The sequence below is a fragment of the Prosopis cineraria genome, unplaced genomic scaffold (assembly GCF_029017545.1).
Source record: "Prosopis cineraria cultivar Desert tree isolate PC_DT_omini unplaced genomic scaffold, ASM2901754v1 PC1, whole genome shotgun sequence".
In the NCBI taxonomy this organism is placed as follows: Eukaryota; Viridiplantae; Streptophyta; class Magnoliopsida; order Fabales; family Fabaceae; genus Prosopis; species Prosopis cineraria.
Genome location: NW_026555332.1, coordinates 7,039,622 through 7,111,710, shown reverse-complemented (window position 1 = coordinate 7,111,710; position 72,089 = coordinate 7,039,622). Strand labels below are relative to the sequence as shown.

Here is a 72,089-nt window from a genome sequence, read left to right as displayed (position 1 = left end):
CCCTCACAGGTGTTTATACTAAGGAAGTCCTAGATCATAGACTATCCCAATGTATTATAACCTATAGTTTCATGTCAGAGGAATAAGGAGAATTTAAGGGAGGTGTGATCATGCATATACTGAAAATGGGCATATGATTGTTATATTGTCCCCCAATTGAAATAAAACTAGTAAAAGCCTTGTTCTTTAAGAAAGGATATTAATTTGATTTATATTTCTCGTGCATGTATTATTGTGAATGAGAAATATGGATACACGCTTTGAAAACATGTTATATAACTTGATATTGATCATTACCATATGTGTATGTCCTACTGGAAATGAAAAGATTGAGCTATACTTGTGAATGTGTTATTGTTTGAACTGGTTTATTAAATTTCCCCTTGCATTTAAATTAATTAACATGCATTAATATAAGTTAATTGGACCTTGGTTATTGAGTGATTATACTCGTCCCATTATCTTCAATATTATAGGAATGGCTCAAGAGAATCAGATAGAGAAAAAAAACCAGAGGCATAGAACTGCAATCTTATTAGTATGCCTTTTTATTTTGAGTCTTTATGTGTATATGATAATTGAAATTGCCAATTATGAAATGTTGTTTTGGTTCTTACTTGCATTATGTTCTTTGTGAGTTGTAAGTGTATTTTGGGCTCTAATGAGTGTGTTTGTGAAATGTAATACCTGTAATAGGGCCAAAATACTAATGTAAGTAAGAGTTGAGCATATTGTGAGATATTCTTGAATTATTTGATGAAATGGGTGATTGAACTCTCCCTTCTGTGTTTTGAAATTAAGGGGTTGAATATTAAAATTGTGTTTTATAAGTGTTTTATATGATGTGATGTGTTGCACAGGTTAGTTTTGATTTATTATATGTGGTTTAAATGGTATCAATGGCTTTTAGCTTTTGATGAAGGATTTAGATACTTAGTTTTTGTAAAAAATGTTGTAACAGCGCAAGTTTTGGAAAAAAGTCCAAATTTTGATGTGTGATAATTTGGTTATAAAACTAAAGCCATTAGTTAGAACTCGAAAAAAGCTTGCCATAGACACCTAATTTGCATCAATCAGAGGTTAAACAAAGAAATGGGACGCTTCGAAAGTTGCCCCAAAAGCTTTCATTTTAATAGTAGAAATCTACTGTCATGAAACGTGTAATGTGCCATGGCACATGGTACAAAGTCAAACAAGCCACGGCGCATGTTCTATAAGCTGTGGTGCACACCCCTACAAAACACAAAATTTCATGGTTTTATGATTCCTAAGCAAATGCTCCACTCCTTGAGGTGATCCCATGCTTTTGCATAGTTATAAACTCTAGTTTGGGGATTTTTGAAATCTTTTAAAATAGATTTTGTTCTGAAAACTTAGGACACTACCTTTATAGCTTATTTGTAAACTTAGTAAACTTATTTTTACCTTAATCAATCTCTTAATTAATTGAGTTTTGGAGTTAATTATGTTTTTATAAGGAGGATATTACACTGACATAACTTTAATCAAACGTCAAAAGCAAAACTGTCACAAGTTAGAAGTTAGCCCCAATTATTAAAATTTGACAACAACCATGCTGCAAAATATGTGCAACACACCATGGAATAGAATCTGTGCAACTCACTACTATACATGACATAGTGAGGACAAGTTATGGCGCAGGGGTGCCATGCCACAATGCATCTCTCATTATTGGGCTTGTTGGTTTTTCAACTATTTTTATTGATTTGAAATTAGAGGTGATATCCCATGCTTCCATAACTCTTTTAATGTCAAAATAGATTGGATTAAGCTTCTTTTATCTTGTTTTCATATTAAAAACTTGGGATTCCAATTGTGTAAATTTTAAACATTAAATTTTAGAAAATGTTTAACTATGATTGGACAATCTAATTGATTAATCTCATGAGTTATTTAGGAGATTATGGTTAAAAGTTAGATTAGTAAGGGCGACCGTACATTATGTCCTTAGGTTAGACAAATTTGGTTTGGAAGTAACTTTGCTTTTAGATTAATAATCTGAACATTAGTAGCTTTGAACCTTGGTGGGAACCAATTTTAATAGCTAATAATAATTTCTTTGATTATTATACTGCTTTGATTTGTTGGATTCTTTGGTTTATTTAGAAGCAAAGGAATGAAAAAAATTTTAACTTTGTTGAACCAAATTTGAGTAATGTAATTAAGATGACTAGAGCTTTACGTGCTGAATTTTGGAACTTGTGTGCTAGTTCTTCAGCCTATGCTAATATTAAGATGGTTGTGTTAGAAACCTCTTCCCACTAATGTTCTTAAAATAAATATGGATAGTGCTTTTTATGATAAATCCAAGATTGATGCCATTGGTGTCATTTATAGTGATGAGTTTGGTAGTTTCTATTGGGGTTTTATTGACAAAGTCAAGCCCATTTTAGCTTTCATGATAGAAGCGCAAGTCTTGAAACAGGCTTTAATGCTTGCTACTAATCTTAGCCATGAGAAGATTTGTTTTGAAACTAATTGCATACTCTTAGTGAATAGCATTAGTCTCAATCAACTTGATTTGTATTATTGGCAATATAAAGGCATAATATAAGAGTGTATTAAGGCTTTGACTTCTTAGGTTGGGTTCTTCCTTTTATTTATTCCCCAGTAGGGTAATCAAGTAGCTAATCTTCTTCCAATTGGTGTTGGTAAGAAAGTAAGGCCTTTTGCACATGTTGTTCTTTAAACAAAATTTATAATTACAGCTTGTTTTTCAATAACAAAAATTATACTTGACAAGTTATGATTTCTTCTTCAACTCCTGCGATTCACAAAATAAAAGTTATGATTGAGGTTTGTTATTTTTAATAAGAGTAAAATGATCTTTTTCACTTTAAAATTTATTAACATAAAATTTTCTAGAGACTTCAATAGACTTATGGTATTTCAAGGGACAAGATTGTCATTTATATAATTAAGAGGAATTTTATTATCATTTTTCCTTTTTTTATCCATTCCATTCGATTAACCATACGTGATTTTAGGCATCTTTTGATATGTTGAATGTTAAAAAATATAAGGCATGTTTAATGTTTTAAGGTATAATTAATTTTCTTTTTTTAAATGTTATTAATAAATAAATCACTTTATATTTACTTTTAAGTAAAATACTTTATTAAATAAAGATAAATATAGAATGATGATATTATTTTTAAGATAATTAATTAATTTATTAGAGAATAAGATTAGATTAAAAATATCTTTTATTTTTCAATGAATAGAATATTTTTGAAGTGAGGGAATGTAACATCCCAAATATTAATCCTTGGATTATTAAGGGATTAATTCATTTTAATTATAATAATTGAGTATTGATGTGGTGTGTAGTAAGAGAGGTCTAATGATTGATTTTGATTATATTTCAACACTAATTATGGATCTAAAGTGAAATCGAGCCACTTGAGCATTGAATGAAGGAGAAAATGTGATGGAAGGGTTTCTATGCCACAAGCTGCAGTATACAATAGGTTCGCAGTGATTCACAGATGACCACTGAAGAAGAAATAGTCTCTTTGTGCCATGCACCACGATGTGTGCTGCATGAGCCATGGCGCACCACCCTTTTCTACAGAATATTAGCTGCGAACTAACAGAAAATTGAAGGAGAGAAAAGGGAGAAAATGAAGAACAAGCGACCGAGCTCAACTAGATTCACATTTGGAGGGTACTTGGAGTATTTTGCAGTTAGAAACACCTAAGGTAAGTGTCCTATACTCCATTCCTCCCTATCTCTTCCACATTTATGAAGTTTTTTGTTAGGATTTGATAATGGAAGATGATTTTCAGTCCATATTGGTTATGAGTTCAAATTTATTGACTTAAATGGAGTTAATAGGATTAGATTTACGTACATAACCCTAGAAAAAAAATGAGCTTTGATATTTTTTATTGGTGAGCCCCATACATATTTGAAAATGAGCATTAATGAGGGTTACTAGAAGAGTTGTAATGCCATTAATAAAAGTTTAATGACTTATTAATATGATTGGGAGCTAAAAATAGTTAAAAAAACCTAATGGGTAAGCTCAAAGGTAAAAATTAAGGATGTTGGGTAGTAGAAGTGAAAGTGTAACAGTTGAAACCTTGCTCTTGACAATGTTGATGATATTAAAAATTTATGGGTTGTAAATTGAGCATTTAGGCACCATTTTAGCTTGAGAAGTCAAGCTTGGAAGCAAAAGTATTGATAGGTAAAACTTTGACCTATCAAAAGTTTGAGGTAATTGGGAGAACCCAACTTTGGCTAGTTATATATTAATTGTAATGTGAAGTGAAATATGTGTTTAGAATGTAAATTGTGGTTTGCAAATATGTATAACATGCTATGAAACTGTGTGATTATATAATTGCTTTGGTTTGAACTAAAGATGTAAAGAGATTGCGAAATGAGTTTTAGAGTTTCATTGTGATGGTTAAGTAGTTGATAATAATTGAGACTAACAATGATGAATGTACTATGATGGAAAAAGGGTAATATGTGTGATAAATGTGAAGACAATAAGATTTGGTGCTCACTTAGGTAACATATGGTTGTGAGTCTAATGTGTTGATTTGAGAATGAAATTTGTGAATAGTGAGTGAGCATCATACATGGCATGGCGGGAATTCACCTAGGGAGAAGAGTAGATAAAAAATTCATATGGTATTTTAAGCTGCCTTTTGGTGCACGAGGGTATAGTCTTGTCCCATAGTTTGTCGAGGAATTAGAACCTAGCTATCTCCACCAATTTATCGAGAAAATTGGCTTAGGGTATACGACATTCTAAAGATTAAAGAGTAGGAAAAGCCATGGTCTCAAAGTGAATACTGTGATCTTTGGTTAGGTCACACCTCACAATTAGTGAGCTTAGGTAGTCTAATCACACGAATGAAATCCTATTCAATGTTATAGCCCACGATTTTAGTCGGAGGAAATAAGAAAGGTATAAGGATAGTATGATGATGCCTATGTGATTTGTATGATGTCTCACAAGATTGAGTTGTGGCAAGTCATATCAATCTATCGGGTCATGATCACATGTTTGGAGGTCTTGTGGCTATGTACCATGTGATTAAAATAGAAATGATTTAATTGAGCTATGATATGTAGTGATTCATGTGCATGTACATGTTTTAAGAATATTTATTCTATATTATATGTTTAATACAATTAATATACAACTGCATAAGGTAAGTTTACCTTGGTTATTAAGTGACTAGATGTAACATCTCGAATTTTAATCCCTGAATTAACTAAATTATGATAATTAAGTAAATTGACGTGATATGTGGCTAAGGAGGTCTAATGATTGCCTTTGGTTGTGTTTCAACCCTAATTATGAGTCCAATGTGAAGTCAGACCAATCGGGCATTGAAAGGAGAAAAAAACAAAGATTTAGTGTTGTTATGCCACATGTCGTAATGTGATATAGGTCTACCACGGTGCCCAGATACAACTGGAATGAAAGGAGACCTCTCTGTGCCATGCGTCATGGCACATACAATGTCTGCAATGGCACATTGCCAATTTCTGTAAAATATCAGTCACAAATTATTATAGAAATTAGAGAGAAGGAGGTAGAAATCGAGAACTAGTGACTTGAGCTCTGTTAGGGTTTATTCTTAGGTGACATTGGAGTATTTTGAAATTAGAAACACTTCAAGTAAGTATCCTAACCCTATTCTTCCTATTTTCTTCCACATTTATGAGTTTTTGGTTGGAGTTTGATAGCAGGAGATAATTTTCGGTCTATATAGGTTATGGGTCTGAATCTACTGACTCAAATAGAGTTAATGGAAGTGGATTGGAGTATCTAAACTGAGAAATAATGAGTTTTAGGATTTTTAGTTGTTAAACTCCATTAATATCTAAATTTGGCATTAATAAGGGTTGTTGGAAGAATGTAATGCCATTAATAGAGTTTAATGGCTCATTAATGTTAATGGAGACTAAAGAGAGTTAGTAAACCTAATGGGTAAACCTAAATAATAAAATTGATGTTGTTGGAAAAATGAAAGAGTGAAGGTGTGAGTAGATAGTATGCTCTTGACAATGTTAATGAAGGTTAACTTAGTTAATTGTACATTAAGCCCTTAGTCACCAATTTAGCAGGAATTCAAGCTTGGAAGTTATAATATTGAGAGGTAAACTTTTAAGCTCTAAAAGGTTTGATGTAACTAGTGGAATCCTATCTTGAATAGTTATACATTAATTGATTGTTAAATTGTGGATTATTACATGCATGAGTTGATTTTCAATGTGAAAGCATGTTATTAGTTTCAATCAATAATTGAAAATATAAATGTGCATAATGTTATATTTGGCTTGAAATGTAAATATGAAATCAAGATAATTTTCAAACTATGAACATGCATATACCTTTAAGAAGATGAATGTGTTGTTGTGTTGAGGTAAATGTAGGTTAATAAAGAAATGGATTGTCATGATAAGTGAGATTGATGTTGTGAAATTGAAATGGATTCTCACTTGGGTAGTGCATAGTCATGAGCCTAACGTATTGATTGTGATAGTAAATAAATGAGAATATGATTAGAAAGTGAGCATCATATATGGCATGATCAATAGGTGGGAGTTTGCTTAGGGATTAAGAGTAAAGAAAATCTACATGGTATTTAGGCTGCCCTCCGGTGCACAGAGGTATAGCCTTGCCCCACAATTTATCGAGTGACTATTCCATAGTTTGTTAAGAAACTAGAACCTAGCTATCTTTACCAGTTTATCAAGGAGATTAGCTTAAAGCATACAATACCCTAAAGATTCAAGAATAGGGGAAGCCGTGGTCCAAGAGCGATTCATGTGGTCTTTGGTTAGGTCACACGTCATAATTAGTGAGCTTAGGTAATCCAGTCACACGGATAGAGCCTTATTCAGTATTATAACCCACGATTTTAGTCAGAAGGAGATAAGTAGGTTATAAGGTTGGGTGATGATTGCCTATGTAATCTATGATGTGTCACATGATTTGAGTTGTGGCAAGTCGTGTTGATATCGAGTCATGGTCATATGCCTGAGTGTCTTATGGCTATGTACCATGTGATTGAATGGAAGTGAGATGATTGATAAAATATAGGACTATGTGTTAACGCATGTCTTTCAAGAGAACCTATTTTCAAACTATTGTGTTTATTTTAATTGATATATAATTGCATATGATAGGTTTTATCTTAGTTATTGAATGGCTAGACTCACCCCTTTTATTTAACACTTTATAGGCTTTAGCTCTAGTGCTGAGAGGGAAAAAGCTCAAGAGACTTAGGAATTAATACATTCTAAGTGTATGGCTCTAGTATATGTTTATTTTGTGTAATAAAGTATTATTGTTAATTCTAGGTTGCATATTGTTACACTTGCATTATTTAGTTGTTTAAAATATTTGAATTGTATTTTAAACCATGAGTAATTGTGTATGATAAGTTATATGTGTTGATAGGGCTAAAATACTAGTACAATGTAGAAATGTGATTTTAGAGATGATATGATTGATTTTTGATACAATGCAATGAATTTATCTCCCCCTTCTATTTTTAGTATTAAAGGGGTTAAGAGGTGATTTTATGTCATCCCGGTATTTGAGTGCTTGTAGTGTATTGTACTAGTAGTCCTAGGTCTAATGAATATGATCTAGGGGATAGGAATGGCTTTTGGTACTTGTTTTGAGTTTTGTTATGAAAAGTTGTAAAAAGTGATAAATTTGTGTTTGGGTGTCCAACTTTATGGTATGACTTGTTTTGAAAGTGAAACCTATACCATTAGCTAGATTATGAAAAGAGCTTTCTATACATATCTAGATCATGTCATTTGGACATCGGACGAAAATTTAGGGCGCATCAAAAGTTCCTCGATTCTGTTATCAAAAATGTGCAAAATACCGAGACGCATTGATTCTTGAGCCACAATGCATGACACAAAAAGCAACATGCCGTGGCGTGATGTGCACGAGCTGCAGCGCATTACTTTATTTTTTAGCAAACTTGTTATTTTTCAACTATTGTTCAATTTCTTTTACTCCTCGAAAGTATTCCATGCTTCCATCACTTATTTTTGCTCTGATGAAAATCAATGAATGATTTGAACATGTTTTAACTTAAGAAAATTTAGAATCCCTTGATTTGAAATTAAAAACTTAATAATCTCCATAAAAGGTAATCCCTTGATTACCATGAGTTTGAATGGTTAATAATGATCCATAGAGGAGATATTTCACTAGACTTACCCCCTTCAACATTTTATAGGCTCTAAGTCCGGTATAGAGAGGGATAAAGCTCAGGAAGCTTAGGAATTAGTGAATTCCTATTATATGCCTTTATGTTTAACTATTTCTTTGTGTAATAGATTTATATTGTTAATTTTAGGATGCATTTTGTATACTTGTACTATAAAATTGTCTATAATGTCTAGTTTATATTTTAGGCCCTGAGTGATTGAGTATGATAAGTTAAAATTGTTGATAAGGCCAAAATAGTAGTACAAGTATAGTAAAGTTATTTTTAAGCATGACATGGTTTATTTTGAATGTAATGCAATGAGATTACCTCTCCATCTTGTTTTGATATTAAAAGGGTTGAGGAGTGAAATTTGTGATATAATGGTGTGTATGTGTGCTTGTGGTGTGTTGTACAATTAGTCCTTAGTTTAATGAACATGATCTGGGTTTTAAGAATGGCTTTTGGCACTTTAGGGTTTTTAGACACCTTTTTTTATGAAAGTTAAGAAAAGTCGTAAAAGGTGTTTGGGTGTCCAACTTCCTAAAGTGACTTGTTTTAGAAGTAAAACCCATGTCATTAGCTAGTTCATAAAAAAAGACTTTTGTAGACACCTAGATCATGTCATTTGGATATCAAACAGAGAATTGGGGCACGTCAGATGCTGTGGCGTGCCACACAGAGAGTGATGAGCAGTGGCACAATGTGCATAAGTCGAGTGCATTGTTTTGTTTTCAACACATTGAGATTTTTCAACTGTTTTCGACTCTTTTCATTTCTTTGAGGTATCTCATACTTCCGTAACTTAATTTTACTCTCATTAAAAAGTTAATGGATGTCTTTAACTCAATTTGGATTATGACAACTTGGGATTCCTTGATTTTAATTTATAAACTTGGTAATTTTTATAGGATTAATCCATTGGTTACCATGGATTAGGATGTTAATTATGTTTAGAGTGAGGAGATTTCACAAGGAATATATACAAGCACAACTAGTTTAAACTCCAAAAGTACTAGCACTGACCTAGCTTCATTTTTCACCATTGATATCAAATCAAACCAAAGATCCCAAGTCCCAACATAAACGTAAACTAGAAAATGGCCCACGCGATGCACAGAAATGGGAAAAAATTTATTTGTTCATTTATTTATTTTTCTTTTTTGTTAATCTCTGGTCATCATATGTGTATCTATCTATCTTTAATCATGTCAAGATATAGCTTAATAGAATGTGACTCTTATATTGTATTTAATGTATAATCTAATTTTAGTATGTCATAACACATGATAATTGTTTTAATTGTTTTTTCTTTTGGCAATTTAATTTCACCCGTCTTAGTTTGAACAAAATATGATTATGATAGTTGAATTAAAAAAATAGAGTAGATCTTTGTATTTATTGCTTGTGCCTTATGAGATCTTTTCTATTGTAAGAGTATACTCATTAAAACATGAAATATGGAGGGCCTTAATATAATATGGGATAAAGTAACTAAAAGAAAGAAAAAAAAAAAAAGGAAAGTCATACATGTGGAACTTACAAATAATAAATCTCATCATGGTGTCTCTTTTTATTTAATTCAAATGAAACATAATTTAAATAGTCTTAATTATTCTTATAAAAAGAAGAGGAAAACTCTTGATTACTACATGGTAATATTAAACGATGTTGTGAATCTAGGGAAAAAAAAAACATGACTACACTAAACATACATTCCCATGTCCCATTGCTCCATTATTGCCTTGTGTATTATCTAAATCCAACATGGACACCGTGCCTTTGAAATGATTTATAAAGGGGATCAGTTATTTAATACACAATTAATAATAGTTAAAATACATAAAATTTTTTAAACTTTGAAGCAGTTGCCTATGACCCTTCTCATATTTGAAAATTAAAATTAACCCTCTTAATTTTTAATTTTGTTTTTCAAAACCCTTACTGTTAATTATATTACTTTTTTCATAAGGATTAAAATATCATTTAATTAAAGAATATTATTAAACAAAAATATTATATTGTAGAACTATTTATAATCAGTTTCTTATATACTTTTAAATAGTTGATTCATTAATAGCTAAAAAATGTTATTATCAATGTATAAAATTTAAAATATTTATGTTTTATTAGTTTTATCCATCTTTTCGTTATCAATGGTGCATAGTTTTATTATTTTAAAGGATCAATTTTTATTTATATTTCTATGTTAGATTAATGTAATGCACATGATTAAAATATTTAAAATTTTAAATATTATCGTGTTAAATTAATTTATCCTTTAATAAGAGAAAATTATGCACCATTGATAACCAAAAAAAAATAAAACTAATATAAAAATAAATATTTAAAATTTTATACAATGACAATAACTTTGTTGGCTATCAATGACTCAACTATGCAAAAATATGAGAAATTGATTAACCATAATTTTATGATATAATATTTTGTTTAATAATAATTTTTTAGTTGAATGAAATTTTAATCTTTATAAAAATAATATAATAAAGAGTAGGGGGTTTTGAAAAATAGTATTAAATGTTCGAGGGTTAATTTTAAACTTTTAAAGTTGGGGGTTATATGCAACTACATTCAAAATTTAAGAGAATTTTATGCATTTTAGCTATTAATAATTGTATAATGTTTAACAATTTCTATGAAACTAATTAAAAATAAACCAATCAAACTCGTAAAATATGAAGGAAAAAGTGAGATTAAACTATTATTTACTGTGCCAACATGAGTAATTAGAAATGGCCTTTCAAAAAATTTTTTGCATTCTTAAAAAAAAAAAAAAAAGCTACTTGCAAGATTTATGACTCATGCGGTTAAATGTACAATAAAGTATTTGTAATAACTTGTTACTTTTACAATTTATTACTTTTGTTCATACTAAAAATATAAATATCTTATTTTATTTATAAAATTATTAATCATGGAAAAATTAAAAGGTAATTTGGAAACTACATAAATGAAAAATATGTTACCATGATATCATAAAAATACGATATAAATATGTTAATTTGTTAATATGATATCATAAATAAAAAATATCTTAACATAATATTATAAAGATATAATATAAAAATTGCATTAAATATTGATAGTCATGATCAGGTATGTTTTAATATTTTTAACAAAGTGAAAAAAGATTATGAATATAAAAATTAATTTGAAAAACATGCGTTTTGTTAAAAAAAAAGGGGGGGCATCAATAAGATTTATTGTTCATCTAAAAAACTTATGATAAATTATTTTATAACAACTTATTATTTTTACACCGACGCGAGTTAGATCTAGTAGAAGATGTTAATTTCTTGCAGCATGGCAAATTAAAATTTGAATTTTCATTAATAAAAGTGTCAATATTTAGTGTCTAATTGCATCTCAAATATAATTGTTTTTGAAATTAGTATGAGCAATTAAGAAAAATAATAATTTGCTATTTCTGTACCAAATAAAGAGAGCCTGGCTGTTGAAAAATCTAGAAACAAATATAGGAAGCCAGAAAATTATATAAATGTACTTAAAAGAATAAGAAATATGAAAATGGAAGAGGCGCACTAAAAATTGGAAAATTATGGCACCAACAACAAACAAACCATTTGAATTTAATAAAAAAATAATAATAAAATTTTTTAAATTCTATAAATGATAATTTAATCTCTCAAAATATCATAATATCAATGAAGTCCTTAGAAACCTCTTTGTCAATAATTTTTTTAGAAAAAGGACCATTTTACCTTTAATGACAATTGTGATTTTTTGTTCAATTTTTGTGATTCTTTGAAAAAAAATTATGATTCTTTAAACAAAAACTTTGAATGAAGTTTTTTATTTTGAGAATTTATTTTTCAATAATAAATATTATAATTGACAAATTGTGATTTTTTATTCAATTTTTGTGATTCATAGAATAAAAATTGTTATCCTTTAAATAAAAGTTATGATTGGAGTTTGTTTTTCAATAACAAAAGTTACACTTAACAAGTTGTAATTTTTATTTAACTTTTACGATTTACAGAATAAAAGTTGTGATTTCTTAGACAAAAGTTATGATTAGGTTTTGTTATTTTCAATAAGAGTAAAATAATATTTTTTTCTAAAAAGTTATTAACAAAGAGATTTCTAAGGACTTCATTGATATAATATTTTGAAAGATCAAATTGTCATTTATATAGTTCAAATGAATTTTATCATTATTTTTGCTTTAATAAATATGTACAAGAATTATATTGTACAAAGCACAGTGATAAATTGCATTTTATTTTTTTTTTTGGTGGAAAGAAATTTCATTAGATAAAACCATATAAGAAATATGTACAGGAGTTTAAAACACAATTACATCATACTTTTAAAGATCAAAAAAAAGACTTATGACTATGATGAATTGTATTTTATCATTAAAACGGGACGCATGGACAAGTGTTAAATAGTCATTTTTATAAAAAAAGAAAAATTACACTTCGACCCACAATAATAAACAAACCGTGGGAGGTAAACACTATAAAAGGGCAATCAACTATTACAGTATAGTAGAAACAATAAAAAAATGTAGTTCTAACCTTGAGCACGCTAACTGCACCATATAAGAGAGAAAATCCAACTACAAATAAATTTGCTAAAAAATGAAAAGAAAAATCAGACATCACCAAAGCAAGCTTGGATAAAGCTCTTGAAAGATGAAGAAGTAGGCGAACAAGAAGCAACATCCCATCCAGTTTCAAGTTGGTGATTTGGTAATGGTGAAATTATTGTCAAATCAATTCTTGTTACTACACAAAGTCTACAAAAGCTTGGTTAGGAGATATAAAGGCCCTTTTCTCATCGTCAAACGTGCGGGAAAGGCTGCGTATCAAGGGCAACTCCCTCCCAAGCTCGAGATTTATCTTATCATTTACGTTAGTCTTTTGAAGAAATATTGCGGAGATGAAGAAGGTCCACCTTAAGGTATCTCTAAAAAAGCACCAACAGCAATCATCACTGAGTATGACAAGGATATATAGGAGATCCTCGCTGACAGGGTGATCAAAAAGAGAGAAGTTCTCAACTACACCGAGTACTTAATTAAGTGAAAAGGTCAACCAAACTTTGAAGCCAATTAGGAATGTGAAGACTTCCTGTTGTAGTTCACTGACCAAATCCAACACTATAAGGAGGAAGGCGTGATGAGGGCATCATGAAATTAAGTGGGGAAAATGTCATAGTTTGTGGCTTTTTGTGAGGTTAAAATGGCCCGGAGTGCTTCAAAACCCTCTAAAAGGCTCCCAATTAACTTTAAGAGAATATTTTCAGGGCGTTCAAGAGAAATCTAGAACAGAATGTTCTAGAAGCATCCAGAACAATTTAAAAAAATCTAGACCAATTGAGAAGGATCTACAAGGTTCCAGAAGCTTATAGAAGGATGTGGAGATATATAGAATATTTTAAGGTACTCCAAAATGTTCTAGAATGTTCCAGATATATCTTAAGATAGTCTCTAAATACTTTCATGTAAATATCTAGATATTTATTGTAAATATTTAGGAGAGAAATATAGAAGATCAACGATAACCGTAGAATCGGTTTAATCTGCATTGTCTATTGAGGAGGTGAAAATTTTTAGAATCAAGGTAAGGTCTATAAATACCTCACCCCTCCTCATTTGTAAACCATTTGAGTTCTCAAGCGATACTACTCTCACGTTTTTCAAACTCTCTCAACTATCTTTTACTCTCAAGCTTTCATTTTCTCAACTTAACTAAGCATGTTCCTTCTCAAACAAATTAAGCTTACTTAATATCTTTAATTAAAGAGTGTCTAAATGTCGTATGGGTCGAAAGACTAGCCCTGTAACATAAAACTTCAAATCACTCGTAAGAAAGAACTTATTCACAGCAATTAATAGAAAAAAACTTATTTATAGATTTTGTTATTTCATTTGTTTATTGTTTTGTCTATTTAATTATTTAAGATTGATATGTCTTTTCTTTTCTTTTTTTTTTTTTTCTGCAGAAGGATGGGATTGAAAATTTATTTTATTAAAAAGTTACAATTAAGAACTTGATTTCAAATTTGATTAAATTTTCAAGCAAGAAATGAGCAAACATTGTTAATCGTTGATTGTTCGTTTATTTTCACATGTACAAACATTTTTTGAGTCACATTTACATCACCATCATTAAAAATAATTTTGTGTACTTCAATTGCTTATCTAATCTATCACAAGACTATTATTTTGCTATATCATTTTTACAAGCACAGGAGAAAATCTAATGCAATAATTTTATATTCTAATTAATTCAAGTGATTATTATGAAATTATTGCTGAGTTGTAACAATTGTAAAGTTCGGGCTTCCTATTCAATGAGCAAGGAGTACAAATTGATTTTAATTATTATAAAAGAAGTTTGGAACAAAGTGCAAGACAAATATACTCAAGTTTGTTGTTAGGAAGTGCAACCAATACATTCAATTAAATATTTGAAAACAATAACATATGTGCACAATAACATGCTGTTTTTTAATAATTTGAAAATAATTAATGTTTGACATATATTATTTCATTTATTATCCTACGTGGCAGGAACAATATGAACATGTAGTTGTTAGTTTTGTTGACAATTTTTTTTTTTGACCAAATTAGTATTGTTGACATAAAATGAATAACTTTATAAACATTTATACAATATAATTTTTTGAAGTTTATGCTCCCCGAGCATCGCGCGGGAGAGCCTATGCTAGTTTGCGAAAGGCAAGATTGTCCTCGTGTCTCTTAGAGCCGCGATCCAGTGCGGGTGGCTCCAGTGGAGTCCAGTACATCAGCAAGCATTGCCATTCGATTCTGAGCGTACACGTGCCCTTCCCATCCCCTCTTAACCAAGCCCTGGCCCAGTTCAACGGCAGCCTTCACCGTCTCCTCGGGGTTATCGTGAGCCGAATCGATGATACGCAGCTCCACCGCCTGCTTAGCCGTGACCTTGGCCGCTTTCATGACCAGTTCACGGCGAGCCGCTGGTGACCCGATCTTGGCCTTGAGAAGGGCGATGCACCAAGGCGGAAAGACGATCTTGATGTCGAGCTCGCTCAAGTAGAGAAACCCCCTATCGCTCCTCATCAGGACGTAATCGTGGCTCAAGGCGAGGATACAGCCTGCGGCGGAGGCGTGTCCGGTCACGGCGGAGATTGTAGGCATAGGGAGGGAAATTAGATCAGTGACAACCGATCGAAGCAAGGAGGTCATGAAGACCATGCGTTCTTCGAAGGTCTGAGCTTGGGCCCAGGCGAGATCGAAGCCGTTGGAGAAGAATTTTCCGTGGGCGGTGGTGATGAGAGCAGAGGAGGAGGATGCTTCAGATCGGACACGACGGAGAGCGGATCGAATGGCATTGAGAAGCGTGGGGTTGAGCCGGTGCTCATCGGTGCCGGTAAGTGTTAAGATGAAGATGTTGCCTCTCTTCTCCAACGAGCACATTCTGTAGCTTAGCTTATCCTGTGTTGATTGCGAAACAGAAGAAAGAAGTGGGGATCAATATTCGTCATGTTGGTTTGGGCTTTTAAGGGTGATGATTCCCCGCGCATTACGATACCTCACAAGGACAGCTTAGAATTGATGATTTTTTTTTAACTGGCGTGTTGGAACAGGCTACTGGTGAGAAGACTTCATGATTCATATTACATTAAATTTTAGATGGGTGGATTAGCATTAATTAATTACTGGGAATATATAATCATATTTTAAACAATTAGTCTTTTTTTAATATCAAGCAATCAGATTTTGTTTTTGTGTGTGTTTTGTGATGACTTGGTTCACACTCATACCCATTGCTCCACGCCTCCAACCTGGTCAACAGTTCCATATCACAATATTCCTATAATATGTAGATGCTGGGAGATAATTATATCAATTTATATTAATATTATTATAGTGTCATGTTTGTTTATATAGATAGATAGATATGAAAACTGAGGTTGAACTCAAGGAGTACAAAATCTCTACTGAGGGCGCTCTGCCTCTTCCCCTGTTCTTCCATATTCACAAGAAAAAGACCCAGGAATAATATAGGCCGAAGAATCTATTCCTTTTATTTTCTTCGAGTGATCAATCAAAGATCTATGGGTTACCTATTAGGTATAAATATTGCTCATGAGTCTACGATTACACAGGGAATGTGAGAAATATATATATATATATATATATATTTTTGGTGTTATATGGCTCTGAGATCAAGTTTCACAAGCTTTTTGAAACCGTCAACGGTAGATTTATGTACGATGGTGTACATGGCCAACGTGACTCCATGCCCACTTGTGACTTATGGGTATGTAGGCACGTGAATGGATTTTCTTGCCATTTTGTATGATTCTTAATGCCATCCCCCGTTTTGTTCCAATTTTAATGTATTTTTCTTAGAATTGGTTTTTGTAGCCCATTAATATTCATTATTGATTGGTTGAAGACTGCATGGCATAAAATTATACCATATTTCCAACAACTCTTGAATATTTTTGTGCATAATCTGCGTAATGTTGGTGGCTTGTGAGATGAGCCCCTCTCTTTAGCTATTTGTGTAGTTTTGTTGATGAATTATTGAACATATATGGCATCTATGTTCTATCAAGTCATAAGCAAAATTCAGTTGGAATTTATATGTGTGGTTGGTAATGCAATAAGCTATTTTGGGTCCTTCTGTTATCAAATTTAATGGAGTGTTAGACCTTTTCATGTGGACCTCTGAAAATTAAGTTTTGGACCATATCGTTTATTGAAAAGGCGATTTATAGAGGTAATATTTTAAACCATTGAGAGTTGCAGTGAATGTAGAATTTGGTGTATTCATATAAAAATGGATTTGAAAAGGCAATTTATAAATTTAATTTTTCCAACCCCGTATGTATTTGTGACGATATCCCGTATAGTTTTCTTATTCCTTAATTTAGTCATTGGGGTATTGACAAATTACATTTTTTATTCACATATAGAATTCTAGATGAAAATAAATCTTGGGAGTTGTTTGTGGTGCACAATTTATTTTATATAGATTATGGAGAAATTGTTTCGAACAACTGTAGTATTGCAACGCTATTATTATTAAGATCATATGTGAGAATATTATATTAGCAGTGGACAAATCCTATCAGCGTGAAATTGTTAATATTGTATTGTAATGAGACACATTTTTTTTTTATTAGGTTGGTAGAAAATTATAGTGTTTCAATGTTTCTCGCACACAGCATGATGACATTGAGTACATTCTATATGGTAGTCCTTTCTATAAAGTTAAAATTGTCTTGAAGCATAATGGATATTCTTGGTTTATCAAGCTAAGATTTTAGACTTTTATGAGAGATTACAATAAATAATTTTTGTATAGTTGCGTAACTGAGTTTCATTAGGCAATCTTATTGATAATAATGTTATGCATATATGATTAATATTTCCCGTTTCATTCTCTCGGTTTCCTTTTCAAAGCAACTACAGTGGTAGTATACATTGAGCTTAATCAATGTAAAGTTTGATTTGATAATTCTGTATAGCATAATTAAGAGCTGTTTGATAACTTATTCTGAAAATAGTTTTTTATAATTATTTGATAATGTATTTTCAAAAAGTATTTTAGAGAATAAAAAATAAAATATTATTTTGGGGAATAAAAAAAATGAAAACATCTTTTAAGTATTTTAGGATTATTATTTAAAAATAAAAGAAAATGAAAAAAAATATTTATTTTCATTGTTTTTTATTTTCAAAACATATTTTTCAAAATATTAGTTCTTAAAATAATAAAATAAAAATAATTTTAAATAGGCCATAACATTTCCTATTCCAACTTGCTCAATTTCTTTGCATAACTACCTTGATGAGAAAATGTAGACGAATCGTGTAATTTTAAGAGAAATTTTTGTCTTATAAGATTTCTTAACTGGTAATTTTGAAGTGATGAATCTATTGTCACCAATAGCGTTGTGCAAAAGTCATCCAATCCAGTTCAGTCTGATCAACCCTAGACAAATTCAATCCTATCCAATTCAAATAAAATTTGGTCTTTCAAGACCAAAAGGACCACATTTTTTCTATGGGTTAGATTGAACAAGAGACCGAGCATCTAAACTACTTGGTCTGATTCGGTATTATAAATTTATTTAATATAATTATAATTAATTTATTAATTATTATTGCAATAAGTTCATTTATAATAATCATTAGTAATTTTTTGTGTTCTATATTTGTGAAGTTATGAATATTGGGCAAAATTTCAAAATTGACTAATCCTAATCTTCTTCTTTTATTGGTAAAATTTCTTATTAACTTAGTGTAATAGACTTTAGACAAGTTGAATATTGTTTAATATTATTGAATGTTATTTAATTTGAATCATTTGTGTTGTAATTGAAATACTTTTTCTTTTTGTTAGAGATTGATGTAGATTGATAATTGTTGTTGTGATGAATTTTATATAACTATAAGTAATTTTATTATATTAATTGAGTTTATTATATTGAAATAAATTACTACCTCTAACAGATGAAAAAGGAAAAAAAAGTGAATTATTGGACACAATGGGGACTAGTCTCCTAATTATACTAAACCAATCCGATCCTATTCAATTTTAAATTATACTAGGATCAGATCAGACCATGTATTACTTAACTCAATCATTTAAAAAAAAAAAAATCAGACTTTGAATTAGGTTGAAATTCATCACCAACTAAACTTGCTTTAATGCAGTTTGGCGTGCAAAGTTATTACACAGTATCTCTTAATTGAATTTTAGCCTTGTTCAAGGCACATTTTGTATTTTATAATACATAAAATTAAGTCTTCACAATTTTGAAAAGTTGATAGATGTGAATGATGAAATTATCTCTTGGATCACAATCATATATGAATTAATTAATTGCTAGAAGGGCATAAATTAATGACTATTATAAAGTTATGCATAAAAATTAAAAACATGCTAATACCTTGTTACAATTAAGGAAAGGTAAGGTTAGGGGAAAAAATATCTACAGTGTTTTAAAACTTTATCTTATAACTAAGATCGAAAGAATAATTAAGAGATTAGGCCAGAAAAATGGAAAGAATAATTAAGATAAAGGAGTACTTCTTTTGGTAACCAATATAAGGTATTTCTCAGAGATTAAATGTTAAAAAAATGTGAGATATTTTTAATATTTAAAAATACAATTAATGTAATTTTTTAAAGTACCTTTAATAAATAATTTATTTTCTATTTATTTTTAACAAAATACCTTATTAAATAAAGTTAAATATAAAAAGATAATATTAGCTTAAAGATAGTTAATTAATTTATTAAAAATAAAATTGAATTAAAAATATCTTATAATTTTTAAGGAAGAGGGTACTAATTAGACAAAGATAAGTAAGAGTGAGATCTATGATACATAGATACTGATCTGCATATCGGATACAATACATCGATACTTTTATTTTAAAAAATCTAGGATATGGGTGATATGTTTTTGATATATTTATAAAAAATCATAAAAATATGATTTCAATTTAGAAATAGAAGATGTACATATTAGCATACACATATAGTCTTTTGTAGTAATATTAAGCAAAATATAATTAAATTGTACTTTTATTCCATCTCTACCTTTTGCATACTATCTATTCTCTGCTAATAATTTCCTATTTAGGATTTATGTGTCAAAAGATTATATTCCCAAGTTTTTATAATTAAAAAATTATAATTTTTATTCTTTTATTATATCTAAAACTTATTTTTTAAGGAAAGCTTAATTTTTACTTTCAAAGAAAATCACATAAATATATTAGAAATAAAAAATATTAATATTGTAATATTTAATAAAATTTAATTTTTTAAAATAGCTTTGAAACATCTATTTTAAAGTATCAACTTGTAATCTAAAAGTATTGAACACGTATTAAAAATTACAATTTTTTAAAATTAAATAATAATATTTCGATGATCTATGGATACATATCAGTCAATATTAATACAAATACGTAAAACAATTTAAAATACTAATGCTTCATAACGTTAATGCTCATGGCAATTGCAAAGTAGAGCCCAACCTAATATTGACAACTATAAAGTAGAGCCCAACTCAGACCTTCATCAAACTAAAAATGAAACTGAACCAAGCTGACTTTCATAAAAACCAATCAAGTCCCAATCATGAGTAAATTAATTGCTGATTGTTTCAATTTGGTTTGATTTTTAATCATAACCAAGCCAAGCCCATAAATACCCTTAACATAAAGCGAATGCTCATGACAACTATAAAGTAGAGCCCAGCTCAATCTTGAAATAATTTCATTGAGTGCAGTATTTTTTTATTTTAATATGATCAGTGGATATAATTTCAAATCACTAATTTATTGACAGATTTTGTTATTTTATCTTTTATTTCTTTATCTATCATTTGATTTCATACAAACAAAGCTAATGAAATGAATATTTTTGCAACCATTTGTGCGGGAGTTTTTTTTTGGGTGAAAAAATAAAAAATTTTACAAATATCTATGTGATGTAATTTTTTTAAGGGTAACGTTTTCCACACATTGCACGGAAGAATCGATGCTGGTTAGCATTAGCAATATATATATAAAACGGAACTCAGTACTCAGGCTATAGCCATTTTCAGATGCATGCAACGCACCCGAGGCCCGAGCCAATGAATAATAGCGAGAGACCCAAAGCGGTTAATGCTTATGGAGAAAGTTTTTGTGGATGGTGCTCGGGCCACGAGCTGTGCAGGGCTTTTCAAGAATTCACGTGGAACGATGTTGAGGTGCTTTCATGCTTCGTCTAAACGAGGGATGTGCTCTAGCAGGTAGAATCTGGGATTGTATTTTATAGCTTTAAAATTAGCTTCGGATAAATCTACAATAGATTGTATGGGAGTGGTGCAGCTTATGAACAGAGGCAGCACCCACGTTTATGCTTACGGATAGAGTTGATAAATGGACAGGTCTAACTCATATGAGCTCGACCTTTATGGGCCTAGACCCTAAAGCCCGATTACCTCAATTTTAACCTAAAATTGAAGCTCGGCCCTCATTCAAAGGGCTTAAGGCCAGCCTGTAAGCCCGGATAAGAATAAAATAGAATTCAACATTAAAATTTATTTAGAATATTTTAAAATTTAACATATATTAAACTAAAATCTTACATAATTTAAAAAATAAATAAAAAATTTAAAAGTTTAAATAAGATGGAGGCAAAATATCATCAATCTAATCAAGATCTCCCTCATTATCATCCATAAATAAAATATTAAAACCCTCAGATGTAGGTCCACTTGTGAAAGATAGAGGTGGAGGCTCAATATCAATTATTTCTGCAACTTCATCATCATCACCTACAATAATTATTAATTAAATTGTTTTATTATTAAATATATATCTATACATATATTACAAGATAAAATATAAAAATTACCATAAAATGGCACAAAACAATTCAACCAATTGCAGGTACAAATCAATGTTTGCACATTATTTGAAAATGGGAGAAAACAATACTTTGTAAATAGTAAAACGGGTTTCACGGGCTGCCCGGACTCGAGCCCCTTTTTCTAAGGCTTAAAAAGATCGGATTTTGAAGCCCAGTTACCTCAAAAAATACCAAATTTTCAAGCCCAAACCCTTATTAAAACGGGCTTAAACGAGCACCCCGTCAAGCCTGACCCTTATTCTTGACTCTACTTACGGGGAGATATTTGCTGCGGGACGACCATCATCCGAAGCCCTTTTGGATTTTATCCTCTCGTTGTAGCGTAGAGGATCTTAGAGCCCTGTTTGGTATAAAGTATTGAATTTTGTGAAATTGAAAATACGATTCGTAATGGAATTGGATCTAAAAATAAGGATTTAAATTCATGTTTGGTATGTGGGATTAAAAAAAAATAATAGGCAACAAAAATTAGGTAAAAGACCCAACTATCCTTATCTTCCTCTTTCTTGGCTTCAACTTACGTCTTCCTCATCTTCCTTCTTCCTAACTTCATTCCTTACGCCCACAATCTCTTTCTCTCAGACCCACACTTGTGCTCGGTGCCACCATAACTGTCCTTCACTTCAGTCTCTGCGTCATCGACGGCGGCCAACAAGCAGTCCAAATTTAGGTAAATGATTCAGGCACGTGACTCCATATCTTTAGATCTGCTAGTTCCACTGTTGGCTTTATTCTTCATCTTCCTAATTCTAGCGTCCTCGTTGTGCTTGTGTGTGGCTGTGGGAAGCACGATGGAGGAGGCTGACGGATGGTAGAGGCAGAGATGTGAGAGGTGAGGAGCGGAAGGTAGAGGGAGAGACGACAAAGATGAGAGAGATCGAGGGTATTTTTGTTAAAAAATAATCAATCCTAAAATTAATTTTTCATTACTAAGGGGTGGGTAATTTTGGATAATCTCACTTAGATGGGTTTGGGCTTGTGATTAAAATTCTTATTCCCTAAACTTGAGATTAATTAATACCAATATTAATCCCACTTTTTTATTCCTTTATACCAAATAAGGCCTAATTTCCTGAACCATTTGAGACCGCCTTAGGTTTTTATTCTCTTGTTTTGCTTTTATTCTTTCCTTTATTATTAAATATATATATATATATATATATTATGTAAATATTTTTAAATTTTATTGATAGGGGGGAGGAGGAGATTAAATTTAATCAAATTTATAAAATATTTTATTATTTTTTATATTTATCTTTCTGTTTTTATTCTTATTAAATATTAACAAAATTATTAAAAATAATTTTAAAATTTAATTTTTTTATTTTAATAAAATTTATTACAAGTATGTTATAAATAGAAATATTTTATTATTAATTATTATATAAAAGACACTATCAGTTTTTTTTTTTAACACCATCTACGATAGCTCCAGACACCAGTTCAGAAGTATTAGGAGCACTGACCTAGTTCGTTTTCCATTTTTCACCGTTGATACCAAACCTCAGATACAACACCAAAAGGTTTTTACCTTGTGTCCCTCAAAGCCGCGAACGAGTGCGGGTAGCTCCAATGGAGACCAACACATCAGCCAGCATTGCCATTCGATTCTCAGCGTACACTTGTCCATTCCATCCCCTTCTAACCAAGCCCTCGGCCAGTTCAACCGCAGCCGTCATTGTCTCCTCAGCGTTATCGTGAGCCGAATCGATGATACCGAGCTCCACCGCGTGCTTAGCTGTGACCTTGGTCGCTTTCATAACCAGTTCACGGCGAGACGCCGGTGACCCGGTCTTGGCCTTGAGAAGGGCGATGACCCACGGCACAAGGACGAGCTTGATATCGAGCTCACTCATGTAGAGAAACCCCCTATCGCTCCTCATCAGGACGTAATCGTGGCTCAAGGCGAGGATACAGCCTGCGGCGGAGGCGTGTCCGGTCACGGCGGAGATTGTAGGCATAGGGAGGGAAATTAGATCCGTGACAACCGATCGAAGCAAGGAGGTCATGAAGACCATGCGTTCTTCGAAGGACTGAGCTTGGGCCCAGGCGATATCGAAGCCGTTGGAGAAGAATTTTCCGTGGGCGGTGGTAATGAGAGCGGAGGAGGAGGATGCTTCACATCGGACACGGCGGAGAGCGGAGCGAATGGCATTGAGAAGCGTGGGGTTGAGCCAGTGCTCGTCGGTGCCGGTGAGTGTTAAGATGAAGATGTTGCCTCTCTTCTCCAACGAACACATTCTCTCTCTCTCTCTGGGCTTCTTAGCTTAGCCTCATCTGATTGCGACTGAGAAGAAACTGGACTATTAACTGCAAAATACTAGAAGTGATCAGACCCAGCCTTATCCAGCGCAGCTCTAGTTCTAGCGAAACCAAGGTGAAAGACCGGGTAAAAAAGGAAGAAGACAAAATGGCCCTTGACTAGTAATAACATTTCACTGCGACCAGCAAATATTTGTCTCACTTATTTTTCTAATGATGTGAATTTTGGGGGTGCGAAGGGAACACCCCACGTGAAATAAAAAATTTAGAGATATACGATTAACATTTAGTTGTGAGGGGCAAAAATTGAGCTGAGCTCTATACAATATGGGAACACATTTCTGGCTCCCCACGTGATCCACTGCTATGGTTAGATCAAAAACAAGAGTCAGCATTGATGAGGCAACAGGCGAAATTAATTGCGGGACCCGGGAAAGGACGGGGGTCAAGCATTAAAGGCCGTGCAAGAAGCCTCGACTTGCAAATTGGGCTTATGAATAGTGATAAGTCAGCCAAAACCAAATGGGCTTATGGATAGTGACAAGTTAGCCGAAAAATTTTCGTTTCGGCTGAGAAAAGGGGCTCATCAAGGGGCAGCCAGATTTGATTGCACACAGGTAGGTCTAGAAACTGACTACGAATCCCAGTATAAATTTCTGACTTTCAATTCTGTGAAGGTTGTGATTGGCAGTGTCTGCATGTTGTGGAGGAAATTCTAGCTCTCATGCCTCGTTCGCTACAAGAAAAATAATTCTAATAAAAATAAAAATAAATATAGAGATGAAAATAAAAATAGATATATAAGGTTTAAAAATGTAGTTGATATATACATGAAATCTTAGTATAATTTTTCATTAATATGTATATTTTAAATGTGAAAATATTAAAATAACCTCTAAGATTAGAAAAAAAATCTCTCGACCATCTGCCTGAATAACTGCCTACCAAATCTTCATCCATTCAATGACGACAATCCAAAATAATCAACTAGAAGCAATATAGAAAAATCAATGACCACTCAAGCTTAGGGATATGAAAGAAGATGCAAAATTTGCAGAGGGCAATCAAACCCAAATTTTGGGAAGAAGATGGAGAATATCATTGTCAAATTAGAACCCAAATTTGGAACAAATTGATGAAGAGGCATTCGTCCAAGCCAAATTTAAACGATGAACTCAAACCTATTGAAACAAACCCAACCTGTGAACCTGCTTCCTCATCATCCTTAGCTCAAAATAGGTAGCTAATCTCTATAAAAGAATGAAGAAAGATGCAAATATAATAAATATACAGGCAATGAGATCGAAGAGGGAGACTGATGGAGAATACAAAAGAGGAGGATGAAGAAAAAGTGTTAGCTATATTCTCTCTCCAGATTTGGTTTTTGCCGTCTCTGTTGATGAAGGAGATCATCATCACCACTGCCGTCGATGAAGGAGATGGAGAATAGGTTGTTGCCATCACCATCATCGAATCTAGCAAGTCAATCATCAAAAGGGTTTGACAAGAGCGGGCAAATATAAAGAAGGGAGAAGATCAACAAAGATGGTAAAAAATAAAAAATGCATCATGAAACTGCAAAACTTAGTTTTTATCATGGAAATGCTTTTCACCAGTTTTGGTGAAATTGGAATTGGAAAAGTTTCTAATTCCACTAAACCAAACAAACATTTTTCCCAATTCTAATTCTATTTCCATATCCATCCTACTCATTTTCATCATACCAAACGAATCCTTAAAATTTCAGCAAATAATATTGTGTTTGCTTTGGTTGCTAGCCAAGGTAATTGTGTTGCGAATCACTTTGCAACTTATAGAGTTAAGATGATGGACCTTTTGAGTGGCTAGAGGTGGTAATGTGCGGGTTCAACTTTTTAAAAAATACGAGTTGGGTTGAAAAAATAAATTTATTTGTATGTAGAGTGGTTTTAGTCCATCTTGCATAGCTTGAACCAGCAGCAAGTTAACACGCGAGTTGGTTGGTTGGCCCTGTTATTTTTTTTAAAAAAATGATAGAGATTGCAAGATCATTCTCTCAATTCTCAAATCATTGCCATTATTCAAATTATTAAAATAATTAATATTATGTCCTTATTATCTATTATTATTATTACTTGTTATATTTAATTAATTGAGATAACTATAAATCCATGGCCAATCAAATGCATTGGTGTAGCATGCACCTAACTAAAGATTTTTTACAATTTAATTTGAGTAAAATATTTTCAAGCAGGCATAAAAGATACAACCATCTATTTTTTTTGAAAAGGTTACATGGGGTTCAAACCCTATTATTGTGCAGTTGTGCTGCCATTTGAAGTAGTGCCATCCCAAGTGGTATATGAATCATTTTAGAGTTATTTAAAACAATCCATATATTAACTTTCAAATCCTCTTCAACAGCTCTTGAATTATTACTATATTATCAAGTTGTAAATAAATTCTAACTTTTTTTTTGTATTATCTTTGTTATTACATTTTACTTCAATGAACTCAAAATTTATTAGCTAGCAAAAAAAAAAAAAGATTAACCAGCTAATTTTTACTTAAATTAATGTCAAATCTAATTTTACTTTCTATACTTTTGCATGTTAATTATATTTTCATGTTTAGTTATGTGATGCTAATAATTAATGATAGATAAAGCTTTTAAAATGATGATGAATTTATAATTTATATATATATATATATATATTATTGGTCCCACTGTGGGTTGGCTGGTTGATACAAATATAACCCGCATAAGACATAGGTTATATTAATCTACCCTGTTGAACCCCCAATTTGTTATGTGCTAGCCTGTGGGTTGTAGTTCGACCTATATTATTAATTCTATTAATGTTGAGTAGTTCTGTTGCTAATTATTGCCTTTGTTTTTCTGTGTTTGTGTTTTTTTACGTGTGTCAGCTTGTGTGTGTTTTTTTTAAGTGTTTTTCTTATTTTTTGTATTTTTTCTATGATTACTAAAATTGATTCTGTCTTGGGGAAAAAAGATTAGATGGCTGAAAATTGTAATTCCGAAAATGACCCTGAGTGATACAGCTTCAATTGTGTAGGAAATAGGAACCCAATAAATGGATAGTGAAATGACAAAAATATTCAAAATTTCTGTTCACAATAAAAGATTGCTAAAACACATTTATTAAATACTTTTTTATTAAAAAATATAAATAAATTATATATTAAAAAATATAAAATATTTTTTAAAATATTTATATTAATAAATAATTTTATATTTATTGTAAGATGTTTAATAAAAATAAATAAAAAAATAAATTTAATTTAAAAATAAATAATTATTTTATTAAAAAGTAAAAATTAATTAAAAATATTTTATATTTTTAAAGAGAAAGAATATATTGATATATTGATGATTGATGATGACATTGCTGATGTACCAGTGACGTTGCATTTCATTTCCTCGATTTCTCATTCAAAGCCGTCCCAATGAATTATATCGTACATGTTGATAACCTGAATAGTTGACTTTTCAATTGATGAATTAATTAAACCGCTCCCAAATTGGAACCGGCATCTCAACGACCGTCGTATTTTGCAGGGCTGTGCAGAAGTTCGATGTTCTGTTCATTCCCAATAAGTTCAATTCGATCCAATTTAGTAAAAAAATTGATCCAAAAAAAAAAATGCTAGACTAACTTATGGGGGAGGGTTTCTCCATTTTTGTTTTTCAACCATTTTCTCTACTTTTTCAATCTCTATCATTCATTAATTTTATTATTTAAAAAAATTATTTAATAAAATAATTTAAACAGTGGAGATTAAAAAAATGGAAAAAAAAGTGAAAAAACTTCACTCCCACTAACTTCAAGGTTAGAGTAGACAAAAAACCAAACTCTCACATCACCTATTTGGTCTAATATATTATTTTAATATAAATTTAATTATTTTTAACACATTTAAATAATTTAAAGTTTGATTTTAAATATTTCTTTCATTTATAATTTGTCCTTCTATTTATTATAATTTTAATTTAATTTATTGTTAAATTGTTATTGTGATGTATGTTAGATATATTGCTAAAGTTTATTTAATATTGTTGTTGCTGTTATTAAAATTATAAATTTAAATAATTTAAATTGTAATTAAAATAATTTTTTTATTATTATTAGATATTGTTATAAATTTTTTTATGGTTGTAAATATTTTTATTATCACAAGTAAGTTTATCAAAATAAAATAAATTATTAATTTTTATATAAAAAAATTAACAAAATATTAAATTATTAAGGTCAATTTGTTAGTCTTGTGAGCTAAGTTCAATTTTATTAATTTTTAAGTTATAATTAAATCAGTTATAAGTTGACCAACCCAGTATTTTTTGTCCAGAAAAGCAGCCCTTGACCTCTCGGGTTTCTTCCACCTGAAAGCCGCGAGCATAACTGCCTGGCCTCGTCTGGTTCGCCTGAACGATGGCTACCTTGGCGCCTGTACAATCTGTGGCAGAGGATTTCGACTTCCTCAGGAACATTGATCCTAGCAAGTTTTCGTGGCGTTTAAAGGTAAAGGTTGATCGGATTTTCTCTCGGACCGACGCTGATTTCAGGAGTTTGATAAAATACTTCCTAAGCGTGTTCGATCTGTCGACCTTCTGGTGTTCGACAATCAGTTCAGTTCCTACTTTCATCATTTTCTTTCGGTCCTTTCTTCTTCCTTCATCAGTCATATAACGATCCGCACTAGATTGTTTTTATTCTCTCTTTACTCTGATAGGGAACTCATGTGATCGTCTCTATTGCTGGAAATCTTCTCATTGGTCGGTTCATGATCTAACAAAATCCTGAAGGCTAAAAACCTACTCTAATTTCTTCTTCCAATCACCATCCCAGCCGTGCTTTCTGTTTTTCTTCTCCTTCTTCCCGTACCCCTTTTTCTTTGATTTTTTTTTTGGGGTTTCTTGGTGATGGGCCGCACCAGCTCCAAGTTCGATGATCTCCTTGCCGTTAGTCTCTGCCTCCAGCATTGTTCCTTCGATGATGAAGCTATTCACCAATGCCATGATCTTTCTACTTCTCGCATCGCCTATGTTAACTCCGCGTGCATGTTTTATTCAGATGGATTTCACTACTTCCCCTCCCTCATCTCTCAAGCTAAATCTTCCTCCTTCTATGGGGGTTGATTCTGTGGTCACTGTCACTACTAATGAGAGCATGCTTCTTCTCCTTCGCCCCCTCACCAAGCTTTTATTTTCATCTGAGTCCAGTCTTGACAATATCTTCAAAATTTTGGCGGCATTGTTGTTATTTTTATTATCGCTCTGTTCATCGTCACACGATAATCCTAATTACGGTAATGGATTTACCTTATCGAAACGTGCCAGGAGGGTTGAAGATTTAGTTGATGCCGTTGGCATTGTTGGAACTGGAAGTGATGCAGCAAACACTGTCAACATATCTATTTTCCCTTCCTCGAGGCATATCAGAATGGTTCTTTTCCCGGACCCGCTTCAAATGATGCGAAGGAGGTTGCGTGTATCATCATTTCTTCTGTATGTATTGTATGAAGAAGTTGAAAAAGAGAACAACAATGCAGTAAAAGAAGCTCCCTTGAAACACACATTGTGGCATTACGAGAGAGTAGAGCATAATATCATCAATGTATGTATTTATTTTCTTTTTGGATTTTGTAGTATTATCATTTATTTTAATGAAATATTTTTATTACTATTGGAATATCTCCTTGTTTTAATATTTTTTTTGCCGGTTATTTAAACTATTAATATCTATTTAATTTGTTGACGCAAGTTGCAAGCCTTCAACTATTTGGTTAGTTCCTAACTATAAGAAATGTTCTTTTTGAGGTGAATTGCAAACATAAGTAGGCCATTGACATTGAGAGTATTGGCCTTTTAAGAAACACTTGGGTTAGAAGCTTCCATGTTTTTCCACATTAACTAGCTCTATGATACTCTTTAAAGAAAAAAATCTTTTTTTTTTTTTACTTTCAGAAATTATTCACTAGCATTGATATGAATTTGCCTTTTTGTATTATGTTTCTTTTAATTAGATAATTCAATAAAGTGATCATCTGTGAAAAAAATATCTAAGAAATTATAAATATAAACTTCTATGATTTTAAAATCTCAAAATCTAACGCATTCTAGATCGAGAATAGGCTCCAAACAGCATTAGCCTGGTTTTTATTAGCTAGTGGCGCAAGTGGTCAGTGATACATTCGTGTCAGAACTTGCCTCGGTCAATAAAAGAATAGAGGTGAGTTGTCACTCGAGTAAGATTAGTCTTATTAGGAACGTGAACGTATCATAAAAACCTTCTTGATTCTTAATATCATTTACCCTGGGCTTTGGATGAAAAGAAGAATAAAGATGAAAAAAGAATAAAAAAAATAAAAATTACTATTTTTGAAAATTTCTCTTTTTAATTTTGTCTTTTTATCCTTTTATTTTCACTTTTATTTCCATCCAAACCAAAGTTACACTTGATGATTTTCTCAATTAACATTTTCTTTAGAATACAATATAGGAAGAGTGGCTGACAAAAAAATCTCATTCAAATGGACACAAAGGATAACTACAAGATGGAGTAATTCTTTTAAAGTCTCTAAAAATTTATCTCACATTACAATTTTTCTTGAAATGAACATAATGCCTCTAAAAGTAAATGACTACTTTCATTAAGTCAGTGATTAAAATAATGTAGGAAATAACTATTCTTATTTTTTGATTTCAATTCATAAGTGTTAAATTCTAAAGGTAGATGACAAATTCAAAGTAGTAAATGACTACTTTCATTAAGCGAGTGATTAAAATAATGTAAGGGATGACTATTTTAATTTCTCAATTTTATTTCATAAGTGACGAAGTGGAAGTAATAATTTCTTACCCTATTTTAGTTACTCGTTTAATAAAAGTAATAATTTGCTACTTTGAAATTGTCATCTACATTTGGGGACATTATGATACTTTCATAAAAATTTAATGTCACATAAATCCTAGACACTTTAAAAGAATTATTCCAATTTGAGATCATTTATCTAATTAGCTGGGATTTATTTGCCATTTTTTCATATTTGAACCTTACTTAAGCTTTATATATATATACACTTTTGATTGCCTATCCGGTATTCAGAGCTTCCCCTTAACTAATCTGTATTCAACTCGTGTCGCGTACCTAAGTATGGTGGGTGAGTCTTCGAACAAGAGTTTTTTTACACACATAAAACTCAAACTCAAGACTTTACTTAAACAGACTCGAGATTACTTGGACCAACTCCTTTTGGTCTTAAGCTTCGTATATCAGTCATAAAAATTCAATACAATTTGGATATTCTAAAAATCCATTCAAGGCCCATTAATCTCCGCCCCACAGACCACAATTTCGGTGACAAGGCCACTTTGTACCCACCAATAAGGCCTGATGAAGAGCCGAAAAGGGCGAGAAAAAGGTTTTACATTTTAGAATCAGAATGTCGAACACAGATCCACGGCGTACCACAAAGGAACTCCTCGAAGACAACCATTTCGTCTCGGAGATCTCTCGTCGCTGGCAAGCAGTCAGTGTCTTTGCCTTGGCCTTTTCCCGTTTCATGTGATTGCTGAAGGTACGAGCTCCTTCACTGTACTCTCACACGGCAGGTTTTCTTATAAGATCATCATAGATTTTTTTCTTGCACCATTTCATTATGATCTATCTCTGCCAAGTGTCTCTTATAGGTCAGATTTTTTTTTTTTAATCATACGTTAATGACAGTAATCCCATCGGTAGTTTTCTGGAAAAAAAGTATTTCATGGAGTTTCTTTTCGGTTTTGTTCTGAAAGTTGGTTTTGGCCGTAGAATGGATACGGCTTTGGTTTCAATGCTTTACGTAATTTAATCTTCTTTACAACAAGTGATCGCATAGCGGAGTGGATATCGCGTTAGACTCCGGATCTAAAGGTCGTGGGTTCGAATCCCACTGCGATCGCATTACATTTTTTTCTCCAATTTCGTCATTTACTTTGTTCCAAAAGTTTGATACATCAAATTTGGAATTCCAATTTTCTCCTAATTTGCTCGTCTGATTTTAAGGATACTTGCTTTCCTTTTTATCTTTTCTGGTCTGTTTTATTCTATGGCATTGAAACTATGAAACATGGCAATCAATTCAAAGAAAAAAGAGAAATATGTTTTTGTTTGATACTTGTTCGTAATTGGGACTCCAATATAATTTATTGCTATATGATGACCGCTTGGAAAATGCCATTTACCCCTTTTGACTCTGAAAGTTTACCTGATGCAACTATGGTGTTTTCTATGCTGCCTCCACATTCCAGTATTGAAATTTGAAGTTGTAAATTTTCACTTGTCAACTGCTGATTGGGAAGTTTTTTATATTAAACTCGTGAGCAAGAACCAAAATGAATAATCTTGTACCGTTCTCAAATTTTCACTCTTGCATATTGTGTACATTGCAGGGTAACGCTTCCTTGGTGATTATTTAATTTAATTTATTTTTAATGTGCGTGCAATAGTTTGTATGTGTAACTAAATGCGTTGTTTTTGGTCTTCAAATGCCAAATTAATAATTTTTTTTCTTTTTTTGGCCAAAGCCAAATTAATGATCGACCATTCATTTGCTCTCAATCTAAACATATAACTCTTCTGCAGATGTTTATTTAACACTTGTTATCATTTTCTATTATCTCTTCAATTTGATGTGTGCTACGCTGTGCTGCACTATCAAGCATCTGACAAATTTTGACGAGGTTCAACGTTTAGCCTTACTTTCTTTCATTCTTCTTGTTAGGTATACTTCCTATCGGCTATATTGATTTATCTTAATGGTTCATGGATGACATCTGATAAATATGCACTGGCTGTTATGCTTTTTTCACACATGTTAAGTGATTATTATTGAAAAATATATGACTTAGTGTTTTGTTGAATAGTATTGAGATTGTTGTTTCAGTATTGAGTGCATGATTGGATTTGTTTTAGTAGTTGATTGGAAAATGCAATGAGCTAAAGTGAAGCACATTTAAACACAATTAAGATTGGAGAAACGCCTAATACTGAACTTCATGTTCTGTCTCTAGGTTTTTATTGTTTGGGTATTTTGAGTACATTCACTGGCTTTGGGGATATTGATGGTGTGAATGGTATGCATAATCAATTCAAATTTGGTTGGAGAGAAGTTTTCATTCTGACTCTGTTAACATTGTTATGGTATTTCCTTTTCTAGGATTACTTGATTGGCATTTGCTAAGTTTGGGACAAAGTTTATGCTATGTGTTTCTGTGAAATTCATTCAGGACCCTGTCAATCCATGATCTCCTTGGAACTCATCAAAGTTGTTGAAATTGAGCTTGAGCAGTGACTTTGGTTCTGGTAAGCTGCTTATGTAGCTTTATGCTTTATTTTCTTTGTTGAAAATGGAAATTTCATTGAGAAAGAATATTATTCCTGTTGGTGAAAAAAATAAAAAATAAAAGAATATTATTCCTGTAGGGTTTGCCCTTCCAGTAGGGTCTATAGTAAAACTTTGGCTGACAAGGAAAAGCGGACAATTTAATTCTGAATAGGACTGAAAGGTGAAGTTGAAATGGATGTAGGAATTGAATTAGAGCTCTTGATTGTGCTTCATTAGCCGACCTAGCGTATGGTTTAGCAGTTTTTAGTTGTATCGATGAGTTTGGGAAATTAAGAGATATAGTTATGAAGCAGCTCTTCTTGGAAACGTAGATCTTGATTTGGACCATGCTCGACCGGGTTAAACAGAGAATCCTCTGATGGAGTCGCCTTAAGAAATAGACATATCAAAATGGCTGCTAGGCTAGTATGATTATGGTTCATTTTCTTCAGAAAATGGAAATTTCATTGAGAATGAATAGTATTCCATGATGTAGATCCATTTAGGCTTGAAATTAAAAGTTGGGATTCGAAGCTTGGTGGCGAATCAGCTGAAGACAAGCAAGGATGTAAAGAGCTTGCCATTATACACTGCCTATTTTCTAGCTTGCTTGATTTGCTTGCCTGTTGTCTCTGTAGTAAAACCTCCTTTTGTTTTCACTTATTTTGATTTCTTTTTTTAATTTTTATTAGCTGAATTCAAGACTGTCATAAAAACCTTTGAACTATAATTATGATTTGATATAAAGATGATAATGAACAATGTCACTATGTTTTTTCTCTGTTTTCTTTTTACTTATTTGGTTTATTTATTTTTTTTCTTGGAATGAGATGCGTTTTAAGTTTAGATGACATAATACTGATTTGAAAAGTATGATAATGTTATCCTGTGGAAATGTCAGGATAGAATATAATACAACGATAAGTAGCAACATGGCCCGGGCGTTCCCTTCTGTACAGGTGCATGTTTTCATTTTTTGTTTTTTGTTTTAGTTCTCTCTGATGAAAACGTGACGCGTTCAATATATTTATATGCTTGGATTCTATTTTGATATTTTATTTATTTATTGATCAGTGATTTCAGTTTATTCCTGGCTGCAGCTACACATACAACTTTTTCGTGGAAAAGTTATGGAATTTGTCAGATATCCCTTCACGTGGCACCAAGTTTGTTACTGTTACTGGTAGAAAACGTCTTGATGAACATTTTATTTCTTCCCCTCTTTGGGCTGTATTTAGCTGTTGAATTTGAACTATTTAATGTTGGCCCGCACTTATCTGAAAATCTAGTTTGCTTTTAATTTTTAATTATAAAATTATGCCATTTTATTATTTAAACTTGTTCTCTGTGTCTTCTTTGAGAAAGTAGTAGTTTAGCTAAGAGGTATCATTTGCCATTATGCATGAAAACATATGCTTTGTCATATAACTTGCTCGAGGCATTTGTTCTGGACTTCTGTTTTACTCTTTATCAGGCGGTAAATGGAAATAGATATAATTATGGAATTGGCCCTTATTTTTGATGTTATAATTTTATATTTTCCTTGCGTCCCAAAGATGAAATAAACCTATTTTTGTCTATTAGAAAGAAAAGCTTGAATTGATAGGATTAATTAATTATGAAAGAACGTATAACTATGTTATAAGTAAGTTTTTAGCAAGATTTACTTGAAACATGCATATTTTTATGATAAATTGGATTGATCTGTTTTTTTAATTGAGTATATTTGAAAATTTGTCTGCATTAGGCACATTATCTCTTTCATTATTGTGTCCAACGTTCAATATTTATGCAAATTGATTGTGATTGGCTGGCATGCTATTTTACTTTATCATTTGAGGCATTATAACAGGCGCTGATTTAGTGAATAGTGTTCTACAGAATAATTAAGATGGTCGTCCTGATTAAAATTGTAAATAGGGACCATGATATGAAATGCCTCTACCCCTTCACTTTGTGTCTTATATGGCCTTTTGATCTGTATAAAAATTAAAAGCATTAGGTAGCAGTCATATCTTGGTCGGAGAATGGGCAATTGGGTGAGTTTTCTGTCTAATCCAAAAGGTCAAAATCACTCGATGATAGTTTATGTTCAGCTCATTTACGAACAGATCCCCGTGACTCATCTATATTGGTTTAGGATGATAATATTCACCAAATGATAATTCATTTTGGTAAGACAGGTTATAGCCTAAGTCAGTACAAAAATTAAAGGCCATTTGGTTGTCAGAAAGGATGAGAATGGAATTAATTAAAAAAATAAGGACAAAAATAAAAATGATTAACATGTGTAGGGGAGATTGTTCAACCATGTTCATAAGAGAGGAAGGGTAATTTAGTTTGAAGTTAGGAGTCATGATTCATAAGATTTGTAGAGGGGGTGATGATTTCACATTTATAATATGTAGTATTGGGTTTTGTTATGTTTATCATAAAAAGAAGGATAATTTAGTTTATTTTTATTTTTATTTCTTTAATATATTCCATTCTCATCCTTCCCGGCTACCAAATGGTTCTCAAGAGATTTAGTAGCCGCTTACAAATGCCAGCATCTGAGAGTATCTATTCCCTTCAAGGAAAAATCAAGGACAAGAAACTCATCATCCTTATAGTGAGTTTCATGAATTGATTAGTTTGTGCAAGAATTTGCCTTTTTGGACAAAGCCCAGAAAATGCATGTCGTTCCCTGAGGATTAAAAAAAAAAGAACACCAACAACAACAACAACAACAACCGTGCGCTAGGTGTCAAGGACATTGGGAGTTGGGATGCAAAATTGGTCTACATCACAGAGAAATTGGTCACTAGACGGAGGTATGATTCATTTGGACGTTGACGGATCCATCAATCAGGTTGGGGAGGCTGCTAGTGGAAGGTTAACCGATCACAGTTTTACAAGGTGATTGCGTTTGATTCTTCATTAAGAGACTTGGCTGCACACCTTGTATTGTAGTGGAGATGAGTGGTATTCTTAAAGGATCAGGACATGCTAAGAACAATGCCTTTGTATAGTTCTTGTAGCTTGTGATTAAGCAGTATAAAAATCAATAGGGTAATGTTACTAGGCATCAAATACGAAGTCTGATGGAAGAAATTAGACACTTCTTGATCGAAGATTGAAATATCAAGACGATTTATACGTTTCTAGAGGCGAACAAATGTGCCAAATTGATTGTCGGGGTCGCCCATACAAGTAATATCATTAAGTATGAAAAATTATTATTATTATTTTTTTTTGTAAGACGCTAGAAGTATTTTTTCACTCGCAATGTGAGAGCCATAAGTATACTTTTCCTAGCTATATTCTGTACACAAATGCTATGAAAACTTCATTATTAATCGTTAAAGCAAATTACAAATAATAATAATGATAATAGTGTGAATGTAACAGGAAAATAAAGATGAAGGTCGAAATGTATGGCAAAAGTCACTAGGAAGTGGGGTGTGCTTTAACAATGCGAGAACTGTGACTGTGGTCTTGAAATAGCGTAACTTGCGATTTAATTGCCCAAAGCTAACTATCGCTTTCATCTCAGTAAATCACAGCGTACAGTAAAAGCATGGGGTTGGACCCACCCAAAAATTCATACCTCTCGCTCGCTCCTTGGAACGACGCCGTTTCGGAGGATTAAGAAGCAGGAAAATCAGATATGAAATCGCGAACCGTTGATAATAAAACAGACGACCCGGAAGCCAGACAGCAAGGACGTGAACCCTAAGAACATAAAAGCCGCGTATCCCAAGGCTATAGCTATGTCTGATTGCACACAGAACGCGTTGCTGGCCGTACACGTGTCAGTCTCTCTCAGCGTCCTGGCCATTGACGTCCCCGCCGCGCTGGCCGCGAGCAACAGGTACGTAAACACCTGCACGCACAGAATCAGCACCCCCACCCCCAGCACCACCATTCTCAGTGAAGAAAATGGAGAACAAACAAACAAGGTTTAACCCCCCGCGCGCGCGGGCGAGGAGTTATAATTGGAAAGGAAAGGATTGAAATTTGTGACCTGGTCATGTCCGAAGTCGAACCAGACCTGAAGGACTTCGGGGAAGATCGTAACTCCTCTGGAGATTTCCCACACCGACGCTCCCATTTCGAACACGGAGTACACTGCCACTATTGCATTCGCAGCGAGCACGAATCTGTCAGTTTTTTCAAATAATTTCATTAGTCTCGGCATTTCTAAGGTCTTCGTTGCTGCAGATTTTGTAGTTTCATTCACAGAATTAGTGACTATTCGAGTTAATCATGGCAGAAGAAATTACAATCACAATCTCACTAATTTTTGGGATCAAAGCCGAACAATACTGATAATTGAAGTGGAAAATTAGCTTGCTAAGATACGGTTGCGAATCAGGATTAGATTAGATTAGTAGACATTGCTTAATTTTGATTTTTGGAAGCGGAAGAAGTAGCGAAGGTGTACCTGAAGGTGTCGAAGTCGTACCAGTGAGGAGAATCGGAGCCGCGAGTGTTGGTGAACATGAAGACGAAAGAGGCAAAGGAGAAGGAGAAGGAGGTGAGGCGGAAGACGAGTAAAAGAGAGTTGAAACGACGCAGTTTGCGTTCGGCCACAGTGGAGTGAAAACCGGGGGTGGGAGAGCGGTTGTCGCCGCCGTTACGGAGGGCCTGAGGGGATCGCATGGTGGTTGAAGACGGTGAGAATTGGACAGATGCTGCTGCTGGTGGCGGCGTTGCAAGCAGCAAGATGAGAAATCATGTGGAAACGAGATGGGGATGAAAGGAAGGAGGGTAGTTCAGGTATGGAATATCAGCATTAATGGCAGACTATAAGTTTGGAGATAAGAGTGTCACGAGAAAGGAGAGGGAGAAAGAAAGGGCAAGAGTTGCATGAGGAAGCCAGAGGTGGAGGAAATGAATGAGAACGAAGATGGTACTGAGAAGGGAAAGGCAGAGAGAGACAGAGACAGAAAAGTGGCGGATGGATAGATCAGTAGATGCAGCGTAGTGTAGAATTAAATTAAAGGGGCTTTTCTTTGAGGGGCATATTGGGAAAAATAATATTTATAGAAAAGTAGTAGTACTAATAACATTTAAATATTTTTTTTAAAAAAATTCAAAGTATTATTTTATATTTTTAAAAATATAATTATTAATTTTACCAACAATTATATTGATAAACAGCTTAAAATGTCTTAAATAAAATTATAAATCCAAACATTGTAATTGTAAATAAAATTATTTCTAGCAGATTTTTTTTAATTGATTGAGAAATTTGAATTTGTCGGATGATGTATAATTCCGTAAACATCAATTTTATTGTAATTACAGTATTTTATAATATTGTGTTGTATTTATAAAATAAAACAAAATTATTTTTAAAATATGGTTTTCCATGTTCCTGAAAGTTGGCATGAGTTACGTAACAAACACGAGGTTGACGCCTTGACGGAAAGCTAGCGGCCTAGCACTGGCACTAGCGGCACGGCTTGGATTTGCATCTATTCTCATTTGATTGGGTTTACTCATAAATGATGTTTTTTTTTTTTTTGGAAAAACGTTGCTAATAAATCCCTTGGAATTGAAATTGTGTTGTTCGACTAAAGAATTAGAGTATAAATTTGGAGTGCAAGTAGATACCTATAAAATCCTAAGCTTGTCCATTTGCACCATGATCTTTTGGTCTTCCGACACAATTTGAACTTTAAAAAAGAGAAAAGTTTTAGATAAATTAAGTATACATCTAATAAAAATAAAACATTTGAATGATATTAAATATAAATTAATTATGATATTAATGATAATAGAAAAAAAAAATAAGAAATTAAATATATATTTTACTATAAAAATAAATTTATTAAAAATAATAAAACTTAAGATTTTTTTTGATTGAATGCTACAATTTTACTGGATAAACCATGAATGATGTAGTGTATTGATTTTACCTAAAAATTTCTCTTTTAAGGAGAGATTTACTAGCAATATTTTTTCTATTTTTTAACCAAAAAAAGAGAGGAGAGAGCAAAGTAATAAAAATTAAAAAGAGAATTAGTTTTTTTAATTTTTTAATCATATTTAAATGTTAAATTTAAAATTATTCAATTATTTTCAATTGATTAAAAAAGGATGTTAAGTATTAATGAGAGTTATGGAAGAAATTAATTCTTCATAACATGGTGAATTAAAATTCAAATATCTTATAATTGACTAAAATTCATTCATTCTTTTTTTTCTCTTGATGTTGTTTTATAAATATTTTAATTTTTATTTAAATCAAATTAATTTTGGTTAATGAAAATTTGAGTTTTTTTTACTCATCTTTTCTTTTTAAAAAAACATAGTTTTTTTATCCTTAAAATTTTGGTCAACCTAATTCAAAGTCCTTTTAATTTTTTCATCAAGGAATTACTTTTTGAAGTTATAGTAAATTTTAGTTAAAGTCACCCTTTGTCACACATATTTTTAAGATTTTAACACACACACATATATGTACATAATACTTTTAAGATTAATTATTTAATTTTAAAAATAAAAAATTGCACATCTTAGTCTAATCCTTTAATTTTATATAAATTTTTAATTTTATAAACTTTATTTCCAATCTGGTAGCCTTAACGCCATTAGTTCTTAACAAAAAAAAAAAATATTGATATTGTAATTTTAAATGCAAACAAATCATTTTTTAAATGCTGACATTAAATTTAATTTACAAAAATAACAATGATTGAAACAAAACTAAAAAAATAATTTGCAAAGTTTTTGTCAGCTTTTAAAATTACAATTTCAGTATTTTCTTTTAATAAAATTAAATTAATGGAATTAGAGTTAAATAGTTGAAATATCATGTAAAGTTATTGCTCTCTTCTTTAAAAATATAAAGTATTTTTTGAAGAGTTAGATGTTAAAAAATGTAAGACATTTTTAATCTTTCAAGTGTAATCATTATCTTTTTTTTAAAAGTACTCTTATTGATAGTGACTTTATATTTATTATAGTATGTTTAATAGGGATAAATAAAAAAAGATAAAGTTAATTTAAAAATAAGTAATTACTTTATTGGGAGGTAAGATTCGGTTAAAAATGCCTTACATTTTTAAACAAAGGGAGTAAGTTAGATGATCAAATGTACAATTTTATTTAAAAATGTTGAAGGATAATAAAACTTTTAATCTCTCAAATTTATGTCAATTACTGATTTGTTTACTAATTTTTTTTATCAAATTAGTCATTTAAATTTTAAAACACAAAATTACATTTAAATTAATCTAATAAATAAAGTATATTAATAATTTGATATGAATATGTAACCAAATGAAAATAAAATAGCTCTCAAATCAGATAAATTTTTACGAGTGAAGTATAATGATTTCCCTTCAAATTTGTTAAAATTATAATGACCACCTGTTTCTAAAACCTACACTTTACTCCATTTTTTGACACTATCAAAATATTATGTTAAAAATTCTAAATTATTTATTATATTAATTAAAATCTATGACAAAAATTTAAAATGATTAATTTCCTTTATAACCTAATGTCTTCCCTCTTTCCACTGTTTTAAAGAATATTATGGTTATACTTACATAAACATTTTAGAAAATATTAAATCAATAAATATAAATTATATTATCAATTTATATATCCTTATATTAAATTTATAATTTTTTTTGCAATAAAATTTCCAATTCATTAAATATTTATTCATATATGTTTGAAATATTATTTTTGTCAACTTATAGATTTAAAATTTTAGAAATTACTATATAGAAAATTTTATATAAATGACTCTTAAATGTATATACTATAAATAAGTTTATTATATTTAATATTACTGCTTTCAAAGGGTATTTTAGTTAAAAATATGTTATTTAACAGTTAATTAATGATTAAAGGGATGGAAAGGGAATCTTTAAAATAGAGAGGTATGTGTTATGTAAATTTTAATTTCAAAAAAAATTTATATGAATTTTAAAAATAGAAAGAAAGTCTCTATGATTAAAATATAATAGGGGAATGTTGATGTATTTCACTCAATTTTTAAGTAATCTAGTCCTCAAATATGGATTTTTTTTTTTCAAGAAAATTACCGCATTCATATCCCCAACTTTCAAATCGATACATCACTAAAAAAAAAAAGGAAGCAAATTGATACAAAATAAACCTTAACAAATTAATTAATTGATTATTGAAATAAAGTTGGGGACTAACATTTTTATTATAACGAGAATTAAACGTGAGACTTGATTTAAATTGATCACATTCAAAGAATAAAAACATGATGTTGGTTAAAAAAAAAAAAGAATAAAAACATGAGACTTTATTATATTCTCTAGTTTGATACGTGGATGACTTTGAATGGCCAACCATGAAGACAGGTTGTCCTAAGTTTCGAACAATGATTCAGTTTGGAATTTAAATTCAAATTTTATATTTATTACCTTGACCCTATTGTCTCAGGATTAAAGGTTGTCCTCACTTTCCTTCCCTCCATTTTATTTAATTTCTCTCCTATTATTTTTAGATTAAAATTTTAATAGTTTAAATTTAATTTTTTAATAAAATTATTGTTTTAATTTATATAAAGATATAAATAAATTTAAACTATTAAATTTTAATAGGAATAATTATAAACTATAATATTTTATTTATATAGCTTATATAAACTCAAAGTAATAATGTTATCAAAAATTAAATTTAAACCATTGAAAAATTTTGATCTAAAGATGATGAGAGGAAAATGGAGAGAAGGAAAGTGAAGACACTCTCTTTTCATTATCTTGTCTTGTCTTAACTTGTAATGATCATGTCATTGGATGGAACAATAATTAAATCAAATATTAGACCTGATTAATTAATTCATGAATTAAAAAACAGTATTATGAAAAAAATTTGTGCATCACTTTCTTTTAAATATCTCTCTTTTATTGAGGACATTAAAAATGTGAGAAAGACAATGAGGAAAAAAAAAAGTAAAATTGATAAAAATAATATTAAAAAATATTAATTGAAGACGACAAGGTGGATAGATATCCTATATTTAGGACAATCTAACATGTCCGACCAAGTATGGGAAGGTAATCATTGACAGTTGACATGTTTTTACGTGATTTAACTAACCTCAATTTTCTTTGTATATTTTTATTTATCTCGTACAATTTTCTTTTTCAGAGTGGAAATGACCAAACGAACCATCTAATCTTCTCCCTGTTTTTGACTTGGTGGTTAGTAATAGTATTGCCTCCTTATGTGTTTCTGAACATTGATGGTTTATTTGCTTTCAGCTCGCAATGGTTCATTTATTTCTGGACGTGACACCGGAATTCTTCTCCCCTAACTGACTTCACATAGGAATTTCTTACGTCGGTCCCATGGCGGGAAATGACAACTAGCAGTGACTTTATCTCTCAACCTCATTCAACAAAAAACTTGAGATTATCATGAGTTGAGTGAGGCTTACAAGTTTAAGGGAGATCTTTTCTCTAATAATCTAATTTGAAATTGGATTTCTTTTTAAACTTGTACTTTCATTGAAAAGCCTTTTTTTTTTTTTGAATTACAAAGGCAAGCCTAAGCTTGAGGGGAAATGGGGATACATAGAAGTAGTGTAGTCTTCTATCAAAAAGCCAGTGCATTCAAAAGGAACAACAGGAATGAGTTGGGTATTAGTGCTTGAATCATGGACTGATTTTGCCAAAAAGTCCGCACATTTGATGCTGTCTTTGTGAGCATGATGTATTTCAATCTCCCAATCTCTATAGATGAGATCTCTTGTATCCATAATCACGTCTCTGAACAGATGATCTGATCCATAATCACGAGATAGAAGATTCAAAGCTTCCAATGAGTTTGAAAAGGTCACGAGCTTAGAGACCTCTTTGTTTGCATAACTCCAAACATGTCTTGATTGCTGTAATTTCAGCGATTGATATAGGTAAGGAGCCTAGGCTACGTTTGGAACTTACAAGCCATTCTCCCTTGTCATTCCTTATCACTCCTCCACATGCTGAATGGTTTTGTGAGTTATTTGAAGCATCCACGTCCACACGAACTGTGCCTGAAGGTGGAGGTATCCAGTGGTTGTCTCGAGGCAGGGTCGATTGAAAGACACGATGTTTGTACTTGACACTGCAATTCTCTTCCATCAGGAGGAACATAGCTTGATGTATTATGTCCTTCACCCTTTTGCTCTGGTTGTCAAAGAGTCTTGAACATCTTGTCCTCCAAAGTAGCCAACAGACTTGGCTAAAAACTTAAATCCATGTCTAGTGTTTGAATTTAGATCTCTCTGGCTTGTTCTTTGTGTTCCACTATAGCCATACCTCTAAGTTACTGGAAAAGAAAGCATGGAAATTGTGAGGAGAAATCAACATATTCCACACTTTCCTCGCTATTTCACAATCTTTGAGAATATGAATAATGCTCTCCTCTCACTCACAATTGAAGGAGTACTCTACATTGTTTGTAAGACCTCTCTTGATTTTGAGTGAATTAGATAATAATATCTCACGAGATACTTACCAAAGGAATATTTTCACTTTTTTTGGGATAGGCCATGTCCAAATCTACTTCCAAATCTACATAAATTATTTGCAGCTTTAAATCAATGGCTTGCCTCCAAAAGTACATATCTCTTTCGTTTTCACTTGAAGGTCAAATGGAAAGGATTTTATGTAAAACCCAACTAGGGAGGTTGTTCTCCAGACTCCATAAATTCCATTGCCTACTGGGGAGGACAAAATCTTGAACTTTTGCTTCCAATGAGATTTCATGGATAGGAACTTGGATAAAATCAATTAAGGGTTGGTTCATAGGTAGCCAACAGATCCCACTGAGAATGGGTCTCAATGAAGACTCTTCCATACACCTTGTATGAAAGTATCCCAAACCTTAGTTATTGCTTGCCATGTAATTGAAGAAGATCTTTTCTTATTGACTTGGGGCATATCATTAGTACCACACCCATAGACATTAAACCCATAAAGCATTAGGGTAAGTAAAAAGACCTAACACAATTTCAAGATGAATGCAATATTTTGTTGATAGAGGTCTTTAACTCCTAAACCTCCTTGCTTCTTATCAATTTTAATAGAATCCCAAGATAGGATATGTATCTCTCTCATGTTACCAGTCTAACTCCATAAAAAACTTCTACAAAGCTTCTCTACTTCCATTAATAAGCCTTTTGGTAGCAATACAGTTTGCATGAGATAAGATGGTATAGCAAATAGTATAGATTTTATTAGCATAGATCTTCCCACCATGTTTAGAAACTTGCACTTTTAAGAAGATAGTTTCTTATTCACTTTATTGGTAATAGCAATAAAGGTTTGTCTGGTGGCTCTTGAGTGGATGAGGGGGACCTACAAATACTTCCCCAAATCATTTGTAAGTCCTATCCCTAGGTGGTGCTTAGTTGGTTGGCTATATTAAAATGAATATTCCTAGAACAAAACATTTTATACTTAGACTTATTTATCTTGTGGTCTGATGCTTTGCAAAATTTATGCATCATGTCTTTTATAAGTTCCACTTGGGTGATAGAGGCTTTAGCAAAGAGGAAAAGATCATTTACGAAAAAGAGATGGGATAAAGATGGGCCACCCATCTTAAAATTCAAAGGCTTCCATTCTCTACTCACATAATAGGTTTTAATAAGGTGTCCAAGTCTCTTCATGCAAAGAACAAACAAATAAGGACTAAGTGGATCACCTTGACACACCTCTCTTGATGGTAAAAAGGAGTTTGTTTCCTTTCCATTCCATAAAATCTTCATGGATGTAGATGTGGTGTAAGATATAATTAGTTTGATAAAATTGATGTTAAGTCCCAAACCATGAAGAGTATGTTCAATGAACCCCTAATCTAGTCTACCATATGCTTTTCCATGTCTACTTTAATTGCAATGGTCCTTTTTTTTTCTTTTAGCAGTTCTTATTGTGTATATCACTTCTTGTGTGATTATGACATTATCTGAATCTTGTTTTTCAGCTAGGAAACTTACTTGTTCAAGCATTATAACTTTATTCATCACAATTTTCAATCTATTAGCAATAATTTTTGTAATGAGTTTGAAACTTACATTGATAGAGAAATAGGTCTGAATTCTCTAAAAGAGGTAGGGTTATTAGTTTTTGGTATTAGCACAATGTTTGTTTGATTCAGCTCTGTGATCTTCTCAGGATCCATGAAGACACCTTTCAAAAGATCACATACTTTACTACCCACTAAGTCCTATTGTGATTGAAAAAGAAGGGCTTGGATGCTATCCAGACTTAGAGCCTTAAGGGCTCCTATAGAGAATGATGTATTCTTGATTTCCAAGTGAGTAACCTTAACATATATTAGTAACCGATCAGCATTATTTATGCATGGAAATAAATTTGGCCAATTAGCGACAGTGTCACAAGAAGTATCTTTAGTGTAGAAATATTTGAAAAATATTGAGGCCATATTTTTAAACTCTTCCTTATCTTCAACCCATTCTCTATTGTCATTTTTTGAAGAAGAAATAGTAGCTTTCTTTCTTTTAATGATTGTTAGAGCATGAAAGAAGCTTGCAGTTTTGTCTCCCCACTTAAGCCACTCACAATGTGATTTATAGAACAAGAGCAGTTCTTCTTTAGCAAATAGTTTATGTTATTTTGACTAGAGAGTCTTCTCTAGTCTAGCTAAATCAATCTCTATTGTTCAGGAGTTAGAGACCATTTCTCTAAAATTATCCTCTAGAACCTAAGCTGCTTGGTATTTGAATTATTTTAGGAGTGCCTGATTTATATCTATATCTTCATCAAAGATACAACTAATCCTGTGATCAGATTTGAATTTCATTCCGTGAATGACTCTGAATTGTGGATTAATCATGTATCATTGAATATTATTAAAGACCCAATTGAGTCTTTCCTCTGTTGAATTATTTTCCTAGGTAAATTTATCACCTATAAAAGGTATCTAAATGAGACCAGTACTTTAGATACAATTTGTGAAATGTTCCACAGATATAGAAGAAGGTACAAATCTTTTGTCTTTATCCATTAGTGACAGCAAGGAATTGAAATAGCCTAGAACCACACATTATTCTTGAGAATGTTTGGTGATTGCATTCAAAGAATTCCATAAGGATTTCCTTTTCTTATAATTTGTCTCTCCATAGATAAAGGTAGAATGGATAGACTTATTACTAGCATGGATCTTAATTCTATAGTGAAGAAGTTGAATAGTGGAGGTGATGTAGTCAATCAAAACTTGTGCGTTGTTCCATAATAACCAAATCCCCTAACAACTCTTGTGGCTTCAATTCTAATCCAGTTATTGAACCCTAATTTTCTAATCATCAATTCAGCTTTATGACTATTAATTCATGTTTCCAATAAGTAGAGAATATCAATCATGTACTTATAAACAATATCTTTAACAATAAAAGGAAAGGAGCGAGCACTTGTTCCTCTGCAATTCCATGTGGCTATAATCATAGATAGAGTAATATACGAGAGGATAAATGAAGATGGATTTTACCTATGTTCGGGTGATTCTTGGTCTTAGATTAGTTCCTCTATCAAATCATCATTCTTGGACTGAGCTAGAGTACCCTATTGCAATATCACAAGAGTGAAATTGGGTAACTGCCTATCAGGTGGTTCTGGTTCTTCCATGATAATCTCTTGCTATTCACAAGCCTTAAGGTCAACATGGCTAAATGGTCTATTATGGCACATAATGGCTATTTGTTCATTGGGTTTCGTTTCTAGCATTTTATTTTGTTTTGGAACCCCTTTATCGCTCTTCCCCTGTACTACCACATGCTTTTATTGGCTATCGTGATTGTTGGCCCCTTAAAAGTTTAGCCTATTTGAGAAGGACCATCTTCCTTTTTATTAGTTTTTAGACCCATAATTGGGTTTTTGTTGGTTTATTCAAACTCATCAGGTTTATATTTTCTTTATCCTTCACTTTGTATCCCAATTTCTGCTTAGGATTGCCACCCCCTCTTTGCCCATACCTCGAGCCTCTCCTTTTGTTAGAGTTGGAAGTCAACATCTTTCTTCCTTCATATGATATCATAGTTTACCCTCTAATGTCAGAGTCTCCAATTTCTCCTTTTGTGTTATTATGTCTTGGATCTTCTTTATCCACATCTTCACTCTCTTTTTCTATAAAGACATTAAGTCTATTGGTAGACGATTTCTGAGCCACCTTTTTACCTGACCTTATTATTTTACCTTAATCAGTATGATTTTCTTTGCATCTATCCCTTCTTGGAAATCGAGCCCTTTTCCCTTCAAACATAAACATTCAAGTACCATGGATCTTCCCTTCTATCGGTAACTTCTTCTGTAGCGGGATCACTAGTCTCTTTGGTCTATGGTTTTTCGTTAAAGAACTTTCACCATTTTGATTGGTAAAAAATCTCCAGGGATAGTTCTTTCTCCTATGACTATAACGTCTGCAGGCGAAGCAGATCATGTTCAAGCCTTCATATTCAACATTAAATAATGAGCTAGCAACTATGATTCTTGGAACAACCTTTTTTTGCAAATCTAACTCCACACATATGCGTGTATATCTATCCCTTTCCACCTTAGATTTCTTAACTGTGAAGTCTTCTAAAGTATTCAGGTCTACTTGAAGTATGGTACCAATGCAAGCCCTAAGTCTAGAGATAAAGTGGTTATTATAGCAATGAAGTGGAAAGTTAAGGACTCTAACCCACACTGTAATATGCCCTAAGGGATTTTGAAATAGATCGAAGCAAGGGGTCTATCTTTGGATCAAGATGCAGTGTTGCTAAATCATCCATGGTCCCTCATAAAAAATTTCTTGTAATTCTCAGTCCAGTTGTAACATATTGATTTTCTTAATCTTGTAATTAGTTGCTAATCAGGGATAAAGGTAATTAGTAAAGAATTAGATATTTGGATGATTAGCTGATGATTTAACTTATTGGGATGTTAAATGAACAGATATGGGTAGAAGGATTGAGTTTCAAGTCGAAGTAAGTGCGCGTGGTAAGGCTCACTATGTCACACACCACGGTGTATGGATCAAAAAATGACCCCTTAAATCATGAAATTGGGGTGATTTCGGAAGAGAAAAATTAGAAACACATGAGAAGGAGAGGAAAGGAAGCTATGGTGTACTAAGGCAAGAGATTTTAGAGCATTGGAAGTAACTTCTAATTAATAACTTATTGAATAACCTACGTATAACTCTTACCTTTCATTCTACCCAAATTTATCTGAATATGAATTATAGAGAAATTGAATCGATAAAATTTAAGGGGTTTGATTCTTTTTCAATAGTAATAAAAAATTTCTCAGGAGTTAAATTAAAACTTCACGACTGATTTAGAGCTAAACGATAGATCTTTGCACCTACAGGCTTGATTTGGCCTTAAACTAAGAGGAAATTGGATCAAAATCATGTTTGAGTAAAATGAGACCAGTTGAGGTGATGTAAAGCAATAATTCAATGACAATGAACCTAGAACAATAAATGGAAAAGAATAGACGGCTAAATGTAACTATAAGTAGTAATTATGTGCTTTTGATCAAATTGAACCAATTGACTAAATTGTGCCAAATGTATTTAGATTAGCATATTGCTTGTGTGAGTTGAGAAAGAAAGCTTATAATGAGCTATTGTGGCAATAAAAATCCACGGGTAATCTTTCTAGTGACAGAAGAGTTGAAGTAACTGGATAACTTTCTCTGTTTGGCTATTTATTGTAACTCTATGTAAGTATACTATCTATTGCATGAAATTGTTTAAAACTTAGCATGTTTTATGGCATTGCATGAATTTTGCATAAAAATGGCTTTTGATCAAATAAATGAGTAAGAACATGTGATTTCATACTTTATATATTTATATGTTATGTAATGGAATACATGTTAAGTAGTGATGGGAACCTATGAATGGTTCAGAAAGCATGATTATAAGGGTGAGAGTTCACCTATGTAGAGTGTGATGATAAGACCATATGGCATATTTTTCTTAGTTTTTGACGGGGTACGGTGTTGGAGAATTATACCTCCTTAATGCTTTTCGAGGTGCGATGTTGGAGATGATCTCCTTAGTGCCTATTGAGGTGCGATGTTGGAGATTTAGACTCCTTAATGTCTACGTGATATGGTTTTAGAGTCAACGATGCCCCATTATATGTATTGGGAAAAACTATAATCCAAAAGTGAAATAAAATACCTTTGGCTGGGTGATTCTACCACTAAAGATGAGTTCAGGGCCAATAAGAGTGTATATTGGTTTAAGATAAGCTTATGATTTCAGATCGAGGTGATTTAGAGGTTTGGTCGATAGTGATCATGCTATATGTTGTATATGTGGAAAAGTGGTGAAAAGTGAAAAATAAGCAAAAAAATGACTGAATTGAAATGTGTGGTTGTGATTTGGAATGAAACATATGCATATGTCATGTTTAATGGTAAGTATATATGTTCTACTTTCACATAGTTACATGTGATAGTTATTAGTAGTGAATTATTTCATTACTGAGATTTTTATCTCACCCCCGTAGTTACATTTTTACAAGACAGAGCAGTGATCAAGGCAAAAAAAAGAGTCTGGACTAGCATAGTAGTGCTGTGGTTATGTGAAAACTCTGATTTTGTGTAATGAACTAATTTAGTTTGAATTTTATGTATATAAATTGTCATGGGAGATTGCATGCACGGTTGAGTTGTGTTTTGTTGAAAGTGTAAAGATTTGTAATGACAGTAGTAAATCTTAGCCCATGTATGAAATTATGATGAAATGAGTAATTTTGGGTTAAGATTGAGTTGTGTTTACATTACGAATGTGGATATATGTAAACTTATGGTGAAAAGGGCCAAGTGGGCTAGTTTGTGTTAAGTGGTGAAATTTTATGAAATGTGAAAATGGGCTGTTGAACTGTTGAATCATGAGATATGTGTATATTTGTGATATATTATAGTTAATCAAGTGTGTTAAATCTTTTTAGACTTGGTTCAAGGCCTAGAATGATCTAATGAGATTAAAGGATCGATTTGAGTGCTTAGGTTTCGTGAAATTTTTTTAAAAAGTGACTTTTTACACCTGAGTTTTTAAATTTTGATTGAACTGTTAGATTGTATTCAAACCTATCTCATTAGTTAGCTTATGAGATAAGTTACGTGTGGGCACTTGAATCACTCCGATTGGACGTCGTGTGTGAAAACGATACATACCAAAAGTTTGTCATTTTTGCTGTCCAATAACAGCAAAAAATTCAGACTAACACGTCGTGGCGTATGTCATATCACACTGCGGTTCATGATATAAATGAGAACTGGGTGTGTGGCTCTATGCCACATTTCATGATGCATGGCCCATATTCCAACCTAATTTGGCGGTCTTTGAAGCATGTAATGGTTTGTATGAATGCATGTGACTTATTTCTGCTGTGTAATTATTTGACGTATTGTGACTTTGATATTTTTGCAAAAAAAAAAAAAATCTTAGGCCCAAGCTTTTCAAATAAAGTATTTGATTGCTTTGATTTAAGTGTAAGTGGTGATTTAGTTAATTTTTTCCTCTATCTAGCGGATAGGGAAGGAGGTTACATCAGTTCTCTAACTTTTTCAAATTGAATTGCAAAATAATTATTAGGCAAATCAACCAGCTCAAAATTTGAAAAGTTTTAGAGATTGCTAAGCCATCCTTTTAAAAAGTATTTATTGAACCTCTTTCCCAGTATAATAATGATGAAAGCATTGTTCCATGGTTTGCACCACTTGTTAAATTCCTCTTGAGATATTGGAATTTTAAGATATATCCCTTTAAGCTTTTTGAGATCTTCAGATGGTTCTGGGATCAACCAAAAGATTTCATCTTTTTTGGTGAAGATGTCATCCATATCCATAACCAAATCACTGTTCACCACCCTATTGTATCCTAAAAGTGAATCCCTAGATGATGGGATTTGTCTTTCTTTTCTTTCTGGTTGCATCTCCTCATTTGGGTATCGATTTGAAGGTTCCATCACATAGGAAGGTTTAGTATCTTCGAACATGGGTTCTTTAGCTGACGATGTCTCAAGACTATTAGTACATTCCTTTTGCTTCTTTTTTTTCTTTCCTCTATTAATTGATCATCTAGTGGCCTATCTGGTCAATTTTTTTGATTGTTGGGATCTTCCCTAAGTATGAGAAACTAAGACACAGTTCCCAAGAGAGAGCCAAAAAATAAATAAAACCTTAGAGCCCTTTCTGATTGTTGCTATCTACTAAGGGTCCTAACAGGTAAAAGGTCAAGTGAAGTGTCATGGAGTTTTACAAGTAGAGTAAGGTTTATAAGTTTAAGAAGCTCTCTTACTTAACATGTTAGTCTTTTAGAATTGAGCTTTATTTTTAAACTTGTGCTCATGGCAAAGATCTAAAACCTTAAAGAGGCTTCGGAAGTTGTCCAATCAAAGCTTTCCACCAGGGAGCCATGAAATTTTGTAAAGATGCATGAGTTTGAGTATGTATTGTATTATTCACAAATTATGAATAATGTATTATGTGTCAAATTATGTAAAGATGCAAGAGACCTAGGATGTAATTATACAAGTAATAGGAGTGCACAAATATATGACTTAAAAAAAGTTCACAATTATTCAACATGTTTATCTATATTAGAATGTATTAATATTATTATGTATCAATATTTTCTCATAAGTTTGTTGCAGTCTAACATCTCATTGCTGTTTCAACATTTCAAAGATCCTAGCTTTCCAATTTTTGCCATTTGAGTCCTGAAGTTTGAATTTGTGAAAAATATATAATTAATGAGTACTTTATATTTACCTAATTTAGGGTCATAAGTTCAAAGAGAGAATTCATATATATAAAAAAAAAAAAGACTAGTTTATTAGAGAAAATAATCGCTTAAACTTGTAAACTACGTTTCATTTATGAGGATCTCTAATATGTGACTAGTAAAACCTATCCTTATATATACAAAACAATATATATGTATATACATAACATAAATATCGGTACATGACCAAAAAGAAAAAAACAAAAAGTATTGGTACTTTGCATAGAATCTCAGAGGTTAATCTTTCATTGAATTCATATTCCCCTTTGCCCACATAAATGGTTCAATAAATCTTTCATACTTTCCATTTTATCCCATCATGCAATGGCCAGTTTGATTATACTCAATTTTTCATGCTTTCACACTCAGATAATTCTTAGATAATGTTTATTATATAAAAAATATTTTTTATTTTATTTTTAAAAATACTTTTCTACATATCAAATATTACATTACCATCGCCTTCCGTATTGAAAGGTCTCAAATCAGAGTTTGGTCAACAATGTACAACAAATATAGGCATCTAAGTAAAATTCATATGCTGTCGTGTGTTCACTAATTTTAAAACTCAAAGAAGTCTCAAGTTCTTTGACTTTTGTGTGTAGGAAAGAAATAATAACTTGCACTTATTATTCGCTATGTCCTTTTGCGCTTATTTATATTTTATGCTTCTGCTGTTTGACTTCTAAGAGCTTGCACATTGAACCATTGAACTTACACTACATGATGGATTGCAATAGTCACATATTTATGTTTTTTTAATTCAAAAAATATTTTGGAAAATAAAAAAATAAAATATTGTGTTGGAGAATAAAAAAATAAAAACATCTTTTAAGTATTATGGGATTATTATTTAAGAGAATAGGGGAGAATGAAAAAAACACCTTTTTTTTTCTCAAAACACGTTTTATGAAACAATAATTCTTAGAACAATATATAAAATAAAAATAATTTCAAATAGGCTCTTAGCTTTTTGATTTTTCTTACTAAAGAGGTAGTTTCTTGTAAGACTTTTAAGTCTGGAAAGATAGCATTTACACCTATAGCTACTCCTTGGATTGTATGGAACATTTTAATGAAAAGGTTAAAAACAACAATAGATTCGATGTCAGATTGTTATACAATGAAATTCTCATTGCTTAAATGGTTTTATTATTTGGAAGCACATTCAAGACACCAAATCTTCTACCTTCTTTGCGTCAGATCGACTCTACGGTGGATTCACAATGTTCTCAGGAACTTTAATCTATTAGATACAAACCTTGAGAGTCAATGGCATTTGGAAAATATTTTTCAAGGTTGATTGTATTATCAAGTGTTGAAAGCAATGTTATTGTGATGATAACTATTTTTTTTTCTTTGATTTTAAATTATATAATTGTACTTTAATCTTTTTGTAGTGTACATACGTTAATTTGCTTTTTTCTAAAAAAAAATCTTGAATGATAAGAAAGAGGTGATTTCTTATAAAACTTATCCTCCAAAGTGAATTTAGGTGATCAGAAAGATCTTGCATTGGATTTTGGAGACTGACTTTTTTTTTTTTTTTTCCTTAACTAATCAAATTATCAATATTGCAAGCTCGTGTGTCTTGACAGCCTTTGTTTCATTCATGACTTCTTTCTTTGTTGTTCAATTCCAGACGATGACATGAAAGCATTTTGAGAGGACAAGATCCTCCTTGGTGCTAATTAATTATTTCTTTATTTGATTCTTTCTTATTGTTATTTGTATAATAAAAAACTTACCACAATAACAATAATAACAACAAGAGTTATTGTGATGTTGGTCATATTATAGGGATCATATTATGCTTTTAGCTGTAGCATACGATATATCGATGCATCAAACAATATATGATGTAACTGAAATTTGTATACTTGATAACTTGCTACTATCATATTTGAGCACCATAAGTTGATGAAGAGATTAACTTGACTCTTATCAATTTTGGTCCAGAGCATTCAAAAAGAAAGGGAAAAAAATGTAATTTTTATTCTGTGATTTTTTTTTTCAACTATCGATTAAGTCCTTGAATTTTGAATCATGACAACTTAATTTTTATAGTTTTTTCAATTTAAAATAATTCAATATTTATAGTTTTTTGACTTGACAGGACTCAATCCCTATAATTCTTTATTTTAATAAATCACATGGACTGATTGTGTTGAATCAAAATTTAATAACTAGATTGATAATTAATAGAGTCTGAGGATTAAAAGTTATATTATCCCAAACAAATGGAGCTATTTTGATAAACTAGTTGTGGAGAGTCTTTTTTTTTTTTTTCCAAAAAGAAAATTGTGGAGAGCAGTTGACTTGCTACATTTTATATAAGATTTAGACTTGTATGAATTTATTATACTTCCACTATCAAGTTTTATTTTTTATTTTTTGAAAAAAAATTAAATTTTATACATTTTAAAATTTTTTTAAATAAATTTACTTGGGAACATCAATTCTGACCTAACTCTAATTTTTTTTAACCTTATCTAACCTAATCAAATATAACCGGAGTTAACTGGGTTGGTTGGATTACAAGTTTGGTGCACACCCCTAAGTTTATGGTTCAAGGGATCTTTATTTCTTTGCTTCCCCTTAAAAACTGTTAAAAAAGTTGTGGGTAATGATGAGACTGATCCACCTGAGTTTGTTTTTGTCTAAAGTGTGATTAAAGCTAAAGTTTCGTGGTAACTAATGACTTGCAAGTTTAGGCATATTGCTGCTTTGTGAGTCTTTAAAACTATCAAGCCCAATATTGTTATCTGAAGAGAAAGAGCTTAATTATTGTGTCCATCAGTAAGAATTTCTCAGTCAAAATGATTAAATACTTTTTCACTGGTCTTCTTCCTTTGAGAGGAGGCTGAAACTGTCAGTTTTTACCCATAAAGTTTCATTTGATCGCCAGAAAAACTCTCTACCCCATAGCTTCTTTCTTTTTTTGAATAGAGCATCTGGTATCATGTCAAGTTGAGGGGACTTCAGCGAGGATTCTAGACTAATCTGGATCAATCTGGGTCAAGACTTTTTTGGATACAAAAGCTCTGCCACCAACACTTGTACTGCATTTCTCAAGCTCAAACTTGAAATCTCTGATTAAGAGGTTATAACTCCCGTGCCTGTTAAACCAATCATCTGGTGGTGCTTTTCTTTCTTCATGTATATATATATTTCAATTACTTTTGCACTGTGATTTAAGCATAAAGATGAAATCATTGGGTATTGTGGGTCTTGGTTTGGGTGTGGCTTTTGGCTGCCTTCTGATACTTCTGGTTGTTGAGGCTTGCTACTTGTTATGTTGGAAGAAGAGAACAAGTCATAGAGATTCAGAAAAGGACATCAACATTACTGGGAAACACCTATTTCAAATGTTCTATGAAGAAAGGTCATCATCATGCACAGGTTTTAATGATGATGATGATCCAGAAGGGCTATTTCAAAATCAGTGTCCAAGATTCTTGTTCACAATTGAAGAAGGAATCAAGGAAGGCTCAGAATCTGAGAGTGTGAACAAGTCCAGTTGTAGAGTCAGTCCCTGTGATTCTAATAATATCATTGTGGAGACTCCATATTTCACACCTTTGGCTTCAACTTCACCTTGTTTAACTCATTCCTTTACTCTCCCTTTGAGTCTGAATCCTACTTTTGAATCAGCAAATGATGATTCTGCAGAGCTCAAAAGAGTCAAGTCATCAACGCCACCTTCAAGATTCAAGTTATTACAGAGCACAGAAGAGAAACCCAGTTGAGAATAGCAAAGAATCAGGGAAAGGGAGGACAATATAAGGTAGGCGATGATGCTTTTATGAGTTCATATATTTTTACGCAATATTTAGTAGGTAGAAAAGTAGTTTCTAAAAATGAAATGAGAAATGCACCAATTACATTTTCTGTCAAGATGCATTTTATATTTTCTTTCTGGAAAATATTTTTTTCCGTGTACTAAATATGTTATAAATTTGTATACTAAAACATAGAAAGATAAGGTTCAATAGAAAGTACTAGATCCAATCAATGTAATGAAGGTTATTTAAATGTATATAACTTGTGTCCCATACAACATGGGTTTATTATGTGTCTGTTTTTTTTTTTTTAATGTAATGAAAAGTTGGATGGACCTATTAATTCCATCCGTAAATTGGCAAATCAATTTAGGCCATTTGCTCCCTTTTAATTTATTGCAGCAGACAGAAGAGAGACTCAATTGAGAATGGCAAGATCATGTACGGGATGATGCTTTTATGGCCTTTGATCCTTTTTTTTTTTTTGACAAAATGACAAATAGTTCAAGTATAGTTAAAAAGGAAAAATAAAAATAAAAATATGCAAGCAAGACACTAAAATAAGAAGTAAAAAGATGGAAGACACGCATTTGCCTGTACAAGGATCATTTTTAAGCATTTTGTGTGAACTCCATTGAAGTTTGCAAGTAGAAAATGAATATATTTTACTATCATCGAGTTCAAACTTCCAATTGAGATTTCATTGAAAAGATAATTCGGCCAACATAGAAGGATGATGTTTTGCAAACAAAGATCTCTAGGATCAGGGGTGATGGATATAACCTAGAGCAAAGTGGATCAGACGCAGAGAGTCTCAAATTTGCTCAAATCTGTAGACTAGCATTTCGACCATTAAAATCTGGCAACCTATTGTCCTTGATGAAGAACAAGAATATTAGATTATTGTGAAAACACTCCCCTTTAGTCCTTTTTAATTTATCGTGGAGACATGGAATGTAAAATCCAATCGATTAATGAATATTATTTTTCAAGGTAATCCACAATGAAAATTATTTAAATCTAATCTGTAAAATTGTGTTTGTCTTACTTCTAATCTAAGTTCCAACACCAAAACAAAATAATCAATAATAGAAAAATCAATTTAGAAGCAGGATATATCGATCGAGAATCCTAAAAACTATATTTCTTTAATTTTTCATACTGTATCACATCTTTAAATTTTTAAATATATAATTTAACTAGGATTGATTAGACCAAAAATCCTATCACCCGTCACACGAATAGATGCATGCAGTCAGATTTTAAAAATAATAAAATAATACAGAATATGTGACGCTCAATTGAATAGTAAAGGACTTTGCTCAACAAATCTAAATTATAATATGGAATAAACGCAGCCAGATCATGTGCATTATGCACCCCATAAATCTTGCAATATGAAATAAAAATCATACAGTGAATACACTTAAATCAAGGTGGTAGGCTTACATCTTCACCTAAATTTAAAAATAAAGAAATAAAAAAAAATCTATTGACCAAAGCAATTGATTGACATTTGAACAGCAGGGCACATCAGAGCCTAGAAATTGAGAAATCAAACTTCCATTGCAGCACGTCCTGTTATTCCCAGTTCAGAGAAAAGTGATAGCAAATGAGGTTCTTCCAAAAGACCGAAAGCAGTAAATCCATAGTAAGAGTGGTACAGATCTGGAAGCTCTCCAGGAACTTTACCAAACCCGCCATACTGGTGAAGAACAAATATATGCAGCTAAATTAGTTAGACAGCCAAGGGCATATAAAGGTTAAAGAGACATAAAGATTTAATATCATCACATCACCAACACACACACACACACACACACATTCATGAAAGCACATCAAACAATTGTAGTTTTTCATTTCCTAGAGAACAAGGGACGGGGTCCTTGGACTTGGAGGGTTCACTTTTTAAGTTCTCATTTCAACAATTTCTACCATAGATGGCCATAAAGCAAAATCCAATGGCTTTTGGCACGCAAGTATCCTGATTATCAAGCACTTTGAAACTCATTTGTACAAAAACTGAAACTTGACATTCAGCACCCCAGGTAATCCAAAGAAAGTAAAGCCATAGCATGTTCGACTACCATAATTAACAACCTTGGCATCTAAAAGATTCAAGGCTATAGTATTTGCTTAATATTTACCAATAGCTGACAAGTTCCATTAGCATCACAGAATCCGTGCATGGGACTGTATATATGTATATATATCATATGGTATTATATTATTTATTTTGTGGGGTCCGGAGGTTTTTCGGGGAGGCAAGTTACGACAAAGGAAGAGGATTAGCCAGTATAGCAAGAGATTCCATTCAATCTCTCATTGTTCCCCTGCCTCTCCCTACTGTAGCCCTCTCCTACCATTAAACTTGATGCTGACCATTTTTCTAATAAACTTCGGAATAAAAGCAAGGTTAACTTAGTCACTATTTTTCTTGCCTTTTCTAAAGATACAAATATGCAGTCTCTTTCCATTCTTCAACAAAACCAAAATACAAGGCCTTGTACGAAGAAATTAGCGATTGCAGTACCTCAGATTGACAAGCAAGCAGAAATCCACGAAGAGCTCCTTTGTCAATGAATTTGTGGCCCCCCAAAATCCTCAGAACTGCTCCAATCCTATATATGCACGTGATTCTGTCAAAGCTATGAAAAATTTATAATGCTGTACCATGGAATTCCCAAAAGTATTCATACCACTTACCAAAATGCATAACACGTGTCGCTAACTTTATTAGGTCTACCTTGAAAACCACCATCAGTCCCCAGCCTCTAAAATAGAATAAGTAATTAAGGTATCTTGATTGAGAAAAAACATTTCAAGTGCTAAAAGTTAACTTTGCCAAAACATTGATAAAGGATAGTTAGCAAACCATTGTTTCAATCTTCAAAAGCATTTGTGGAAAAAGAGTCCTTAAAAATAGCCTTGAACCCTTTAATAAAATGAATTAATATAATAAATCCTCAACTTATAAACAAACCTGCACAAGCCAATCCAGCAGCAATGGCACATCTATCACAGAAGACATGGCAGAACCAGAGAGAAGATCATCTTCAAGAAATCCCATTAATCGGAGAGAAGCAATAGCACAATAAGTTGCACCACCTATTCCATTAAACAATTAATGTTGATAGATATTATTTGAGAAATATACCAGCAGGCATAAGCCCAAGTAAAGATATTCAAGAAACATGAATTTTATATTGATGGAACAGTTAAAAAAAATTGATGAAACAGGGGAAGAGTCTGTGAAACCACATAGCAGCAATAACATGGATCATGGATGTAAATGCAATCAAGTGATTGTGGGCCACAATCTAAATTTTGACCTTATCTTATTTTTCATAGTTCATCAAAAACATTTTAGGGAAAATATAATTTTGGATCCCTATACTTTGCTCGTTTTTTACAGGTTCCTACACTTTTTTTTTTTTGGTTCTAGATTCCTATACTTTTGTTTTTCAGTGTTCTAGGTCCTTTTATAAACAAAGTATAGGGACCTTGGAAGAATTTAGAACACCAAAAAAATAAAAGTATAGAGACCTAGAACACTGAAAAAAAGTGCAAAGATTTATAGTAAAACACAAATAAAGTGTAGAAATCCAAAGTTATATTTTCTCAACATTTTATAAAGATGATGCAAAACTTGACTCTCTTCATTTGACCACATAGACTAAGCATTTGAAATGCAGAAAATAATCTTGAACTATTTTAAATATTTGTTAATTGCTATCAAAGCCAGGAAACTACCCATATCCTTGGATAATGAAATCGATTAAGCTTCATTGTTAAAAGTCCAAATTATTCAAATAATCTTGACATTGCAATGTAAAAGATATGAAGCACAGATACTTCAAAAAAGTAAATGCATCCATATCCAATACGATACTTGTAAGATACTTTAGCATATGCATTCCATATTCTAACATTTGTAATATGATTTTTTTTTCCCAATAATTTTTTACTATATTGCTTGAAAACTTTAAAAACACATAATATTTTGGTTGATTGTAATAAATATCCTTATATTACTTTAGAAATTCTTGTTCAAAAGGCAAAATGCCTATACCTATATCATAAAATGTTGAAATATATATCATAAATACCCGTATCCTAAAATTTTGAAATTTTGGCATATCACTGTATCATGCTATATCATATAAGATATTCGTACCCGTATCTATGCAACTTAGGTAAAAATTATAGATAGCACATCCCAAGTAAAATGCTTGAGGCCTGAAAAATTAACACAACCTAAATGAGATAAAAGAGAGAATCAGGTGGGTAGAAAAAACCTAGCATCAACTGATAGGCCTAGTTTTCTTGTCTTTTCTTTTTTGTCTGATTGGCAATTGATAGGTTTCTCGTAAAGAAAGAAAGGACTCTCTCTGAAGAGGATGGAAGGAAATAAAGGATGCAGGAAGGAGCAAACAGAAGGAAGATGGTAAACACTCTTTTGCAGTTAAAACATGACTCTCATGCTTGACAGTGAACCATAGAGAGCTGCTCCCAGGTTCATACTACTACTATCAACATGAATGAACAGATTTATAAAGTGATAAGCAAGTGCATTTGGCAAATAATCCACCAGAGTCACCACAATGAAACTAACGACACCCAACAGCCCATCTTCCAACACAATAAAGATAAGTTAAATAATAAAAATTATTTAAACTCACCATGTGATTCTGCGCCAGGAACTAATCCAAAGCCACCATCATAAGACTGAAAAGACCAGGAAAAGGTGACGAAACCACAAATTTAATGTATATTGATATATCACCATTTGTTTGGATCATGTACAGTCAGAACCAATAATAGTGTAAGCCCAAAGAATAGCCAATGACTAGGTCCACAAACCTGACAGTGTAATATGTAATCCTTGGCTCTCTCCTTGTCCATGCCACTCCAGTCATCCAACATGAATGAGATGGCAGCTGATACAGCACAAAAGTAATAATAATATGAAATAACATGTCATTTGAGTAATCAGCTAAATAACATCTTAATTATAACTCTTACCTGCACAATATACGAATCTCAGATCTGTTTCAGCCCCAGTATGGATAGGCATAAAGCTACCACAACAGATGCACAATTGTGGTGGATAAGAAGCAATTCGAATGACAAGTTACACAGATCAATTTTAAACAGAATGAAAATTGATTTAAGCATATCATGATGGTTGTAAATTCCAACCCACATACGGCAAAATAAAGCAATATGAATGCATGGAACTAACATGAATATTACTTAAGGAGGTGCCAGAAATTTCAAAGCATACCTTCCATCAGGCTGCTGAAGATTTCTCATTGATGTCAATAATGATTCAAAGTCATTGTTGGACAGTTTATAACCAACAATTTTCAGTATGGCAAGGGCACAGTAAGTACTTGCCAAGTGACTATTGTTGGGAAGTAAATCCTACCAGAATTACATTTTGATAAGTTCCCTAACATAAAAAGATTGGAATAAAATATTTACAAGAAAAACCAAAGCACATGTTCAACATATTTTTGCAGAAACAAGTTAACATTGTTCACCAACACATAAAACTTGGAACAAGATGTTTAGCACTTTACATGTTTTTCCATACCCGATTAACAACTGGAGGAAACTGTGAAGTCCTGGAACCAAGAAAACCAAAGAATTGTCCTGCAACAAAAAGATAGCCACATCAACTTAATTCTGCTTATAAGTTCAGTAAAATATTAGAGATTGAATGTTGCGAAAAGCTGTATACAAATTTCACAGGAAGCATTTCATACCACTGTGTCTGTCTGCCTTGTTTCTAGGGCGAACTTGCAAAGACAAAACCCAATTGGCAACAGCATCCTTGTCAACCTATAACATTTGGTAGAATAAGAATACAGTTTACATGTTAATTGTAATCTTACAATGACACTTAATGGTATGTTTGAGTGGAGGATAATAAGAAGGGATGGGAAGAGAACCTTTCCCTTGTTTGAGAGTTATTAATAAGAATGTAAGAATGTTGAAGGATTTTCAGCTAACCTTCTGAAATCCTCTGAAGTACTTCCTCCAATATATATTAACTTCTTTCAATTTGCCGGAAAAAAATTCACCAAACAAGGAAATGGAAAATATATCATTTAACCATTAGCTCCCTCCTCTTTCTTTCCCCTCCCTTGTCATCCAAACTCCCAAACATACCCTAACAGAAGTAGTTAAGACAACCAATGATATTAATAATAGCTTAAACATAATATAGCAGTCTAAAGACATTGAACAAGAATTTATTTTGAGATGCTTCATCAATAGGGTATCAGTATCCCAACAAGACGCATACAGTTTAACCTAAATGTAAGTTCATTAAAAAGAAACGTAAAAAGAAAAAGAAATTGGTGGTGAGATGATAAACCACAATATAGAGGCAAATAAATGCTTTAAGTTTTAAAAAAAAGCTAAAATATACCAACAATTCAACATTTGAATTCAATTTATAAATTTTCCAAAGATAAATACCTACTATATGATTTCATCGAGAGGGAAAAAAAAAAAACCTACTATATGATATTTTCTAAAGTTAGTTATAATATCACGTAAGATTTTTTATCTCTATATTTCAGTAAAAACATGAAATCCCCGCTCTCACCGCCCATGTCATGGTTTTCACAAAAGTTGACATCTCATTGTATCATTAATCAACCCTATGCTGCTAATTCAATTAGTATGACTGCCACAACTGCCACTACTTATGACATGCTCCATAGAAATGAAAACATGAAAAATGAAAGAGGGAAAAGCGAGGGAAAACTACATTCTATCCTCATAGACTGCGACCTAGTCACCTAGTAGCAAAATTAGCACATGAACTTCTAAAGTATGACAAACCATCCCCATGGAGTAATGTTTGATGTTATATTTCATGCTGAAGTTCAAGGGGGTGTTATAAGACGTTTAAAAGTTTACAAAACAGCTTAGAATTCAGGCCATAATTTAGGGGTAAAATTTAGTTGCCCAAAACAAAATGTATTTGAACTGATACATTGTGATATTCTAATTTTCCATTTTCACAGGAATGTCATCGTCTCTATCGCTAATTACCATAGCATCATATATAACTACGTTCTTTTAACTCGGCTGTGCAAGAGAAAAACCTAAACTTGTGACTACATACATGCCCAAAAGGGCAGCCCCTTTTGCAATACAGTCGAGCTCCATAGAATGACCCGCAACAATTGTTCAAGGAGTATTCAACCTAGAAATAGAGACCCAAAATTTACATGTTCAAATCCCATTGAATTGCCCAATGGAAGCTAACAAATACCCGATCGAGAGCCCCAAGGATGTCAAGTCCAGAGATGACAAAGTAAGCGAGGGTAAGGCGATTGATCTCTTGGAGCTGGTAGGGAGGTGGCAGTAACTGGTACATCATCTGAAGGAACGTGATATGGCGATCTTTGTCGAATATCGCAGAATGATGAGACGATGGCGAAGAAGGATGTCGCTCCAATGAACTTTCTGCGGATTCCATGGAGATGGATTTACAATGTCAACAATGAATCGATTACTGGAGCACGGACACAATTCGCCGCTTTACTATTTATTTACTGAAGAAGTGGAACAGTGGAGGAAGCATGAGGTCTTCGGGAGAATCATGAAAGATGGATGACTATTATTGACAACACACAAAAAGCAGAAGGCGAAACGGCTCTAGTAATTGAACGGGTGGACATTGTAGCTCAACAACACTTCTCTTTTGTCCAAAGTTTTGCCTTTAAAAATTGAGAGATTGGCAGAAAAAATACCTTCCACCGTTTAAATAACAAGGAACTATCGTGAAATGTGCTTGTTTGGTTTGGTTTTAGATTTTTTTTTTATGTTATTAAGAAAGTTTTTTAAGATAATTTTTTTAAAACAAGTTTTAGAAAAAAAATAAAAAAAATATTTAAATCCATTTTGAAAAACATATATAAATAGTTAAATAAAGGGGGAAATAACTATTTATTTTATTAATATAATTATCATTAATAAAAATATGATTTTTTGTCTTTTCCCTAATTTTGTATAATAAAAAGTAAAAAAAATTAAAAAAATGTTTTGATTTTTTAATTCTTCACACCATTTTTAAACTTTTTTTATTTTTCATAACAGATAATACACATTTTTAAATGATTTTGTTTCTTGTTTTTTATTTTTTTCTTGAAAACATGTAATTAAACATGCCCATTATAATTATTGTGTAGTTTCAGGGGTTGTTTGACGTACTGGATTCTGAGCAAATGACAAATTTGTCTCTATTTTGATATTTGAAATAAATATATGGATGGAGTAATTTCTGATGAAATGGAGAGCTCATCTGTCTTTTCTGGAGAGCTTAAGAACCCATTTATTCTAGTTTATTTCATGAAAAATTTACTAATTTTTTTAAAAATTATATTTTTATGAATTTTTATTATATTTGCTTAAACTTTTCAAAATAATCACGATTCCAAAAAAAAAGGCATATTATACAACAATCTAATGTGAAAAATGAAAGAGAATGTTTTCTTTTTTAATATAAGAACACAGTAAAACTATGCAAAAGATCGAAATCAGGTTATGTCAAAAGCTATAAGACTTATATAATCAGTAGGCGGAATATCAAAAAGACAAATATCAAAATTCTCTATTGAAGCCTTGTGTGTCATTAGGTCAGCGTGAGAGAAAATGTTTCTTCCCTAGTTGTTTCCTCCATTGTTCTTTTTCTTTGCTTTCTACACCTTATTCCAATGCCTCCCTCTTCACTTTCTCCAGCATCGCCTTTAACATTGTACTCCCTTTATTTCAAATTATAGGACACTTTTAAAGAAGTTTTTTCATCCAAAATATAAAACACTTTGAGTAAATTAAGGTTTCATTAAATGCACAAATTTTACCTTTTCTCTCTTTATAATTAATTTCCATCACTTTTCTTTTCAATATATTAAATGGTAGGTATTTTGGAAAGTTTATACTTGTATTTTGAAAAGATAAGATTGTTAAGTGTATTTAATGAAATTTATTGATATATGAAATTTTATCTAAAAGTATCTTATAATTTGGGACGAAGGAATTTTTTTTATTATTATTATTCCATGTTCTACTTCTCCTCAGCTTCTTCTCTCTTCTCTAGCCCTTTAATTTTCCTTACCTTTCTTTCTCCTCAGTTTTTGGGTTCTCAGTAGTTTTCTAATTTGGGTTTTATTGCTTTTATCAATCATATTCTCCTGTTATTTGATAATTTTTTACTTGTTCTGGGCTTTCTTGGTTTGGGTTTGCATGAAATGGGAAGTGTCATGCTTTCCCTTGCTCTTTTAAGCTACTCTCCTCTTCATTTACTAGTTTGGCCGCACATCTTTGGCTTTGCAAATAAATTTTGGTCTGCATATGGAGTTTTGGTCGTTGGAGGAACCATAGTCTTTGGATCAGTGGATATGGGTTGCTATTTCCAAGCTTTATGCCTTTAATCCGAGAATTGTTCATTCTCATTTTATGGCACCTTTATGCTTGAAGATGGGTTTTATCTGTTTCTATAGATTGTTTCATCTCATGGTCGTAGGTCTTCTCTCATCTAGCAGCCATTTTCCTCGCGTGATCACCATCTCATGCTAGGGCTTTCTTCTGGAGTCGTGCGAGCTGTTGTTTGCTTCTTGCTCTCGAATCAGTGTTCTTCGTTTTTCTCTAGTGATGGAGGCACTGATATATCTGGGATATTGGTTCCCATGGCTATTCAACCTGTAAACAATTGGTTCTCTTATTAGCACCTTTTCGACGCCCTTTCTTCTGGAGATGGGACTTTAGCCTTCATGCAAGTGATGCACAATCAGCTTGTGGTTCTCCTTTCTTTCAACATGTTTCAGTTCGTTAGTGACTTCGTTACATATTTGAATCCCAAATGCTTATTTTTCTTTCATCATGTTTTTTTTTACAGAGCTAAAGTATAAATTTACTCTCAAAAATTTTTACACAGATACACTTAAATTGAAAAAATTAAAAAAATCGTATACACATTAGATGGATCTCATTTCATCTTCTCTTACACCCTTTCGTTTCTCTATCAAACAACGACAATCATGGTGCTTCATTTCCCTTGTTCCTTACAGGACGGCAGGCCAGCAACCATGGCAAGAAAATCATAGGCAACTATCTTTCGCCACATAAAATGAATATCATAGGCAAACATAACTAATTTATACTTCGATCTGAGAATGCAACCCAAATTAAACCCATCGTTGCTCACCTAGAGGGAAAAAAAAATCATAACCCAAAAATAGAGTCAGAAACAAAGGTTGAACCTAAAGAGTCAGTTTTGAAAGCCTTATTTAAATAAGAGTTCAAGTTTTAAAAATGAATTTTTTTTAAATGATTGGCCTTAAGGGCTTAGCCCTGATAAATCCTATAAAAAGGATTTGGGTTCTGTAACACCCTCAAATTTTACAAACTGATTTTTCGCAAATTATTAATTCAACAACTCATTTTTTTTTATTGAACCCTTATCATACCCTTATCATGATAGAAAAATTTCTACCATGATACATCCAAGATAATATATCACAGGTCTTAAAATATCTTAAAAAGCAATTAGAACCATGAGGGACAGACATGATCCTCATAGCATGTTATTCAAATCAGGTCATAAATTAAAAGGGACAGACATAATCCTCTTGAACATATAAATGCATTTAATAAAAAGGATTAGAGTTTACATGCTCCACAAAGAAGATATGTCCTAAGTTGGCACAAGATACATTGTATAATTCAAAATAAGAGGCAACGTAAAAGATGGTGTCTCATACACTATAATTACACCTCTGGTGCTTTCTCGGCCGGACTCACTCCTGTAAAAATATTAACCACAGGAAATGAGACTTAAAAGTCCCAGTAACCAAAAATTAATATGTAATGATGCATGCGGATGTAACTAATCATGCGATTGCTAAGTGGGCACACAAAACATTTAACCGAACAATATTTTCAAACAAACCGAACAAGTATTTAATTGCATGACTGCACCTTATATCTTCCTTTCACCATGCTCGGACGCCAAATCACCCGGCCAAAGGTGAGTTGGACCAAGCGACACGCCACTCATTGGGTCCAATGAGGGCTTACCACGTGGTAATAATTAACCGAACAGAAATTCCCATTAACACCATACATTAAAATACCCTGACAAGTCATGCATCATTCAAATATCCAAACAGGAATATATCCGAACAATAATATCTCATCATGATAAATAAAAATAAATTTTTAACCCACTTGGCAATAATTTCAAACAAGTATATACAGTATTTATTTTCAATAATTCATAATTTTTCCAAACAACAAAATAACACATAACCATTCACAAACACACCCATCACAACACATTAATAATGGTTACCTTGTGTCTTGAATAACAAGTTCCCCTTCACAACTCCTTTTTCACCACTATCTTTGTCAATATAATCTACATAATTATTTCACAATACTATATATTAATTTTACATTAAAATAAATAACTCTAATTTAAAGAGTTAGAAAATCTTAGATCTATAATCCATATTAACACTAATTTAAGATTTATGCCTCATTTAACTTCCCAAATTCTTTTCTAAAATTCTCGTACCCTAATAAACTATTTTTAAGCCTCAAATCACTTCTAGTATCACAATTTCATCCTTCTATATTCTAAAAATTCATCTAAAAATAAATTAAAAATTTTAGAATTATCCTGAAGCCTCAAATCACCTTTCTATAACCCCAAAAATACCTATTCATACTTAAATAAATATCTAATAATCAGAGGTTCATCCCTACATCTCAGATTCCACATAAATTCAACCATATAGATCTAGATTTTAACTCAAAAATTCTTAAACATGAGTTTCAACCTCAAGAACATATTCTATAATATTTATTATATTCCTAAGAGTTTTAACCTATATTTTTACTCCATCATATCATCAGATTAACTATCCTATAGAAAAATCCTAATCAGAATATTTACTCTATCCTACAAAATAATCATATCACTAGAAAGCTAATATTATTTAGAAAATAACTATAAAATTAATTTTGTAATTAAATAAATTTTTAAATGCTAATCTAAACAGGAAAGTTAGAACATACCTGAAGAAAAAAAAAATCCCCCCTTGCGAGAAAACGCCGAGCAATGTGAGAGGAAGAGAAAAAAATAATATAAAAATGGGATTGTGAGTCCCAAAATTATATTAAAAAGAACTATAGGTTTGAATTTAATTATTCAAACTTTTGGGCCAAAAGTTGCAATTTTCTCTAAATTGCATCTTAGCCTCTCATGCTTCCTAATGCACACACCCCCTCCTTTTTATACATAAAGGCACCTCTTCTCTTCCCTCATCTAACCAATGTGGGACTTAGAAACAACAATCTTCCACCCCCCTTTTTTTGTTCCTTCTACCTTCTTTTTTTTTAACACACACATAAAAAAAATTATTTATGTATTATATCTTAACTAAATATTGCTTATGTGGTTTTAAATTTAAATTTTTAAATTCATAATTAAATACCTAATCATAATATTATTTCTAAATAACCTCAAATAATATAAATTCCTATTATTATCATTTTTTTCTCAAAACCTAAATTTCACAATTTCTTTATTATATAAAAATCAGGATGTTACAGGTTCGGACGGCCCTTCAAGCCCTATTATATTATTATTATTATTTTTTTTGGTAGAATATATATTTAAAGCTAATGACCTACTCATTTAATCCTATATGTATTATATTATTATTAATTTTAATTTATTCTAAAATTAATTTAATATAATTTAATAAGTATATAGTATAAAATTTTTGATAATTTTTATTTTTCTATAATTATTATATTTGTATATTTATAAAAAATGAACTATTTTTTAACTAAGATTTAAATTTTATTACTAGACTTCTAAATATGTGTTATTTAATTTCTAAAAAACTATGAGAATCTTAATTTCAAAATATTTTAATAAATTTATAATATTTTATTTTATTTTAATTTTTTACTTTTTACAAAAAGGCTTTTCATATAAATGCTGGGCTTGAGAAATGGAATTAAAAATGAGAAATGAGGCTGTAAGACTCAGGGTATTAAAGACTGAGTCCATAAGGGCCGGACTCGCCCGTATTTCCAACTCTACCTAAAAGCCCATAGAACCTAGAAATCCAATGCAAATCAATGTCAAAAATTGAAGCCAACTAATACTTCATTTTCAGTTATCTAGGTTGACATAGTGACAAGGGCTTTCAGAATCATCATGTTTCCTTTTTAATATCCATTAGAAGACAATTCAAGAGAAATAGGCACCATGGGTGGTATTGGAATAGGAAATAAGTTGGGGGGAAAAAAAGTAGTAATACTATGACTTTAGGTTACCTCTATTTTTCCTTGTAAAATTCCACAATTTGAAAACATGCCATTTATTTCTCACTTGCTCTATTTTCCCTGACTCGTGCAGTATGAAAACATTTAGTTTCTAAACTTTGTGAATCTTTTGGTTATGATTAGCTAGTGAGAAAAAAAATTTAGTTTTCCACATCAGAATTTATCTCAAGAACCACAATTTCTATTGAGTCTAATCCTACTGCTAATACAGGTGCATCATGTTGAAGAAGCTCTGTTCAGCTTCCTCCCACAGACCTTCATTCAATGGAAGTATTTTTGGTTTTGCCTTAAGTATTGTCCTATAGTTACATCTTGTTTCCCAGTGCTAATTTTTACACTTAGGCTTGGTTTGGAAGAGGGAAAAAATAGGAAGAAAATTGAGAAGAGAAAGTACTACAAGGAGAAATTTCTAAAAATAATAATTTTTTTGAACTATTTTTTAGGAGTTTTCTTTCATACTTTTCTTTCTTCTTTTTTTTTTTTTGAAACATATAGTTAGGTCAAAACACAGTCAACAACTACCGAATAGAAATCTTCAAGCAATGCGCAAAACCCCTGAAAATCAAGTGTGCGTGTCAGTAGCATCAGCCAGTTACGATGCCAGCATCAAGGAAAGCCAATGTAGCAGGAAACAATCCTTCATCCGCCAACCCACATTCATCTTGATCATCATTTGTCTTAAGAGCTTCGCTGTTACACAAGATGAAAAACAACAGACCAGAATTGACAGTGAACAGGCTTAATTAATACCGCTTGATGAAGAGGAATCACTACTTGAATTGCTGGAGCTACTAGAACTACTGGCTGCTTGACATCTTCTCAGATGGATTCTATCAGTTTGGGAGACCCAGTTGCCTCTGACAATGGCTGCTCTTACTAGGCAGAGTTGCGATTGCTAATACTATGAGAACTTGTTCTCTCTTCAGTGCCTTTCAGGTAGACTGGTCTATGATTATCATGCAGATGCTGCATCAGTATTTCAGTTGTCTCCTTCATATCAGTAGCTCTTCACTCCTGGTGGCTGGCTGGCTGGCTGGTTCGATCTAGGCTTCAGTTTCTGGTGGCCATTTTTTTTCTGTTATGGTTTGTCTTTTTTTCTTGCCTTGCCTGTTTGGTTTTTTATTTTCATGTGCAGTTGGCCCTTTTCTGCGCACTAATGGCCTCTTTAATGAACAAAGTTTGACTTTGGGTAAAAAAAAAAACAGAGATAAATGTATAACACAACCAAATGTGTGTTGGGTTTTCACTTTGACAAAAATTCATTTCATAAAAGTCTATTTAATAAAAGTCAGTTTAGTAAAAGTTAATTATTATAATGAAATTTGTGTTTGAATATATTTTGTTAAAAGTCAGTTTGATACACTGAAAGTTATTTAATTTATAATAGTGAAATGTACTTTTGAATGTACAATTATTAAAAAGGACATTGATTTATGATGATTTATAATTTTTATTATACAAATGTAATATATTTAAAATATTTCAAAGATGTGATAAAGATTTTAAATAACATAAATTTTAATCCATAATGCTAAAAATTTGATCTCTAGTTATTTATATTTTTTTAATTTTTAATTTTAGAAAATGTGATAAAGATTTATAATTTTTATTATATATTAATACTAAAACTTAACATGATTAATTATTTAATTTATAATACTAAAAACTTAATACCTAATTATTATTATTGAATAATAATTATATTTTTAATGAATTAACTATTTTTTAAATAAAAAAATAAGAGATTAAACTTGAGGTAGTATGGTCAAATAACATCCTACTTTTCAAATTCACTTTTCAAAAGTTTTAAATAGTTTCGTTTCAAAAATTTGCTTTTAACTACTATTTAAATATACTTTCAGGATGTGCTTTTCTGCAAAATATTTTACCCAAATAACTTCCAGCTTTCTGAAAATAAAATTTGTTTTTTGAATGTGAAAAGTAAGAAAACCAAATAGCCCCAAGTTGCTGGAACTCACTTTGACAATTTTTTTATTTCTTATTTTCTGTTATTTTACTTCTATCATTCCTTTGCATATTTATTTTATAAAATATTCTAACCCTCTTTTATAATTATTAAGAATTGTTTTAAAATTGTATGACCGTCAAAAATAAAACTCTACTTGTATGATCATGATCGTCTCGTCCCAAGTGACAAAATAATTTATATATATATATATATATATAATTTTCTAAAAATCTTATCTTGGGATGATGTCATAAGTTAAGTCCAATTATCATCTAATAAATTAAATTACATTTAAATACTCTCCAATTGCTATTAACTTCAATTAACTTTTCGAATTAAAATTGACAATAATAATTTTGGGCAAATAACTAAAACCTAATAACAAATTATAAGTATTTTTTTTTGTCATTTTTTCATTAGTAAAATGCAACATGGAGAATAGTAACTACTTAATAGGAAATGACAATTTCTCTTGAATAAGTGACTACACCCTAATAGCAAGTTACTATACTTTCCTTTCATTTTTTTCATGAGTAGAATGCAACATATGGAGGATAGTAACTATTTAAGAATAAAGAATGGCAACTTCTCTTGATCAAATGACTTGAACCTAATAGCAAATTACAATTTTTTCTTTTTGCCATTTTTTTGTGTAAAATGCAACTTATGGGGAATAGTGACTACTTCATAATAGGGAATGACAACTTTTTTAGACTAAATAAATGACTAAAACTTAATGGTAAATTACAAGTGCCTTTCTAACTTCTTTCAGTAAAATGTAACAAATGAAGGATAGTGGTTATTTAAGAATAATAAATGACAACTTCCTTTAAGTAAATGACTAAAATCTTTTTTTTAATTAAAGGACAACTTTAATTAAAAGATATATAAAAGATATATGAA

The 72,089-nt window shown here is 31.7% G+C and overlaps 4 protein-coding genes, 2 long non-coding RNA genes and 1 other non-coding gene across 19 annotated transcripts; 2 read left to right on the top strand and 5 right to left on the bottom strand.

Annotated features, from left to right (window-relative positions):
• Positions 1-14,853: 14,853 nt before the first annotated feature.
• Positions 14,854-15,925, bottom strand: LOC129285819 (enoyl-CoA delta isomerase 1, peroxisomal). Its single transcript, XM_054921736.1, has one exon. It carries the CDS (start codon positions 15,677-15,679, stop codon positions 14,981-14,983), a length of 699 nt encoding a protein of 232 aa, XP_054777711.1. The 5' UTR covers positions 15,680-15,925; the 3' UTR covers positions 14,854-14,980.
• A 5,497-nt stretch (positions 15,926-21,422) lies between these two features.
• LOC129310056 (enoyl-CoA delta isomerase 1, peroxisomal-like) lies at positions 21,423-24,069 on the bottom strand. 4 transcript variants are annotated; one of them, XM_054951894.1, is made up of 2 exons: positions 23,185-24,068; positions 21,423-21,558 (listed from the first exon to the last, which is right to left on the bottom strand). In XM_054951894.1, the coding sequence occupies exon 1, from the start codon at positions 23,891-23,893 to the stop codon at positions 23,195-23,197; it is 699 nt and encodes a 232-aa protein (XP_054807869.1). In that variant the 5' UTR covers positions 23,894-24,068; the 3' UTR covers positions 21,423-21,558; positions 23,185-23,194. The 4 variants fall into 4 exon arrangements, with proteins under 4 accessions (XP_054807869.1, XP_054807876.1, XP_054807884.1 ...); XM_054951901.1 differs by lacking the exon at positions 21,423-21,558 and adding an exon at positions 21,635-21,993; XM_054951909.1 differs by lacking the exon at positions 21,423-21,558 and adding an exon at positions 22,001-22,454 and having other exon boundaries at positions 23,185-24,069.
• A 7,233-nt stretch (positions 24,070-31,302) lies between these two features.
• LOC129304017 (uncharacterized) lies at positions 31,303-34,618 on the top strand. 9 transcript variants are annotated; one of them, XR_008591581.1, is made up of 6 exons: positions 31,303-31,493; positions 32,540-32,678; positions 32,968-33,097; positions 33,184-33,259; positions 34,183-34,240; positions 34,382-34,618. It is a non-coding gene; the product is annotated as an uncharacterized LOC129304017 (long non-coding RNA). The 9 variants fall into 9 exon arrangements; XR_008591584.1 differs by having other exon boundaries at positions 31,308-31,493; positions 32,617-32,678; positions 32,968-33,030; positions 33,114-33,259; XR_008591578.1 differs by having other exon boundaries at positions 31,308-31,493; positions 32,540-32,637; positions 32,968-33,030; positions 33,114-33,259.
• On the top strand, positions 31,784-31,856 carry TRNAR-CCG (transfer RNA arginine (anticodon CCG)). The gene has a single exon. It is a non-coding gene; the product is annotated as a tRNA-Arg (tRNA).
• Positions 34,619-36,594: 1,976 nt separating the features above from the next.
• Positions 36,595-38,215, bottom strand: LOC129292727 (CASP-like protein 4C2). The gene is made up of 3 exons (XM_054930352.1): positions 37,708-38,215; positions 37,288-37,423; positions 36,595-37,146 (listed from the first exon to the last, which is right to left on the bottom strand). Exons 1-3 carry the CDS (start codon positions 37,923-37,925, stop codon positions 36,925-36,927), a joined length of 576 nt encoding a protein of 191 aa, XP_054786327.1. The 5' UTR covers positions 37,926-38,215; the 3' UTR covers positions 36,595-36,924.
• Positions 38,216-57,197: 18,982 nt separating this feature from the next.
• Positions 57,198-63,552, bottom strand: LOC129321325 (geranylgeranyl transferase type-1 subunit beta). Of its 2 annotated transcripts, none has more exons than XM_054967076.1 (11): positions 63,129-63,552; positions 61,606-61,681; positions 61,434-61,492; positions 61,122-61,261; positions 60,860-60,915; positions 60,698-60,774; positions 60,517-60,562; positions 58,818-58,942; positions 58,541-58,608; positions 58,368-58,455; positions 57,198-57,412 (listed from the first exon to the last, which is right to left on the bottom strand). In XM_054967076.1, exons 1-11 carry the CDS (start codon positions 63,333-63,335, stop codon positions 57,368-57,370), a joined length of 987 nt encoding a protein of 328 aa, XP_054823051.1. In that variant the 5' UTR covers positions 63,336-63,552; the 3' UTR covers positions 57,198-57,367. The 2 variants fall into 2 exon arrangements, with proteins under 2 accessions (XP_054823051.1, XP_054823044.1); XM_054967069.1 differs by having other exon boundaries at positions 57,198-57,539; positions 63,129-63,545.
• Positions 63,553-65,813: 2,261 nt separating this feature from the next.
• Positions 65,814-68,095, bottom strand: LOC129306501 (uncharacterized). Its single transcript, XR_008592224.1, has 4 exons — positions 67,937-68,095; positions 67,209-67,274; positions 66,619-66,660; positions 65,814-66,062 (listed from the first exon to the last, which is right to left on the bottom strand). It is a non-coding gene; the product is annotated as an uncharacterized LOC129306501 (long non-coding RNA).
• Positions 68,096-72,089: the final 3,994 nt, after the last annotated feature.

What these genes read in the sequence shown, in the direction of transcription:
- LOC129321325 (XM_054967069.1), bottom strand. Translation starts at nt 63,335, where the DNA reads ATGGAATCCGCAGAAAGTTCATTGGAGCGACATCCTTCTTCGCCATCG. An exon ending in GAGATTCGTATATTGTGCAG is followed by an intron (nt 60,775 to 60,859) that starts GTAAGAGTTATA and finishes GTGCTGTATCAG; the next exon opens with CTGCCATCTCATTCATGTTG. An exon ending in TGCTGGATTGGCTTGTGCAG is followed by an intron (nt 58,609 to 58,817) that starts GTTTGTTTATAA and finishes ATTCTATTTTAG; the next exon opens with AGGCTGGGGACTGATGGTGG.
- LOC129310056 (XM_054951909.1), bottom strand. Translation starts at nt 23,893, where the DNA reads ATGTGTTCGTTGGAGAAGAGAGGCAACATCTTCATCTTAACACTCACC.
- LOC129285819 (XM_054921736.1), bottom strand. Translation starts at nt 15,679, where the DNA reads ATGTGCTCGTTGGAGAAGAGAGGCAACATCTTCATCTTAACACTTACC.
- LOC129292727 (XM_054930352.1), bottom strand. Translation starts at nt 37,925, where the DNA reads ATGCGATCCCCTCAGGCCCTCCGTAACGGCGGCGACAACCGCTCTCCC. An exon ending in TACGACTTCGACACCTTCAG is followed by an intron (nt 37,424 to 37,707) that starts GTACACCTTCGC and finishes AAAAACTGACAG; the next exon opens with ATTCGTGCTCGCTGCGAATG. An exon ending in TCGACTTCGGACATGACCAG is followed by an intron (nt 37,147 to 37,287) that starts GTCACAAATTTC and finishes CTGTGCGTGCAG; the next exon opens with GTGTTTACGTACCTGTTGCT.